Below are 72,089 nucleotides of genomic sequence, written 5' to 3'. Positions count from 1 at the left end.
TTCATATTGCTTCATGCTTGTTTTTATAGAATTGTTGGTATTTGAAACACATTATTATTTGCTCGTTAGCTAATTATGCCATTGATATTAGTTTACCGTGAGACCTTTGTGTTACTTGCTTATGTGGTTAACTTGTGATCTTGCTGAAATTCTGGTTATGAGTTAGACATAGTTGCAACAACAAGATCAAACAGAGTTTGTCAAAGTTTTTCTTTCTCTCTCAGTTTGTCAACTGAGTTGCTTGAGGACAAGCAAGGTTTTAAGCTTGGGGGAGTTGATACGTGTCCATCATATCTACTTTTCCAAACTCTTTTGCCCTTGTTCTGGACTCTAATTTGCATGATTTGAATGGAAAACCTGGACTGACGCTGTTTTCAGCAGAATTGCCTTGGTGTTCTTTTTTGTGCAGAAATCAAAGTTCTTAGAACGTCCAGAAAATTTACGGAGAATATTTTTGGAAAATATGAAAATTACCTGCGCAAAGATCCACCTGAGGGGGTGGGTCAGTGGGCCACAAGCCCTGTAGCCGCCACCCCCTGGTGGCGGATGGCAAGCTTGGGGCCCATGTGGTTCTGCCGCCCCCAATCTCAGCTCTATAAGTTCACTTTCGTCCCAGAAAAAAGAAAGAGAGAAGATTTCGTCGCGTTTGCGATACGGTGGCGCCGCCACATCCTTTTCTTCATCTGGAGGGCAGATCTGGAGTCCGTTTTGGGCTCCGGAGAGGGGAAATCGTCGCCATCATCATCATCAACGTTCTTCCCTCTCCAATTCCATGAAGCTCTTCGTCGTTCGTGAGTAATCTATTCGTAGGCTCGCTGGGCGGTGATGAGTAGGATGAGATCTATCATGTAATCGAGTTAGTTTTGACGGGGATTGATCCCTAGTATCCACTATGTTCTGAGATTGATGTTGCTACTACTTTTCCATGCTTAATGCTTGTCACTAGGGCCCGAGTGCCATGATTTCAGATCTGAAATTATTATGTTGTCACCAATATATGTGTGTTTTAGATCCGATCTTGAAAGTTGTAGTTACCTAGTATGTGTTATGATTCGGCAACCCCGGAGTGACAAAAACCGGAACCACTCCCAGTGATGACCATAGTTTGAGGAGTTCATGTGTTCACCAAGTGCTAATGCGTTGGTCCGGTTCTTTATTAAAAGGAGAACCTTAATATCCTGTAGTTTCCTTTTGGACCCCGCTGCCACGGGAGGGATGGAAAATAGATGTCATGCAAGTTCTTTTCCCTAAGCACGTATGACGACACACGGAATGCATGCCTACATCACATTGACGAACGGGAGCTAGCCACATATCTCTCCGTGTGATAGCTGTTGCATGATGAATATCATCCAAACAAATCACCGACCCATTGCCTACGAGTTTGTCCTACTGCTGTTGTTACTTGTCTTGCTCTGCTGCTACTATTGCTACTACTATCGCTTGCTACTGTTGCTACTTGCTACTGCTGTCACTACTGCTGTTCCTTGCCACTGCTATTACTCGTTACACTGCTCCTACCTGCTATAATACTTTTTCTCGCGCCGTTGACGGGAAAGAATATTTTCCGTCCACGGGCAACTTCTGGCGCCTTTGATACAATCGTTAGGAATAGTCTGCCGTCAACAGATCGTTTCTGACAGCGTTGTTATCATACTACTTTGATGTTACTACTTTGCTTGCAGATACTAATGTTTCAGGTGTGGCTGAATTTGACACATTCAGCTGCTAATACTTGACAGTATCCTCTCACCTCCTGCTTGGCGATCAACAAATTTGGGTCGAATACTCTACCCTCGAAAACTATCGCGATCCCACGCGCTGGTGGGATGTCAACAACATTCTTCTAGTTTCGTTTGCCGGAGAGTGCTAGCAGCATTCTTCTGGTGCCGTTGCAGGGGAAGGTCTGCTGTCACGGAGTCAGCATTTTTTTGGCGCCGTTGCCGGGGAAGGTCTGCTATCACGGAATCAATGCCTTGCTGCTGTGTGCCATTGCTTGCTAGCTTGCTTGCTGTAGTTGTTGATGTATTATGCTAGCTTACTTGCTGCTTGTTGCCTGGCGTTGTAGTGTAGCTGTTGCCTGATGCTTGTAGCTGCTGCTTGCTGCTAAGATAGTTGCTGTTGTCAGATTGCGGCATGTTGTTGTTGTGTCGCCTGCTGTCGCCGCTTAGACCATCCCCGCCGCCGTGGAATCGACAAGTTCGCCGAGTACCCCGTCGTCCTCGACGACCCCCGGACATCTACGGAGCGTGTTTGACTACCGATGCAAAGACCGTGTACCAACGCCAAGAGTACGACTACCGCCGTGCACAACTACTTCCCCTACGAGACGTGTACAACTACGACCACGACGATCTTTGTTCTCCTTCACCACAACTAACCGATCCGCCCGTACGCACGCTTTGAAGGTATACCGATGGAACGTGTTGTGTACCGAATGCAAATGTTGTATGAGATGTATCGTATGTTTGCACCATATGTTGTCCGTTGCACTTGTTCCTCTTTCGTTGTTCCCCGACACATGGGAACCCGGTAGCGGGATCACCCCATCTTTATTTAGCGTTCCCGCACGCGCTCAAAATTCGTTGGCACAGATACCTCTTCGAGTTATCGGGATAGGAATGTTGTCGTGGCTTCGTTTCCGACTTGCCGCCGTGGATCCCTTTCGCTCGCCGTGGCGACACATGTTTCTTTCTCTTTTTGCCCGTGATGTTATGAACTTGTATGCATGACGCATTCATGGCATGATATCTTGTGTTGCATGTTTCTTGTGACGTAGCTCCGATCTATGCTCCGCGTGTTAACCGACTAGGATGAAATGTAGGATCACCGCTTCACCCCTTGCCATGTTAACAAAATTTAATATTGCGTGTAAATAATCGGGAGTGAATTAAATAATTAAACGTGGAGTTTCGTCGATATGCAACTCGTTGCATATCGAGCTTCACTTAATGTATAGTGCTTGCATGAGATGAATTGTCATGCCATGCCTTGCATCAGTGATCTGATCATGCATCATAGTAGGTTGTGCTTCATGTTCTGGATCGTGTGGTGAATATCTGTGTTGATGTTTGTTTCCGGTTTGCTCTGTCTCGATAGAGTTCCGCAAGCGTGTCGGAATCTGAGGACCCGCTCGACCACGTTGGTTCGCCGACTCCACGGAGTTGTTCTTCTTCCAAGCGGGATCTCAGGCAAGATGACCATTTCCCCAGATACCATTACTCTCATTGCCATGCTAGTTTTACCGTTTCTACCGTTTATGTCTCGTTGCCTACCACATGTTAATTATCATCCTCTCAACAATGCCATGAAACCTTCAACTGTTCAACCTAGCAAACCACGGATTGGCTATGTTACCGCTTGCTTAACCATGTTGTTAGCGTTGCTAGTTGCAGGTGCAGTTGCTTCCATGTGAAAACATGGGTTACTTATCATATCACCATATTAAATGCTATTTAATTTAATGCACCTATACACTTGGTAAAAGGTGGAAGGCTCGGCCTTTCTAACCTGGTGTTTTTTTGCACCTTTGCCCCCTTAGTTTTTGGCTACCGGTGTTATGTTCCATAAATGAGTGCTCCTAACACGATCGGGGTTGTTATGGGGACCCCCTTGATAATTCTTTTTAGATTAAAGCTAGTCTGGAAAGCCCCAACTTTGGTACTACATTTGCCTAACAACTAATGAACTACATAGGGAGTAATTAACCCGAGGAAATTTAATCAACCCCCGGGCCAGTGCTCCTCATGAGTGTTGGTCCAAAATGGACAGACTGCGGGGCCACCAAAGGGCAACTCGAGGTTTGGTACCTGTAGGCTTTTCCATCCGTTGTGTCCTGAGAACGAGATACGCGGCTCCTATCGGGATCGTCGACACGTCGGGCGACCTTACTGGATTAGTTTTATCTTTGACGAGATATCTTGTGCATCGGGATTCCGGTGATGCTTTGGGTAAACTCAGAGTTGGGGTTTTCCACTAGGGAATCCGACAAGATCGCGAGCTTCGTGATTGAGGATTTCTATGCGGCTTGTGGTAATTTGTGATGGACTAGTTGGAGCACCCCTGCAGGGTTAAAACTTTTCGGAAAGTCGTGCCCGCGGTTATGTGGCAACATGGAAACTTTGTTTAACACTGGTTCTAGATAACTTGAAGTTGACTTAATTAAAATATGCCAACTGTGTGCGTAACCGTGACTGTCTCTTTCTTGAGTTTCTTCTCCGGTCGAGGACACGGTGGGGTTATGTCTAACGTAGGTAGGTGTTCAGAATCATTCATTTGATCATCAGTAGTTCACGTCCGCTATGCGTAGATCTTCCCCTCTTATTTCTTGTACTCGTAAGTTTAGCCACCAAATATATGCTTAGCCACTGCTGCAACCTCACCACTTAACCTTACCTCACCCATTAAGATTTGCTAGTCTTGATACCTTTGGAAATGAGATTGCTGAGTCCCCTGTGGCTCACAGATTACAACAACACTAGTTGCAGGTACAGGTAAAGGTTACTTGACGCGAGCGCGTTGATTGCTCATTTGGAGTTGCTTCTTCTTCTTCTTCTTCATCGATCTAGGACGGGTTCCAGGCCGGCAGCCTGGGATAGCAAGGATGGACGTCGTTCTTCTTTTGTCATTTGTTTTCGTCCGTAGTCGGACCCTGCTCTTATTCATGATGATTATGTATTGTACTGATGTAACTCTGATGTAGCTTGTGGCGAGTGTAAGCCAACTATATGTATATATATATATATTTATATATATTTATATATATATATATCTTCTTTTCTGTACATGTACTTGTGACGATATCCATTCTTGCGACACGACGAGATGCGCTTCTATCCCTGACAAGGCCCTCGTGCCAAATTGAGGATAGGGACGCATCTTGGGCGTGACAAGTTGGTATCAAAGCAGTACCGACCTAGGAGCCCCCTTTATTGATCGAACTTGACCGAGTCGAGTCTAGTGAAAAACTACTTCGAGTCTAGTTATATCGGATAGTAGGATTCTTTTTTCTCCTCTTCTATGCTCTGGTGAGGAATCTTGATGTAATAATTTATTCTACTCCTCTTCTTACTCAAAAAAATTTAGGATCACGCGGATATTTTTGGAATCAACATGATGCCGATGTGACGGAGTTCTGTCTTGGTGCCTCATGTGTGACTTGATTTCTTCCGGGGAGTTGTTTTCCACGGGATTCTCGAGCACATCGTTATCATTCAGATTTCTTAGTATCTCAGAAAGAAGGATGTTCGTAATTGCTTCAATACTAGTGGTGGCGAGATAACCCCGACGTCCCTAGTACTGGTGCAGATTATTCGGGAGTACTGCCATACTTTGTATCGTTGTGATCACGAGGGTCTGTTGTAGATGAATGTTCGAGATTCTGGTTATGTGTTGACGGATGTGATATAGGTGACGGGTTAGTATAGGAGTTGTGTTATTATTACTCCTTGTATCCGTGTACCAGATTGCATGACCAGATATTTCGGGAATTCTTAGGTGGGAATTCAAGTAGTCACTTATAGGACAATCTTCCAACAAATGCATGATGTTAGGTTGGGGTTCGACATCTAGTGGATTCATTTGTTGACGATCGACTTACAACGGTTCTCGTTGTGTCTTAAAGAGTCCTTGTAGCTTGTTACAACTCGAGGATGCTTCGTATGTCGGGTGCACTGCCTTGCACTTGATGGCTACTGTAAGGTTCGAGCCCGTGCGATCCTATCCACAAAAATATCGGACGAAATCTTGCTCATGAGTTTGTTCTGGCTAATTGTAAGCCTCATCCCTTTGTTTTGCTGAATAAGGTAATTCAAGTTGCTTCGATGTCAAGTGGTGATTTCGGATCTTTCCAAGAGGTGTTATCATATTTCTATGGGTGTATTAATTCTTTTGCTCAATCAGTGGTCTTATCAATTCTTTTCAACCAGAGTTATCGTATCAATTCCATTCAACCGGTGTGCTTCTCTTCAAGTGAATTCAATCCTCTCCAATTTTTGTAAATCATTCTCTCAATTCTTTCCGGAGTTGTCTCATCTGTCTCAAGTTGTCTTTGTTTTTTCCCCGCCCTCCCACCCTCTTCTTCAGTGATTCAATTATCATCCAAGAGTTTTCTTTTCATTGTGCTTCCGCTGTCTGTTCTTTTCTCTCTTAACCAGTGACTCACTGTGAAGATTCTCACGAGTTCTAGTGCATCATTCCTTCAATCGTGTTATCTTTTCCGGTAAATTTAATTCAGTTGTCTGTGTTCTTCATATCCTATTCATCCTTGTAATTCTTTCCTATGTTGGAAATTCTTATGATCCTATCTTGTTATTCATTCCTCTTTTTTCTATCCGGAGTGTTGTAGATATCTCGGAAGTTTCGTGTTTTCAATTCTTTTAATTATTTCGAGGTGCTAACCTCATCTAGTCTTCATTTGTACCTGTGCAATATCAATCTTTCTAGCAATCTTTTCAACAGTGGTTTCTTTGGGTGGGCCCATAACCCAGAGGTTTTTCCCAGGATCTTTTCTGGCTCTTGTATTTTTTTTCCAGAGTCCTCTTATTCTTTTTCAATGTGACGTAAGAATGATTTCATCAGTCATATTACTTCTTCAAGATCTATTTGAATGATTTCTCATATTTGGCTCAACTTTCATTCTTCATTATTCCGGAGTGTCTCAGTTATTCTTGTTGGTGTTCTTCTCATCATTCTCAGCTTGCAATTCGAAGGGGTGTTTCTCTCGAATCTTGGTCCATTCTATTGTAGATTCATCATTTCAGCTTGGTGTCGTCATCTTATTGTTCCAATCATGAGTGATCCCTTTCGTGCTATCTGGTGCTTTTCTGAGTTGTTTTCATTCTCGATCCTCCGGAGCCCATCATTTCAGAACAATCTTCGTTCTCAGCTTTCATCTTTCATCCTCAATTCTTATCAATTGTTGTCTCTTTGTTCGTCTCTCAATTATTTCGGTGCCTTGTTCTAGTTTTCTCTCAGGTGGATCATGGTCTCTTCATTCTCATTTATCTACATTCATTCTTGGTATCTCCATTCATTCTTGGTTGCCTCATTCATTTCAATTCTCATCGGTGTTTCTTGCAACATTTCTTCTAGTTTGTGCTCATATCTCTCTTCAATCTTTTATAGAAGAATAAGTGCTACGCTAAATCCGTTGCTTGTCATCAATTAAACTTGATGAAGGATTAGCATAACATAATTCTTATTCCAGTTTCATAGTGATTTCAATCTTTCTTCCGGAGTGGCTCATGATATCAATTCCTTTTTCTCAAGTGTTCTTATCTTTTCTTTTCCAGAGTTCTAAGTTTTCTCAAGTATCTCTTCGTGAAACTTCATCTAAGTCTTTGCAAGGTCACAATATTATTCTTTCTACCTTCATATCTTTGCATCATTCATTTGTATACGGTGGTCCTTCATGGTGGTTCATCAAGGTTTCAATTCGTTCTCAAGTGTTCTTCAAGATTCTTATTGGAGAACTTCAAGTTTTTCTTCTCTTGCATTTCCAAGTGCATTTGTTCTTCCTTTAGCCTTCGAGGTGGTATTATAGCATTCTTGTTAGTGTAGGAGCCTCGAAGAGTTTTCCTTTCAAGAATGAGATAATTAAACCCACCAATTCTATGATCATGAGATATTTTCAACCCATGATTTCTTCATTGAGCTACCTTGGTTTGGGTTTCACCTAAAGCTTTTCCTATGGATTGTTTCTATCATGGTGCTTGTGATTGATCCAAGTTCTCAAGGTATCCTCTTGGTGTAAGAAGTTTTGCTTGTCTTGTTTCCCGAAACTATCCTTGTTTCTTTTAGTGGTTGGTTGTCACCTCCTAAATGTTGAGATGATCTTCATAAGCCCACTACTATTTTGTTCTTCGTTGTTGGTTTTCCAACTACTACGTCAATTTTTCTGTCCGGAGGCTCTTCAATTCTATTGTGATGATAGTTGCCATTCTTTTCTTCATTCTCTTCTTCCGCTTGAGCTAGTTCCTATTCTATTGTTCCGGAGGCATTGTGATGTTGCTCTTTTGGGTCTAGCTTCTTGTTCTGTCAAGATCATGGTGTTCCCTTGTTCTATTTAGTTGTTTGTTATGAATATTGTCTATTTCTCTCTTCTTATCAAAAATTTTGTCCCATTTTCCTACCGAAGTGCTGTCGAAATTTTCGTGAATTCTTGCTTCTTTGCCATATCATTCCTCATCTCTTGGCAACTTTCAAGGATTGTTGGTTTCACTCGTCTGTCAAAGAAGCGAGTTAAAGTTTTTACCTCTTGTTCTTTCTCATCCTCTCCCCCCTTTCATTCTTGGATCTCGGGGCGAGAACCTCTTGTAGTATAGCAGAGTTGTGACAGCCCGATGCTGACGTTCCAGAAGATTCCCCTTTATTTTCGTTTCCGTCGTGTGATTAGTTTTATTTGTTGCATCATCATGTAGTTTGCTTCATGGATTCTTGCCTCATCTGTTGCGTGTGGTGTTTTGAGTGTGTGTGCTTCAAGTGCTCTCCGAGTCTTGGTGCAATAGGAACTCCCCCTCTCTCCTCTTTTATTTGTTTTGTGGCTGCGTTCAAGTTTCCGTTTTAACCCCTATAAAAAATGTGTTTTCTTTTAAAAACCCTTTTATTAAATGTGGGGGCAACCCCTTGGGTTTTTATTTTATTTCTCCTTTTGTTTTATTTTAAAATTAGAGTCTCATTTTATTTATAAAAAGGGTTTAATTTTATTCTTCAAAAAGGTTTCATTTTATTTCTTTAAAAAAATGCCCAATCTATTTTATAGTTGGGGTATGTTTTTTTTCAAGGAGCCCAAAGGTATTTTTTTATTTTGTTTAATTATTTTCCCTTTGTGTGCGTTTTCTGATTTTTAAAAGTAAAAAAAAAAAGCAAAGAGGGAGAGAGGAGAGCTGGCCCAAGGCCCACCTATCGGCCCCTGCTGACCTAGCGAACCAGCCCCGATTCCCTTGTTCCCCCAGCGTCGTCTCCCTCCTCTGTGCGCAGCCTCTTCCGTCCTCCTCCAGCATCCTCCCGATTCCCCTCTCGTCCCATCTCCCCCTCTGCCCGATTCCCCCTCTCCTCCACCTAGGCCACCTCCCTGCTCGCCAGCCGTCGCGCGCCGCCCCGCGCTGTGCCCGCCGCCATGGCCGCCGCCTCCCGCGCTGCATTGTGCTCCTCGCCGCGCCGCCTCGTGCGCCAGCCCCATGGCGCCCCGCTGGTGCCCGACCTCGCCATGGCCGCCAGCTCGCCTCGTTGCGCCCCTCGCCGCCTCGCCTCTCCATTCGCCCGAGCCGCCTGTGCCCTCTCCCCTGTCGCCGTTCTCCTCGGGGCCCTTCGCCTGCGCCGCCGTCCCTCGTCGTGCTGCCGTGCCGCGGCCTCCCTCTCCCCGCGGGTGCGCACCCTGCCGTCGACTCCTTCCCCGGTGCGCCTTGGCTAGACCTCTAGGCCCGGTCTCCTCCTCATGCCTGCTGCGCTGCCATGTTGTTGTTGTCATGTGCCGCTGCTCTGCTGCACCGCTTGCCTTGCCGCTGCTGCTGCCTGCTGGCCGCTGTCTGTCGTCGTTTTGTTGTTGATGTAGATGTCGAGCTGTAGATGTTGGCTGCTGCTTGGAGTTGCTCTTGCTGCTAGCCGGTTGCTAGCTTGTTGTAGCTGTTGTTTGCTATTGCTTGCTAGTAGCTGCTGTTGCCGTTGTAGTTAGCTGCTAGCGATGCCCTGCTGCTAGTTACCGCTGCCGATGCATGCCGTTGTTGCGAGCTGTAGTTTCTGCTGTTTGTTGCTTTGCTACGATGCGTGTCGGATGCTAGTTGTTGCTTGCTTGCCTTGCTGCTAGCTAGTAGCTGTTGTTGCTGCTTGCTTGCTAGCTGTTGTTGTTGCTTGGTGATTGAGTAGCTTGCTGGCTGTTGCTTGCCGTCGATGCCTTGCTGCCGCGTGGCACTGCTTGCTAGCTTGCTTGCTGTAGTTGCTGCCGTAGTGTGCTAGCTTGCTTGCTCCTTGCTGCCTGGCGATGTAGTGTAGCTGTTGCCTGATGCTTGTAGCCGCTGCTTGCTGCTAAGCTAGTTGTTGTTGTTAGATTGCGGCATCTTGTTGTTGTGTCGCCTGCCGTCGCCGCTTAGACCATCCCCGCCGTCGTGGAATCGACAAGTTCACCGAGTACCACATCGTCCTCGACGACCCCCGGACATCTGCGGAGCGTGTTCGACTACCGATGCAAAGACCGTGTACCGACGCCAAGAGTACAACTACCGCCGACAAGACCACCATGCACGACTACTTTCCCTACGAGACGTGTAGAACTACGACCACGACGATCTTTGTTCTCCTTCACCGCAACGAACCGATCCGCCCGTATGCACGCTTCGAAGGTATACCGATGGAACGTGTCGTGTACCGAATGCAAATGTTGTATGAGATGTATTGTATGTTTCCGCCATATGTTGTCCATTACACTTGTTCCTCTTTCGTTGTGCCCCGACACATGGGAACCCGGTAGCGGGATCACCCCATCTTTATTTAGCGTTCCCGCACGCGCTCACAATTCGTTGGCACCGATACCTCTTCGAGTTATCGGGATAGGAACGTTGCCGTGGCTTCGTTTCCGACTTGCCGCAGTGGGTCCCTTTCGCTCGCCGTGGCGACACATGTTTCTTTCTCTTCTTGCCCGTGATGTTATGAACTTGTATGCATGACGCATTCATGGCATGATATCTTGTGTTGCATGTTTCTTGTGACGTAGCTCCGATCTATGCTCCGCGTGTTAACCGACTAGGATGAAATGTAGGATCACCGCTTCACCCCTTGCCATGTTAACAACATTTAATATTGCATGTAAATAATCGGGAGTGAATTAAATAATTAAACGTGGAGTTTCGTCGATATGCAACTCGTTGCATATGGAGCTTCACTTAATGTGTAGTGTTTGCGTGACGTGAATTGCCATGCCATGCCTTGCCTCAGTGATCTGATCATCCATCATAGTAGGTTCTGATTCATGTTGTGCATCGTGTGGTGAATATCTATGTTGATGTTTGTTTCCGGTTTGCCCCGTCTCGATAGAGTTCCTCAAGCGTGTCGGAATGTGAGGACCCGCTCGACCACGTTGGTTCACCGACTCCACGGAGTTGTTCTTTTCCCAAGCGGGATCTCAGGCAAGATGACCATTTCCCCAGATACCATTACTATCATTGCCATGCTAGTTTTACCGTTTATATCTCGTTGCCTACCACATGCTAATTATCAGCCTCTCAACAATGCCATGAAACCTTCAACTATTCAACCTAGCAAACCACTGATTGGCTATGTTACCGCTTGCTTAACCATGTTGTTAGCGTTGCTAGTTGCAGGTGCAGTTGCTTCCATGTGAAAACATGGGTTCCTTGTCATATCATCATATCAAATGCTATTTAATTTAATGCACCTATACACTTGGTAAAAGGTGGAAGCCTCAGCCTTTCTAGCCTGGTGTTTTGTTCCACCTTTGCCCCCCTTAGTTTTTGGCTACCGGTGTTATGTTCCATAAATGAGCGCTCCTAACAAGATCGGGGTTGTTATGGGGACCCCCTTGATAATTCGTTTTAGATTAAAGCTGGTCTGGCAAGGCCCAACTTTGGTACTACATTTGCCTAACAACTAATGAATTGCATAGGGAGTAATTAACCCGAGGAAATTTAATCAACTCCCGGGCCAGTGCTCCTCATGAGTGTTGCTCCAAAATGGACAGACTGCGGGGCCACCACGGGGCAACTCGAGGTTTGGTACCTGTAGGCTTTTCCATCCGTCGTGTCCTGAGAACGAGATACGCGGCTCTTATCGGGATCGTCAACACGTCGGGCGGCCTTGCTGGATTAGTTTTACCTTTGACGAGATATCTTGTGCATCGGGATTCCGGTGATGCTTTTGGTAAACTCAGAGTTGAGGTTTTCCACTAGGGAATCCGACGAAATCGCGAGCTTCGTGATTGAGGATTTCTATGCGGCTTGTGGTAATTTGTGATGGACTAGTTGGAGCACCCTACAGGGTTAAATCTTTTTGGAAAGCCGTGTCCGCGGTTATGTGGCAACGTGGAAACTTTGTTTAACACTGGTTCTAGATAACTTGAAGCTGACTTAATTAAAATATGCCAACTGTGTGCGTAACCGTGACTGTCTCTTTCGTGAGTTCCTTCTCCGATCGAGGACACGCTGGGGTTATGTCTGACGTAGGTAGGTGTTCAGAATAATTCATTTGATCATCATTAGTTCACGTCCGCTATGCGTAGATCTTCCCCTCTTATTTCTTGTACTCGTAAGTTTAGCCACCAAATATATGCTTAGCCGCTGCTGCAACCTCACCACTTAACCTTACCTCACCCATTAAGCTTTGCTAGTCTTGATACCTTTGGAAATGAGATTGTTGAGTCCCTGTGGCTCACAGATTACTACAACACCAGTTGCAGGTACAGGTAAAGGTTACTTGATGCGACCGCGTTTATTGCTCATTTGGAGTTGCTTCTTCTTCTTCATCATCAACGATCTAGTATGGGTTCCAGGCGGACAGCCTGGGATAGCAAGGATGGATGTCTTCTTCTTTTGTCGTTTGTTTTCGTCCACAGTCGGACCCTGCTCTTATTCATGATGATTATGTATTGTACTGATGTGACTCTGATGTAGCTTGTGGCGAGTTTAAGCCAACTCTATACATATGTATCTCTTCTTTTCAGTACATGTACTTGTGACGATATCCATTCTTGCGACACGATGAGATGCGCTTCTATCCCTGACAAGGCCCTCATGCCAAATTGAGGATAGGGACGCATCTTGGGCGTGACAGTGTGCTACCCCAAGCATCGTCTATAGATGTTGCGAACATCTGACGTACACATTTTGATGACTACATGATAGTTCAGTGTCTCTTGCTTTACGGCTTAAAATTGAGGCTCCAAAACCTTTTGAATGTCACGAAACATATGAGATGTTCCAATAGATGAAATTAGGATTTCAAGATCGTGCTCGTGTTGAGAGGTATGAGACCTCCGACAAGATTCTTTGGGAGCAAAGTAAAGGAGAAAAGCTCTATCGGTGAGCGTGTGCTCAGATTGTGTGGGTGATGCAATTACTTGAATGGAGTGGGAGTTGATATTCCAGATGAGATAGTGATTGACATAGTTCTCCAATGTCACTGTCACCAAGCTATTGAGCTTTGTGAAGAACTACAACATAGCAGGGATAGAGAAGATGATCCTTGATCTATTCGTGATGTTTGACACTGCGAAGGTAGAAATCAAGAAGGAGAATCAGGTGTTGATGGTTAGTAAAACCACTAGTTTCAAGAAGGGCAAGGGAAATAAGGGAAACTTCGAGAATGACAAGTCAGTTGTCACTCCAATGAAGAAACCCAAGGTTGAACCCAAACCCGAGACTAAGTGCTTCTATGATTAGGGGAATGATCACTGAGGCGGAACTGCTCTAGACACTTGGTAGATAAGAAGGCTGGCAACGTCAATAGAAGTATATTAGATATACATGTTATTGATGTGCATCTTACTAGTACTCCTAGTAGCATGTGGCTATTTGATACCATTTCAGTTGCTAAATGTTAGTAACTCGAAATAAAAGCTGTGGAATAGACGAAGACTAGCTAAAGGCGAGGTGACGATGAGTGTTGGAAGTGTTTCCAAGGTTGATGTGATCACCACCGCACGCTCCCTCTACCTTCAGGGTCGGTGTTAAACCTATATGTTGTTTGGTGTTTGCGTTGAACATGAACATGATTGGATCATGTTTATTGCAATACAATTATTCGTTTAAAGAGAATAATGGTTACTCTGTTTACTTGAATAATACCTTCAATGGGCATGCACCTAATATGAATGGTTTATGGAATCTCGATCGTAGTGATACATATGTTCATAATATTGATGCCAAAAGATACAAATAAGTAATGATAATACCACTTACTTGTGGCACCGCGGCTTAAGTCATATTGGTATAAAACGCATGAATAAGCTCCACGTTGATGGATCATTGGACTCACTCGATTTTGAATCGTTTGAGACATGTGAACCATGCCTATTGGTATAAACGCATGAAGAAAATCCATGCAAATGGATCCTTTGGACTCATTTGATGTCGAATCACTTGAGACATGCAAACCGTGCCACACGTGCAAGATGACTGAAGGCCTCATTTTCTAGTGAGATGGAACGAGGAAGTGACTTATTGGAAATAATACATTTTGATGTATGCACTCCAATGAGTGATGAAGCACGCAGTGGATATCGTTATGTTCTTACTTCACTGCTGATTTGAGTAGATATAGGTGTATTTGCTTGATGAATCTCAAGTCTGAAATATTGAAAAGTTCAAGCAGTTTCTGAGTGAAGTTGAAGATCGATGTGACAAGAGGATAATATGTTTACGATGTGGTCATGGAGGAGAATATTTGCGTTGCAGGTTTGTATACATTTTAAGGCAATGTGTAAATTGTTTCACAACTCATGCCACCTGGAACACCATAGTGTGATGGTGTGTCCGAACATCGTAGTCGTGCCCTATTGGATATGGTGCATACTATGATGTATCTTATCGAATTACCACTATCATTTTGGGCTATGCATTAGAGACAACCACATTCACTTTAAATAGGGCATCATTTAATTCCATTGAGATGACACCGTATGAACTATGGTTTGGAGAAACCTAAGCTGTGATTTCTTAAAGTTTGGGGCAACGATGCTTATGTCAAAAGGCTTTATCCTGATAAGCTCCATTGATCCTTCTATGGACTGGAGCAAGCATCTCGGAGTTGGAATATACACTTTGATGAGATGATCAAAGCTTTTGGGTTTATACAAAGTTTATGAGAAACTTGTATTTCCAAGAAAGTGAGTGGGAGCACAATAGAATTTTTGATAAGTATATGTAGTTGACATATTTTTTATCGGAAACGATGTAGGATTTCTGTAAAGCATATAGGGTTGTTTGAAAGAAGTTTTTCAAAGGAAAACCTGGATTAAGCTACTTGAACACTAAACATCAAGATCTATAGAGATAGATCAAGACGCTTCATAAAATTTTCAATGAACACATACCTTGACAAGTTTTTGTAGGAGTTCAAAATAGATCAATCAAAGAATGAGTTCTTGCCTGTGTTTTAAAGGTGTGAAGTTGAGTAAGACTCAAAGCTCGACCACGGTAGAATAAAGAGAAAGTATGAAGGTCGTCCCCTATGCCTTAGCCGTAGACTCTATAGTATGACATGTTGTGTACCGCACCTGATGTGTGCCTTGTCATGAGTCTGTCAAGGGGTACAAGAGTGGATCTGAATGGACCACTGGACAGCGGCCAAAATATCCTTAGTAACTTGAGGACTAAGGAAATTTTTCTCGATTATGTACGAGATAAAAGAGTTAGTCACAAAGGGTTACATTGATGCAAGCTTTGACACCAATCTCGATGACTCTGAGTACCACACCGGATTCGTATAATGGAGCAGTCCTTCGGAATAGTTCCAAATGGAGCATGGTAGTAGCATCTACAGTATGACATAGAGATTTTTAAACCACACACGGATCTGAAAGGTTCATACCCATTGACTAAAACCTCTCTCACAAGAAAACCATGATAAACCCCAGAACTCATTAGGTGTGAAACACATGGTGATGTGAACTAGATTATGCACTCTAGTGCAAGTGGGAGACTGTTGGAAATATGCCCTAGAGGCAATAATAAATTGGTTATTATTATATTTCCTTGTTCATGATAATCATTTATTATTCATGCTATAATTGAATTGATTGGAAACTCAAATACATGTGTTGATACATACACAACACACTGTCCCTAGTGAGCCTCTAAGGACTAGCTTGTTGATCAAAGATGGTGAAGGTTTCCTGACCATAGACATGAGTTGTCATTTGATAACGAGATCACATCATTAGGAGAATGATGTGATGGACAAGACCCAAACTATGAACGTAGCATGTGATCGTGTCTGTTTATTGCTACTATTTTTCTGCATGTCAAAGTATTTGTTTCCATCACCATGAGATCATGCAACTCCCAGGCATCGGAGGAATGCCTTGTCTGTATAAAACATCACAACGTAACTGGGTGTCTATAAAGGTTCTCTACAAGTATCTCCGAAGGTGTCTCTTGGGTTGGCGAGAATCGAGACTAGGATTTGTCACTTTGTATTACGGAGAGGTATCTCTGGGCCCACTCGGTAATACAACATCACAATGAGCTTGCAAGCAATGTGAATAAGGAGTTAGTCACGGGATCTTGTATTACGAATGAGTAAAGAGACTTACCGGGAACAAGATTGAACTAGGTATAGAGATACTGACGATCGAATCTCGGGCAAGTAACATACCGATGAAGAAAGGGAACGGTACACGGGATTGATTCAATCCTTGACATCGTGGTTCGACCGATAAAGATATCCATAGAAAAATTATGAGCCAATATGGGCATACAGGTTGCATTATTGGTTATTGACCAAAGGCCGTCTCAGGTCATGTCTGCATAGTTCCCGAACCCACACGGTGTGCACACTTAAGGTCCGATGACGATTAGGTATTGTGAGTTATGGATGATGGTGACCGGAGGTTGTTCGGAGTCCCAGATGAGATCCTGGACATCACGACCAGCTCCAGAATGGTCCGGAGGTAAAGATTGATCTATGGGAAGTTCCATGTTGCTCATCGGAAAAAGTTCGGGCGTCACACATAGCGTACCGGGGGTGCCACAAGGGTTCCGGGGATCCACCAGAAGGGGCCACCAGCCCCGGAGGGGCCACATGGGCTGTGAAGGATGTGCACCAGACCCTGGTGGGCTGGGCACACCTCCCCACCTAAATCCCATGCGGCTGGGCTAGTGGAGGGCCAACCCTAGGAGGTGGCGCCACCCTAACTTGGGTGGCAAGCCACCCCATGGGGCGCCACCCCTTCCTCTCTTGGTCGCCGCCCCCTACGGGAAAACCCTAGGGCACATCCCTCCTCTCCCTCCCCCCTATATATATAGATGGGGAGAGAGGGTTGCAACACATCTATGCCACGGCGCAGCCCTGTCCCTCCCATAGATCGGTTTTCTACTCTAGATCGGTTTCGGTATTTGAAAGCACATATGCTCCCGTGGTGATTTTTATAATCCATGACAACATACCTTGTCTCTTGGACTAACACTTTTACCTAGATATTTCAGGAATAGTCCATGGAGAGCTTTGTCTAAAGGTTTATGTGGAGATGCCCCTTGATACAAGAAAGAAATAATATTGGCTCAAGCTTCAAGCTAGAAGACTCTTCATTTTATATTTGTGAGAAATAACTTTTGAGTCCATAGGAAAGACAATACTATTAAAAGGGGGTGAGTTAGTTAAATGAATTGATTTCTCAAAGTGTTGTAAGTTAGCCACCAAAATACTCAGTCATTTTGCCCACATAACCATTCTGTCAAAATCCACATACACAAATTCGGTGTCACCAACTTTCATATTTCGGACCCACCGAGTTTGACCTCAAACAAAAACCCTAGCCACTGCCACCAAATTGGTGCAACCGAATCCATATCAGTGCTACCGAGTTTGGGTGACCAACTTTCGGGTGCCTCGATACACAAAATTGGAAATTCCGAGTTTGAGTATCGGTGCCACCGAGTTTGGCCATTTGACCGTTAGCCACATTTTTTATGCCACTGGGTTTCATATATTGGTCTCACCGAGATTCAAAAGTTCACACCTTTGTGCTACTCGGTACCACCAAGTTTTCAACTTCAGTGTCACCAAGTTTGCCACTTTGTGTGTAACGGTTGGATTTTTGTTGCTGCCTATATGTACCCCTTCACCCACCTCTCATTCATGGGAGAAGCACTTAGAACACACACTTCATATCCAGATCCATTTTCTGAGAGAGAACCACCTACTCATGTGTTGAGACGAAGATACTCTACTCAAATCATTTGAATCTTGATCTCTAGCCTTCCCAAATTGCTTTTCACCAAATCAACCTCTCCTACCCATGCATATTCTGTGAGAGAGTGATTTTTTGTTGAGGAGACTATCTTTAGAAGCACGAGAGCAAGGAGTTCATTGATCTACCACATCTATTACCTTTTGGAGGGTGCTGCCTCATAGAGTGGTTGGGTGTCGCTTGGGAGCCTCCTACTTCGTGTTGTGGAGTTGAACCAAGATGTTTGTAAGGGCAAGGAGATAACCTACTTCGTGAAGATCTACCGTGAGTAAGGGTAGTCCTGCATGGACGGGAGCCATGGCGGAATAGACAAGGCCGCTTCTTTGTGAACCCTCCATGGGTGGATCCCTCTGTGGACTCTCGTAGTTGTTACCCTCCGTGGGTTGAAGTCTCCACTAACATGGGCATACGATAGAACCACCTATCGGAACCATGCCAAAAATCGATGTGTCAACCTCTTGGCATTTGATCTTCTAAACTCTACTCCTCTACATGTGCAATGTCTTTATTTTTCCGCTGCCATATATGTTGACTAGCATGTGCAGGGTGTACTAGACTTGTTAGAATTGCTAGATTTCTGGCTTCCGTGAAATTGGGTTAGACTAGGAATTTTATCTTGACAAGTAGTCTATTCACACACACCCCTCTAGACACCTTCTATCAATCCCTCAATTGGTATTAGAGCAAGGTCTCCAAAACCTTGGTTTAACCACCATTGGAGGATGATGAATGTGACTAGTTCAAGTATTTTTAGTTGTAGAGTGCCCATTCTCAATGGTGAGTATTTTAGACAATGGAAACATGAAATGCTTGATATGTTTGATGAGTTCCATTTGCGCAAGTATGTTGAATATTCCTATGCGCCTCCCATTGATCCCATACATCCTTCTGATGATGAAGAAATTGATATGCTTGGTAATCTTAACATTGTCAATCTAATCACTAGAGGATTACCAAGAAATGTGCTTAATGAGTTGCAAAACTTTGAGCGTGCTCATACCTTGTGGAAAGACTTAGAGAAAAGATATCCAAATTATTCCTTCAAAAATCTTGATATCATTGTCCACAAAATCATTGCCTTTCACAAAATGAAGCCAACCGATCCTAATTTTGATAAATTCCTATTCGAGCTTCGCGACCTCATGCGTGCCAAAGGAGATGTCATTACTATTGACAATATCATTGTTGAAGCCATTCGAATGCATAAACATGAACATTGTCATAGTCAAAATTCTGATGAAACTCTTGTTTCTTATGAGGGAACTTCATCCGATGATGATTATGTGGAGCATGGCTACTACGATGAAGATGAGGACTTTGACATTGATTATGAGAAGACCATGAGGAACCTTAGTCTTATGGCGAACCTTAAAGACTACATGGTCGGTGGAAAGGAGTGGGTTCTCAATAGTGGATGCACCGATCACATGACCGGATATAAATACATGTTCCATGAGATCACACCAAAACCGTGGACCTCAAAGGTATGTGACTTTTGGAGATAACTCCAAGGGTAAGGTACTTGGTCTTGGTAAGGTGGTCGTATCTCATGATAGTTCCATTCAAAATGTCATGCTTGTTGAATCCCTTGGCTACAACCTTCTTTCCATATCTAGACTAGCAGACTTCGGTTTCGATATGCTATTTACGAAAGTTGACTGTTGAGTGTTTCGTAGCGACAACCATAAAATTGTCTTTACAGGTTTTCGTAGAGGTGATCTATACATTGTTGACTTCTCTAAAATATCCAAACCCCGTACATGTCTTATTGCAAAATATTCTAAAGGTTGGTTATGACATACAAGGTTAGTACATGTAGGTATGTGTAACCTTGACAGACTTATCAAAGGTGATCATATTCTTGGTGTTAAAGATGTTATCTTTGACAAAGATAGACTTTGTAGTGCTTGTCAAGCAGGAAAGCAAGTTGGTGGAAGTCATCCTGTGAAGAACATCATGACTACCAGAAGACCCCTCGAGCTGCTTCACATGGATCTCTTTGGTCCCAATTCTTACTAGAGCCTCGATGGAAATTCTTATGGTTTAGTCATTGCTGATGATTTTTTCAGATTTACATTGGTATTCTTTCTTAATGATAAGTCACAGGTACAAATGATCTTCAAGAACTTTGCTCGAAAAGCTCAAAATCAATTTGAAGTGAAGATCAATAAGGTTGAGAGCGACAACGGAACGGAGTTCAAGAACACTAATGTGGATACTTTTCTTGACGAAGAAGGTATCTCACATGAGTTCTCGGCAACGTACACACCTCAAAAAATGGAGTTGTCAAGAGGAAGAACTGTACTCTCATAGAGATGGGGAGAACGATGCTTAACGAATACAACACTCCAAGACACTTTTGGGTAGAAGCCGTGGAAACAGCTTGCCATGCCATAAGCCGACTCTGCCTGCACAAGCTTCTCGGTAAAACGGCATACGAGATACTCACCGGTAACAAACCCCAAGTTGGATACTTTTGGGTATTTGGCTCTAAGTGCTATATTCTTGATAAGCATCATCGATCTAAATTTGCACCTAAATATTACGAAGGTTTCCTACTCGGTTACGGATCAAACTCTCACACTTACCGTGTCTACAACAACTTCACTCGGAAAGTTGAAGAGATGGTAGATGTGAAGTTTGATGAGACTAACGATTCACAAGTCAAACAACTGCCAATTGATGTAGGAGATAAGGAACCTTCGGAAGCAATCAAAGACTTGTCCATTGGCAAGATTTGTCCCATGGAGGTGAAGGAAAGCACTTCATCAACTCAAGTGGAAGATCCTACTTCACGTCAAGGTAGACCACAAAATGGCATGGAAGCATCCACAAGCGGTACACGACATGATGAAGAAGAGGAAGAAGAACATTGTGATGATCCACATCAACCTTCCTCACCACCACCTCAAGGAGATGATGACGTCAATGACAAAGCTCAAGATGGTGATGATGAAGAAGAAGCTCCACCATCCAACAAGAAGAAGCTGTCAAGACTTAGAGCAAGAGTGGACATAGATCATCCGTTGAATCAAATCTACGGTGACATAAAAACCGGGAGAATCACTCGCTCTAAATCTCGTTTAGCTAACTTTTGTGAGCATTATTATTTCATCTCTAGTATTGAACCTTTGAAGGTTGAAGAAGCCCTTCAAGACCCGGATTGGATGAATGTCGTGCATGAAGAGCTACACAACTTCAAGAGGAACGAAGTATGGACATCATTGGTACAAGATGGGTGTTTCGGAACAAGCAAGATGAGGACAGACAAGTTGTACGCAAGAAGGCATGTCTCGTAGCCCAAGGATGCACACAAGTCGAAGGTATGGACTACGGTGAGACTTATGCTCTTGTTGCTAGACTTGAAGCCATTCACATTCTTCTAGCTTATGCCAATCACCATGATATAACTCTTTACCAAACGGATATCAAAAGTGCCTTTATCAATGGAGAAATTGAGGAGAAAGTTTATGTTAAACAACTTCCTGGTTTTGTGACCCTAAAAAACCTAATCATGTCTACAAACTTTGTAAAGCTTTATATGGTCTTAAACAAGCCCCTAGAGCTTGGTACAAATGCCTAACGAAGTTTGTCATTGAAAACAGTTTTGAGATTGGTAAAACTGAAGAAACCTTATACACTAAAAGAGTTAATGGCGAACTATTTGTATGTCAAATCTATGTGGATGATATTATGTTTGGTTCTACTAGCCCACATTTTAGTGAAAAGTTTGGAAAGTTGATGTCAGAGAAGTATGATATGTCCATGATGTGTGAACTGAAGTTCTACCTTGGATTGTAAATCAAACAATCGAGAGAAGGTATGTTTATCTCTCCAACCAAGTACACCAAGGACTTAATCAGAAAGTTTAACATGCAAGAATGCAAAGGTATGAGAACCCCCATGCCTACTAGTGGACATCTTGACCTCACTAAGGAGGACAAACGAGTTGATCAAAAGGTTTATCGATCAATGATTGGCTCATTGCTATATTTATGTGCCTCCCATATTGACATCATGTTGAGCGTTTGCATGTGTGCCTGATACCAAGCGGCACCCAAAGAGTGTCATCTATTGGCTGTGAAAAGGACAGTGAGATACCTCATACATACACCCAACTTTGGCATATGGTATCCCAAGGGATATTCTTTTAATCTTGTTGGCTATTCCGATTCGGACTATGCCAGAGACAAGGTTGACAGAAAATCCACCTCGGGTACATGTCAATTTCTTGGGAGATCTCTTGTGTCTCGGTCATCTAAGAAACAAAACTCGGTATCTGTCGGGGATATACCCCGCGGTATGACCCGGTGACAGTTATGACCCGGCAGACGGTTATGACTAGGCAGACAGTTATGACTCGGTAGACTGTTATGACCCGTCAGACAGTCAAGTTCCGGAGACGAGTCCCTGAAGATGAGCCTCGAAGAGAAGCCCGGTTGTAAGCCGCCCGGGACTCAGCAGCCCGGTTGTAAGCCGCCCGGTCATAAGCCGCCCGGGACTCAGAAGCTCGGTTGTAAGACGCCCGGGATTCAACAGCCCGGTTGTAAGCCGCCCGATCATAAGCCGCCCGGGACTCAGAAGCCCGGTTGTAAGCCGCCCGATCGTAACCCGCCCGAGGTTCAGAAGCCCGGTTGTAAGTAGCCCAGTTGTAAGTCGCCCGGTCGTAAGCCGCCCAGGACTCAGAAGCAAATGAAGAGAATCCCAGTTGTAAGTCGCCCAGTCGTAACCCGCCCAGGACTCAGAAGCCCATGAAGAGAAGCCCGTGATGGAGTGTCATAATAGGTTAAGCCTAAATCTGACTTGGACTCTATATGTAACTCGCCCCTTCAGCTTATATAAGGAGGGGCGAGACACCCCAAGAGGGTCAGGTTTTTTAGACGTCTCCATAGACAGATTCATAACCAAGGTCTAGACAAGACAAATCATGAGATAGACAGATTGGACACCCACGCGATCAGAGATGCCGAGTCAGCATCCTTGTAATCGAGATCATCATCTTCATCAATGAAACACAAGTAGGACGTAGGCGTTTACCTCCATCGAAGGGGCCGAACCTGGGTAGACTCGCGTCTCTCGATTCCGACCAACCCCTCTCAAGCCGCCACATGGTTGCGATGGCCTCACACCTAAGTTCTTGTACGAGAACATCTGCCTTGACAAAACCACGACAGTTGGCGCGCACTGTGGGGCTGATCGCACGGTGGAATTGTGTTATTGGAGGGAACTTTTCCAGGGATTGAGAAGCTGTTGATAATACAAGATCTGAATTGAAAAAAAATTGGGTTGTGTGATGAGCCACCGCACGCGTTGCATCTCTTGCCGACTGTTGCCTTTTGAGCTTGCGTTGGTTTTTCCCTCGAAGAGGAAAGGGTGATGTAGCACAGGAGCAGTAAGTATTTCCCTCAGTTTGAGAACCAAGGTATCAATCCAGTAGGAGAATCGCGCCAAGTCCAGAGTACCTGCGCAAACACAAAATAGCTTGCACCCAACACTATAAAGGGGTTGTCAATCCCTTCAAGATTGATTGCAAAGTGAGATCTGAAGGCGGAAAGTGCAACGAAGTAAAAGTGTAAGGCTGAAAATATGGTGTGAAGTAGACCCGAGGGCCATACTGTTCACTAGAGGCTTCTCTCAAAATAGCAAATAATACGGTGGGTGAACAAATTACTGTCGAGCAATTGATAGAACCGCGCAAAGTCATGATCATATCTAAGGCAATGATCATACATATAGGCATCACGTCCGAGACAAGTAGACCGATACTTTCTGCATCTACTACTATTACTCCACACATCGACCGCTATCCAGCATGCATCTAGTGTATTGAGTTCATGACGAACAGAGTAACGCCTTAAGCAAGATGACATCATGTAGAGGGATAAACTCAAACCAATGATGAAAACCCCATCTTTTTCCCTTGATGGCAACAACACGATGCGTGCCTCGCTGCCCCTTCTGTCAAGGGGAGAGGTCACCGCATGGTATGAACCCAAAACCAAGCACTTCTCCTATTGCAAGAATTAGATCAAGTTGGCCAAACAAAACCCACAACTCGAAGAGAATTACAAGGATATGAAATCATGCATATAAGAGATCAGAAGAAACTCAAATAAGATTCATAGATAATATGATCATAAATCCACAATTCATCGGATCTCGACAAACACACTGCAAAGAAGATTACATCGGATAGATCTCCATGAAGATCATGGAGAACTTTGTATCAAAGATCCAAGGGAGAGAAGAAGCCATCTAGTTACTAGATATGGACCCGAAGGTCTATGGTGAACTACTCACGCATCATCGGAGAGGTCATGGTGTTGATGAAGAATCCCTCCGTATCTGAATCCCCCCTCCGGGAGGGCAATTGAATGTGCCCAAAATGGGATCTTGCGGAGACAGAAGCTTGCGGCAGCGGAAAAGTATTTTCGTGGATCTCTCTCGCAGTTTTGGAATTTTCCTGAATTTATAGGCGGAAGAGGTAGGGCAGAGGAGCCACAGGGGGCCCACAAGCCTGCTAGGCGCAGGCCCCCCTGGCCGCGCCTAGGGGGCTTGTGGGGTCCCTTGGTGTCCCCTGCCTTGGTTCTCAAGTCTCGTGCGTATCTTCTGTTCCAAAAAAAATCTTTTCGGAAGTTTTATTCCGTTTGGATACCATTTAAAATCCTCCTCTCAAAAGGGTCAAAAACACGGAAAAAAACAGGAACTGGCACTTGGCACTGAGTTAATAAGTTAGTCCCCAAAAAAATATAAAAGGCATACAAAACATCCAAAGTTTGACAAGATAATAGCATGGAACCATAAAGAATTATAGATACGTTGGAGACGTATAAAGCATCCCCAAGTTTAATTGCTGCTCGTCCTCGAGTAGGGAAGTGATAAAGACTGAATTTTTTGATGTGGAATGCTACCTAGCATAGTTGTCCTTTGTAACTTATTTCATGTGACATGAATGTTCATATCCGTAAGATTCAAAACAATAGTTTGCTATTGATATGAAAACAATAATACTTCAAGCAAACTAGCATGGTAATCATAAATTTTCGAAATAACAAGGCCAGAGAAAGTTATCCCTACAAAATCATATAGTCTGGCTATGCTCCATCATCCTCACACAACTAATTTAAATCATGCATAACCTCGGTATTGTCCAAGTAATTGTTTTCGCACTCTTACCTTCTCAAACCTTTTACAACTATCACGCAATACATGAGCGTGAGCCATGGATATAGCAGTATAGGTGGAATAGAGTGTGGTGGTTGTGAGACAAAAAGGAGGAGATGGTCACATTGACTCGGCGTATCAAAGGGCTATGGAGATGCCCATTAATAGATATCAATATGAATGAGTAGGGATTTCCATACAAAGGATGCACTAGAGCTATAAGTATGTGACAGCTCAAAAGGAGAACTAGTGGGTGTGCATCCAACTTGCTTGCTCACGAAGACCTAGGGCAATTTGAGGAAGCCCATCATTGGAATATACAAGCCAAGTTATAAAATAAAGATTCCCACTAGTATATGGTGATGACAAAACAAGAGGCTCTCAATCATGAAGAACATGGTGCTATTATGAAGCACAAGTGTGGAAAAAGATAGTAGCATTGTCCCTTCTCTCTTTTTCTCTTTTCTTTCTTTGGCCTCTTTTTTCTCCCCCTTTTTTATGTGGGCAACTTTGGCCTCTTTTTTTAATTTCCTCACATGGGACAATGCTCTACTAATGATGATCATCACACTTTTATTTACTCACATCTCACAGCTTAGAACGACGATGACTCTATAGGAAATGCTTCTGGCAGTGTACCGGGATGTGCAATGATCTAGCTTGGCGTATGACGTTGAAACATCTCGCTAGCTATCTTACGATCATGCAATGGCAATATGAGAGTGACGGCACAAGTCATGAGACGGAACGATGGGAGTTGCATGGCAATATATCTCGGAATGGATATGAAAATGCCATAGTAGGTAGGTATGGTGGCTGTTTTGAGGAAGGCATATGCTGGGTTTGTGCACCGGCGAAAATTACGCGGTACTAGAGAGGCTAGCAATGGTGGAAGGTGAAAGTGCATCTATACCATGGATTCACATTAGTCATGAAGAACTCACATAATTGTTGCGAAAGTTTTTATTAGTAATCGAAACAAAGTGCTAAACGCATACTCCTAGGGGAAGGGTTGATAGGTGTTAACCATCGCGCGATCCCGACCGCAACACAAAGGGTGAGAATCAATAGATCAATTATGCTCCGACTTCCTAACATAGCGGTTCACCATACGTACATGTTATGGGAATCACTAACTTCAACACAAGTATTTCTAGATTCACAACACCCTACTAACATAACTCTTAATATTACCAAATCCACGTCTCAAAACTAATTGAGAGGAATCAAACTTCTCTTTCTACTCAATGCTCATGATGATGCATGTTTTTGTATCCTCTTTGGGTACCTATCACCTTTGGGACTATTTTCATAGCACAAAACCAACTACCACGTCACGCACCGCCGTGCTCTAAAAGATCTAAGTGAAGCACATAGAGCAAAATTATCTAGCTCAAAAGATATAAGTGAAGCACGATGAGCATTCTAGCAAATTCACGATGAGTGCATGTCTCTCTCAAAATGTGTGCAGCAAGGATGATTGTGACACAACAAAAAGAAAAGACTCCTATGACATAAGACGCTCCAAGCAAAACACATATCATGTGGTGAATAAAAATATAGCTCCAAGTAATGTTACCTTTGGATTGAAGACGAAAGAGGGGATGCCTTCCCGGGGCATCCCCAAGCTTAGACTTTTTGGTGTCCTTGAATTTGGCTTGGGATGCCTTGGGCATCCCCAAGCTTTAGATCTTTCCACTCTTTATCCCTTTGTCCATGAGAACATCACCCAAAACTTGGAAACTTCACAACACAAAACTTAAACAGAAACTCGTGATAACATTAGCACAAGAAAACAAACTACCACCGCTTTAGGTACTATAGCAATCTCGATTTCTATTTATATTGGTGTTAGATTACTGTATTCTTACTTTTCCATGGCTAGTACCCCCCGATACTATCCATAGTTTCATGAAAACAAGCAACCAACTCAACAAAAAACAGAATCTGTCAAAAACAGACCAGTCTGTAGCAATATGTATACTTCGTATACTTCTGGTACCTCAACAATTCTGAAATATTACGACTGCCTGGGAAAAAGGCATATAAACCAGCAGCAAAACGAATCAACTCAAAATCTCTTTCTGAATAAAAATGAAAAATAATCTCGTGAGCGAAAAGTTTCTGTCTTTTTCCAGCAGGATCAAACAACCATCACCAAGACTAGTCATAAAGGTTTTGCTTGGCTCAAACACAAAAAGAAACACAAAAGACACAATCATAACATAATTATGATGGTGTGGAAGCAACAAAACAGAAAGAAAAAGATAAATTCATTGGGTTGCCTCCCAACAAGCGCTATTGTTTAACGCCCTTAGCTAGGCATAAGGCGATGGAATCACGTATCGTCGTCTTTGGTGCTCAAACCATAAGTAGCCCTCATCATGGATTCATAAGTAAATCTTATTTTCTTTCTAGGATAATGCTCCATGCCCTTCTTTAAAGGAAATTTAAATCTAATATTCCCTTCCTTCATATCGATAATAGCACCGATAGTCCTTAGGAAAGGTCTACCAAGAATGATAGGGCATGTAGGATTGCAATCAATGTCAAGCACAATGAAATACATGGGTACATAGTTCCTATTTGCAATAATAAGAACATCATTGATCCTCCCCATGGGTTTCTTGACATTAGAATCCGCAAGATGCAAACTAAGAGAACACTCCTCAATCTCATTAAAACCCAGAACATCACATAAAGACTTTGGAATCGCGGAAACACTAGCACCCAAATCACACAAAGCATTGCATTCATAGTTTTTGATTTTGATTTTGATAGTAGGTTCCCACTCATCATGAAGCTTTCTAGCGATAGAAACTTCCAACTCAAGTTTCTCTTCAAGAGACTTTATCATAGCATCGACGATATGATCGGTAAAGGCCTTGTTTTGGCTATAAGCGTGTGGAGAGTTTAGCATGGATTGCATCAAGGGAATGCGTTCAATCAAGGAGCAACTATCATAATTGAATTCCTTGAAATCCAAAGTAGTAGTTTCATTACTACTCAAGGTTTTAATGTCTTCTACTCCACTTTCAATGCTTTTAGCATCAAGATAGATGGACTCCGAATCATTGGGGCATTTTTCAACCAAAGTGGATTCATATCCAGCCCCATCATCATTTGGTTTGACACAAGAAAACAAAGATTCAATGGGAGTCACACCAAGCACTTTAAGATCTTCGTTATTCTTATCACGAGAACACGCCCTTTTAAGCCATTCATGTCTAGCATGAATTTGGGCGGTTCTTTCTTTGCTCTCACTCATGGAAACACGCATAGCTTTCAAAGTTTCATCCATATTGATCTTGGGAGGAGCACATCTAACTTTCAAAGCATGAATATCACTAGACATTATATCAACGCTCCTAGCCAAATCATCAACTTTGAGTAGTTTTTCCTCTATGGACGCATTAAAAATCTTTTGCGAGTGGATAAACTCTTTGATATTACTCTCTAGATCAAAGGGTAATATATTGTAATTTCCATGAGTATTGTTGTAGGAGTTGCCAAAGTTATTAGAGGGGCTACTAGGAAATGGTCTAGGAACATAGCTTCCTCTAAAAGCGTTGTTGTTGCCAAAATTATTCCTACCAACAAAATTAACGTCCAAGCTAGCGTTGCTACTCTCAATCAAGGAAGACAAGGGCATGTCATTAGGATCTAAAGGAACACTTATACTAGTAACCAAATTCATTAACTCATCCATCTTAGCACTCAACGAGTTAATTTCTTCCGTAGTGTGTACCTTCTTACTAGTAGGTGACCTTTCAGTGTGCCACTGAGAGTAGTTCATCATGATATTGTCTAGGAGTTTTGTGGCTTCTCCTAACGTGATCTCCATGAACGTTCCACCTGAGGCGGAGTCCAAGATATTTCTAGAAGCAAAATTCAAGCCAGCGTACAAGATTTGTATAATCATCCAAAGACTCAAGCCATGAGCGGGACAATTTCTAATCATCAATTTCATTCTTTCCCAAGATTGTGCAACATGTTCATGATCAAGTTCCTTAAAATTCATGATATCATTACGGAGAGAGATAATCTTAGCCGGCGGAAAATACTTGGATATATAAGCATCTTTGCACTTGTTCCAAGAACCAATACTATTTTTGGGCAAAGACGAAAACCAAGGTTTTGCTCGATCTCGCAACGAGAACGGAAAAAACTTCAATTTAATCACATCATTATCCACATCTTTCTTCTTTTGCATATCGCAAAGCTCAATGAAGGTATTAAGATGGGATGCGGCATCTTCACTAGGAAGGCCGGAGAATAGCTCTTTCATAACAAGATTCAGCAAAGGAGCATTGATTTCGTATGATTCCGCACTAGTGGCGGGAGCAATAGGAGTACTAATAAAATCATTATTATTAGTATTCGAGAAGTCACAAAGTTTGGTGTTTTCAGTCATGGTGACTTCAGCAAGCAAACAAGCACACAAGCGAACAGAAAGCAAGCGAGAGAAAAGGGCGAACGAAAAAAGGCATATATTTTTGTAAATTTTTGTTTTTCAGAAGTGGGGGAGAGGAAAACGAGAGGCAAAAAAGTAAATGCAAGAGATGAGTTTGCGACACTTACTTGGATGAGTTCTTGACTTGATCCTCCCCGGCAACGGCGCCAGAAATCCTTCTGCTGCCTCTTGAGCTTGCGTTGGTTTTTCCCTTGAAGAGGAAAGGGTGATGCAACACGGAAGCAGTAAGTATTTCCCTCAGTTTGAGAACCAAGGTATCAATCCAGTAGGAGAATGGCGCCAAGTCCAGAGTACATGCACAAACACAAAAGAGCTTGCACCCAACGCTATAAAGGGGTTGTCAATCCCTTCAAGATTGATTGCAAAGTGAGATCTGAAGGCGGAAAGTGCAACGAAGTAAAAGTGTAAGGCTGAAAATATGGTGTGACGTAGACCCGGGGGCCATAGTGTTCACTAGAGGCTTCTCTCAAAATAGCAAATAATATGGCAGGTGAACAAATTACTGTCGAACAATTTATAGAACCGTGCAAAGTCATGACGCTCTCTAAGGCAATGATCATACATATAGGCATCACGTCCGAGACAAGTAGACCGATACTTTCTGCATCTACTACTATTACTCCACACATCGACCGCTATCCAGCATGCATCTAGTTTATTGAGTTCATGACGAATAGAGTAACGCCTTAAGCAAGATGACATGATGTAGAGGGATAAACTCAAGCCCAATGATGAAAACCCCATCTTTTTACCCTTGATGGCAACAACACGATGCGTGCCTCGCTGCCCCTTCTATCACTGAGAGAGGTCATCGCATGGTATGAACCCAAAACCAAGCACTTCTCCCATTGCTAAAATCGTAGATCAAGTTGGCCAAACAAAACCCACAACTCAAAGAGAATCACAAGGATATGAAATCATGCATATAAGAGATCAGAAGAAACTCAAATAAGATTCATAGATAATCTAATCATAAATCCACAATTCATCAGATCTCGACAAACACACCACAAAGAAGATTACATCGGATAGATCTCCATGAAAATCATGGAGAACTTTGTATTGAAGATCCAAGAGAGAGAAGAAGCCATCTAGCTACTAGTTATGGACCCGAAGGTCTATGGTGAACTACTCACACGTCATCGGAGAGGTCATGGTGTTGATGAAGAAGCCCTCCATATCCGAGTCCCCCTCCGGCAGGGCACGAGAACGTGCCCCACATGGGATCTTGCGGAGACAGAAGCTTGCGGCGGCGAAAAAGTATTCTCGTGGATCTCTCTCGCTGTTTTGGAATTTTTCTGAATTTATAGGTGGAAGAGGTAGGGCAGACGAGCCACAGGGGAGCACAAGCCTGCTAGGCGCGGGCCCCCCTGGTCACGCCTAGGGGGCTTGTGGGGACCCCTGGTGGCCCTTGCCTTGGTTCTCGAGTCTCGTGCGTATCTTCTGTTCCAGAAAAAATCTTTTTGGAAGTTTTATTCCGTTTGGACACCGTTTAAAATCCTTTTCTGAAAAGGGTCAAAAACACGGAAAAAACAGGAACTGGCACTTGGCACTGAGTTAATAAGTTAGTCCCAAAAAAATATAAAAGTCATACCAAACATCCAAAGTTTGACAAGATAATAGCATGGAACCATCAAAAATTATAGATACGTTGGAGACTTATCACCGACCCAATGAAGGTTTGACTCTCCGCTGCTATGCTACCGAGTTTGACCAGATTCACTTCTGCGTGTTCGTGTTCGAGATTGCAGCAACTTTTTTGTGTAACGTGAAGCCGGAATCAAAGAGTTCTCAATCGCATTCACGAGTAGTACGTGGCTAAGGTGTACTTTTTGAGTACTATTGATCGGACTTGGTGTCTCATTGCTGCATCCAAAGCGTTGAACTTTGGAAAAGGAAAAGAAAATATGGAGATAGGATCTGGCCGACCCGGACTCAATCTCCTCTGCCATGGCTCTCGTAGCCGACCTCCACCTCGGCATCGTCCCGGGTCGGCTTCGCCTCCACCACCAAGCCGACGGTCTGCCATTCCGCTTAAGTTTGTCGCGTCCGAGCCGCCGTTGCCTTGCCTTATTCCGCCTTGTCTGAACTGGCTTCAGCCATCTTGCATCCAAGTCGCCGTCGCTCCGCCTCGCCTTAAGCCGCTCGCAAGCTCACCGAGCCACCACCCTCACGTCCATCGAGCCGCCGGGCTGCTCTTACACTCATGTCGCACGCAACCCGCATGTGTTGCTGCCGCGATCCACTTCGCCTCGCCGCATCGACCAAGCCGCCGAGATGCTCCTCCACTTTTGCCACAGGCCAGCGCCGCCAAGCGCCCCTGTCAAGCCGCCGCCATGACTTCCGCCTTTGCCGCGGGTCGGCGCTGAAGAGCCTCCCCGGCCCAGCCGTCATCGTCGACGACTCGCCACCGCCCATCGGCCTCGAACGCCATGCCCGCCGCAGTCATACCCGCTCGGCTCCACCTCGCCTCAGCCATAACCGCCGCACCGTCATGCCTCACATCGACCCACCGCGCGCCTCGCCCCGTCTTTAATGCGGAGACTCGCCGCCACCATTGTCCTGGTCAGCTATGCCTTGACCCGACTCCGTCTTGCTCGCTCACCAAGCCGGCACTCTGCCGCCCCACCTCACCATCGCTACTGCTCCTCCGCAGCCGCGGCCACGTCTCGCTGCCCCGACTCGCCGTTTCGCCTCGCCCTCGTCTCGCCGACCTCGCATGCGCCCACGCTCACACCAGCTCCACTTCCATTATCCCGGCTTGTTTGATCTGCCACCAAGAGAGACGAAAAACAGCACGGGCGCTCCGTTTGGTTTTCGTCAGATCTCGCCTCCCGTCCGTTGGCTCATGCCTGGTTGAGGCTGCGACTGGATCCCTGTGCACACCGAAGGAAACAGGGCCGCTGCAAGATTACGTCCACATCATATCCTGCGGCATCTACATGAAGCAAGACAGAAGGCCACCTACGTGTTGCGTGTCAGCCCCATCTATGCCTACACACTCAGCTGCATACAACATCAGGAGCAGATATTGTTCACTCTCTGGTATTTTCCAGCACCAAAGGTTATCTAGATACATCAGGTCCGATCGTCAGTTGCTGGGTATACACACGCTGGATCAAAACTCCTATTTTGTGGTCGATCAAATAAGCACTACGTTTATCATCACGGTGACGCATAATGGAGGCGTGCAAAATTCGTCGATTATAAATTTTTGGAGTGGACTTATATGCATGTCTAAACTCCGTTAAACTTCGTCCACGTTTGTCTAACAAAGTATCAGGGAAATTATTCAAAGATGACATTATATCTCGGAGATGAAGTACACGTCGGCATCATTCTATAATGGTGTCCGTCCAGGCTACTCAGTGGACTCGCGCACCGGCTTACAACACCGTGATCAATTCGCCATCAACGTTGGCTTACAATTGACGCGGACAACTTTCACGTTCATGCAACCAAGACGGTTTACAATGACACGGCCAACTCTCACGTCCGCACGACCAAGACGACTTACAATGTTGGGACCGATTCTCGCGTTCGTATCAAATCGCCAGACAGTTCTCACATTCAACTCAACCCGTCTGTGCAGTGCTCGCCTGTACGAGCCACCCAATAGATGGATGCAAGACGCTGCCCTCACGGTCCGGATGACATCAACATATTGGTGCAGTGCTTGCTTATACGAGTCGCCCAACAGACGTGCGCAAGCCTCGTCCTCACGGTCCCATTTACATCAACACATCAAGAATTTTCTTCATTACAAAAGGTGGCTTTATATCTCGGAGATGGAGAGGGTACCAACATCTTTCTCTACCAGCTTATGCCATAGTCAAATATGGAGACTATCAAGCCGCCTCCTTGAGTCGACTTAACACTCGGGGGCTACATGGACATGGCTCGGCAGACTCAACTGGGATGAAAAATTCAAGAACCCCGGGTCATTACAGGGAAATTAAGCCGGTCTCGGGGGTTGATGCCTCATTGACGAGAAGATTTAAAGATCGCCTAAGAAGACAAGTCGCCATGATCCGACCGCCCAAACATGGGTGCCCGACCTTATTGGCGGATGATTCATAAGCCGTCCAAGCATGGACGCTATCAGTATCAAAGAGCATAAGTCGCCATGCTGCACTTATTTCAAAACTGGATACTGGTAAGCCAAAGAGGACCAAAGTTGCCACGTTACACGGTGCAAACATGGGCGCCTTATATGGTTTTGAGGATTAAGCCGGCTTACTTGGGGGCTACTAGCTCCCAAGTCGTTTTGCAGTAAGAGCGTATACGCTTCTGCAATCCTATGTCTCGCTTTTCCCTAATCATAGGTCCCCTGGGGGCTTCCACTCACTGAGTTCAGCCTGAATACCCTCTTGGCTAGCGAAAAATTAACGTGTTACAAATGGTTATACTTGACTGTGTGTTGGACAAATCGCCCTATGGTCCCATGTACTCTTGGCGAGTCAATCCACTTTTGGACCCTGAACTTGCCTTGGTTAAAACTTGAAAGGTACTTTCAAGAGCCAGCGCATGGAAAATAGACAAACCATTGGTTCACTGAACCTGCTTCACTGAAGCCTGACTCGCGCCTGATCAGCCGGTCTAAGTAACTTGGGTTGTTGCAAAAGCCTTCTTGGGGTAGCACTAGAGTTTTCCAAACTCGTCCTATCCTGTCGCAACTCATCGAGCCGACGAATTTTAAGACTATCTTTGTGGCATCTATCTTTGTGGCATTGCCACAACGTTTCATAAAAGTTTTATAACCTGTCGTGACTCACTTAGTCGGCCGTCGTGACTCACTGAGCCGGCTTAACCTCTTTTGGGTACCACTAGATCCTTGAGAGTTCGTCTTACCCGCCGAGACTCACTGAGCCGGCTACGGTGTAACCAACACTATTCTGTCATATACATGCATCATATTGCATTGCATCATGCATCATACATACATATCATGCCGGTCTTCAAACCGGTTCAAAGCATAATTTTTTGCAGGAGCAAATATATCTTTAATAGCCAATTTGGCTGGATTTTCATCGTGGTTTATCATAACCAGTGTTAAATGATTGGGGTTTTTAAGCCAGCTCGGAAGAATTGATTATTTTCGAAGATCTGCATATAATGCCGGGTCATCTAATTGACCGGCTCTTGGATTTCTTCAACTTGTGCTCTGTAGTAAACTACAACACTTATGGATTTATCAACCATATATTTGTCGGGTTACATTGTAACCACGACCAAGGATTTCTTTCATCACAAAGACATCATGAGAGTGGATATGATTCTACAATGGAAGGAATAGTCCCAAGTCGTCGCAGGCATGCAACCCGTCACTTGGGGGCTACATTATTCAAATCAAGATTATAGCAAAGTATGAAAGTCCCATGTCGCTGCAAGCATGCACCATGACACTTGGGGCTAATGCAAATTGCTTTTTCAAATCATCACGACATCAATAGACCCAGCTACCTCAAGGAGATAAGCCGGCCCTGGGGGGCTACATATCGCTCATTATTCAAGTATGGATTCAAGGAAGAACTGGCTCATCATTTTTATAATGACCCGGACCTTGGGGGCTACACATTGCTGCTAAAGGTTACACCATCAGATTTACAATGTCCCTACTCATTATTGCATAATGACCCGACCCTTGGGGGCTGCATCATATGATGTTTTACTTTCAAATGAGAAGAACATGGAAGTCCCGAGTCATCGCAAGCAATCAACCCGGCACTTGGGGGCTACGGTATTCAGTTGTTTCACAGATCACGAGGTTCAAATTAAAGACCCGACCCATCACACATTGATGAGCCGGCCCTTGGGGGTTACACCAGCTGAAGCTTTATAAGTATAAGATGATTACAAGTCCCAGGCTGCTGCAGGCAAGACAACCCGACACTTTGGGGCTACATGGTCAAAGATATTATTGCAAAACTCCAAGTAAGCATGAGCTGCTAAACTTGGAGCTTGGGGTCTACAGGTAATATGGATATATCAAAAAATTGAAGAGCACTTTGAAGATGTTAATTATGAGCAAGACGGGCTCAACATATTTTTATCTAGTTGAAGCATTGAAAGACCTGTTCAGCATTACATGGATTTCCTTATCCCCAATAATTTGATCAAGTCAATTGGAGTTCAGTTGTTTGACGGGGCGTTACCAACAATCATAACCCGCCATTATCAATCATAACCCGCCGAAGCAAGAGAAGTCGGTTCAACATTGTGTGGATTTATTATTCCCCAAATTTACATCAAGCCAAAGCAGTGGAGGCCGACTCAAGGACATATAGGTGTTGTATTCTCAATAATTTATTTTGCAAAGGACATGCACCTGCAAGATGATTGTGAAGACGACTCATTCATATGAAGAAGAGATCGGATTTCTGAGGAGCCACTTCATAAACCGGCCAAGGGAGAGAGCCGGTCACTTAGCATATTTGCTATTCTTATTTCAGGAGCTTACCATGAATAAATTCAAGCTAACCTGGGGACTAATGTCGGGGATATACCCCGTGGTATGACCCGGTGACAGTTATGACCCGGCAGATAGTTATGACCCGGCAGACGGTTATGACTAGGCAGACAGTTATGACTCGACACATAGTTATGACCCGTCAGACAGTCAAGTTCCGGAGACGAGTCCCTCAAGATGAGTCTCGAAGAGAAGCTCGGTTGTAAGCCGCCCGGAACTCAGCAGCCCGGTTGTAAGCCGCCCGGGACTCAGCAGCCCGGGATTGAGAAGCCCGGTTGTAAGCCGCCCGGTCGTAAGCTGCCCAGGACTCAGCAGCCCGGTTGTAAGCCGCCCGGTCCTAAGCCGCCCGGGACTCAGAAGGCCGGTTGTAAGCCCCCCGGTCATAACCTGCCCGGTCGTAAGCCGCCCGGGATTCAGAAGCCCGGTTGAAAGCAGAGTCCCGAGAGATGTCTTGTGTCTTGGTCATCTAAGAAACAAAAATCGGTATTTGTCGGGGATATACCCCGCGGTATGACCCGGTGACAGTTATGACCCGATGACAGTTATGACCCGGCAGACAGTTATGACCCGGCAGACGGTTATGACTAGGCAGATAGTTATGACTCGGTAGACAGTTATGACCCGTCAGACAGTCAAGTTCCGGAGACGAGTCCCTGAAGATGAGTCTCGAAGAGAAGCCCGGTTGAAAGCCGCCCGGGACTCAGCAGCCCGGTTGTAAGCCGCCCGGTCATAAGCCGCCCGGGACTCAGAAGCTCGGTTGTAAGCCGCCCGGGATTCAGCAGCCCGGTTGTAAGCCGCCCAGTCATAAGCCGCCCGGGACTCAGAAGCCCGGTTGTAAGCCGCCCGATCGGAAGCCGCCCGGGATTCAGAAGCCCGGTTGTAAGCAGCCTAGTTGTAAGTCGCCCGGTCGTAAGCCGCCCGGGACTCGGAAGCCCACAAAGAGAAGCCCAGTTGTAAGTCGCCCGGTCGTAACCCGTCAGGGACTCAGAAGCCCATGAAGAGAAGCCCGTGATGGAGAGTCATAATAGGTTAAGCCTAAATCCGACTTGTACTCTATATGTAACTCGCCAATTCAGCTTATATAAGGAGGGGCAAGACACCCCAAGAGGGTCAGGTTTTTTAGACGTCTCAATAGACAGATTCACAACTTAGATCTAGACAAGACGAATCATGATATAGACAGATTAGACAGTGATACGTCTCCAACGTATCTATATTTTTTGATGGTTTCATGCTATTATCTTGTCAAACTTTGGATGTTTTGTATGCCTTTTATATATTTTTTGGGACTAACTTATTAACTCAATGCCAAGTGCCAGTTCCTGTTTTTTTCGTGTTTTTGACCCTTTTCAGAGGAGGATTTTAAACGGAGTCCAAACGGAATAAAAATTATGAAAAGATTTTTTCCGGAACAGAAGATATGCAAAAAGCTTGGGAACCAAGGCAAGGAGTCCCGAGGGAGGCCACAAGCCCCCATGGCGCGGCCAGGGGGCCCGCGCCTCCCAGGCTTTGGACTCCCTGGGCCTCCCCTGCCCTAGCTCCTTCGCCTATAAATTCCCTAAAATCCCTAAAAAATCAGGGGATCCACGAAAATACTTTTCCGCCGCCGCAAGCTTTTGTCTCCGCAAGATCCCATCTGGTGCACGTTCCGGTACCCTGCCGGAGGGGGGATTCGGATACGGAGGGCTTCTTCATCAACACCATGACCTCTCCGATGATGCGTGAGTAGTTCACCATAGACCTACGGGTACATAGCTAGTAGCTAGATGGCTTCTTTTCTCTCTTGGATCTTCAATACAAAGTTCTCCATGATATTCATGGAGATCTATCCGATGTAATCTTCTTTTGCGGCGTGTTTGTCGAGATCCGATGAATTGTGGATTTATGATCAGATTATCTATGAATCTTATTTGAGTTTCTTCTGATCTCTCTTATACATGATTTCATATCCTTGTAATTCTCTTTGAGTTGTGGGTTTTGTTTGGCCAACTTGATCTACGATTTTAGCAATGGGAGAAGTGCTTGGTTTTGGGTTCATACCGTGCGGTGACCTCACCCAGTGACAGAAGGGGTAGCGAGGCACGCATCGTGTTGTTGCCATCAAGGGTAAAAAGATAGGGTTTTCATCATTGGTTTGAGATTATCCCTCTACATCATGTCATCTTGCTTAAGACGTTACTCTGTTCGTCATGAACTCAATACACTAGATGCATGCTGGATAGCTGTCGATGTGTGGAGTAATAGTAGTAGATGCAGGAAGTATCGGTCTACTTGTCTCGGACGTGATGCCTATATGTACGATCATTGCCTTATATATCGTCATGACTTTGCGCGGTTCTATCAATTGCTCGACAGTAATTTGTTCACCCACCGTAATATTTGCTATTTTGAGAGAAGCCTCTAGTGAACACTATGGCCCCCGGGTCTACTCCACACCATATTTTCAGCCTTACACTTTTTCTTCGTTGCACTTTCCGCCTTCAGATCTCACTTTGCAATCAATCTTGAAGGGATTGACAACCCCTTTATAGCGTTGGGTGCAAGCTCTTTGTGTTTGTGCAGGTACTCTGGACTTGACCAGATTCTCCTACTGGATTGATACCTTGTTTCTCAAACTGAGGGAAATACTTACTGCTCCTGTGTTGCATCACCCTTTCCTCTTCAAGGGAAAAACCGACGCAAGCAAGAGAAGTAGCAAGAAGAATTCATGGCGTTGCCGGGGAAGGACTATTGTTGCCGTAGCAGAGGAGTCCTACTCCAATCCTACTAGGAGTAGGATTCCTCCTCTCCACTTGGAAACCCTTTCCTCCTCTTCCACCTTTGGGTTTTTTCCTTCTCAAAGCTCATGGGCCTTAGTGGGGGCTTGGGCCAGCCCAGCAGGGACTAGTTTGTATCCTATCACAGCCCATGAGGCCCCTCGGGACGTGACACCCCTCCCGATGGTCCCCGATACCCTCCCGCGACTCCCGGTACACTACCGAAGTACCCGAAACTTCTCCGGTGACCAAAACGGGACTTCCTATAAATCAACATTTACCTCCGGACCATTTCGGAGCTCCTCTTGACGTCCGGGATCTCATCTGGGACTCCAAACAACTTTCGGTTACCAACACACATAACTCAATAATACCGAAACGTCACCGAACCTTAAGTGTGCAGACCCTGCGTGTTCGAGAACTATGTAGACATGACCGGACACATTCTCCGGTCAATAACCAATAGCGGGACCTTGATACCCATATTGGCTCCTACATATTCTACAAAGATCTTTATCCGTTGAACCTCTGTGTCAAGGATTCATTTAATCCCATATGTTGTTTCCTTTGTCCTTCCGTATGTTACTTGCCCGAGATTCGATCGTCGGTATCTCCATACCTAGTTCAATCTTGTTACCAGCAAGTCTCTTTACTCGTTCCGTAATACAAGATCCCATGACCAACTCCTTAGTCACATTGCTTGCAAGGCTTATTATGATGTTTTATTATAGAGTGGGCCCTGAGATACCTCTTTGTCATACGGAGTGACAAATCCCTGTCTCGATTCACACCAACCCAGCACACACCTTCGGAGATACCTGTAGAGCACCTTTATAGTCACCCAGTTACATTGCAATATTTGATACACACAAGGTATTCCTCCAATGTTCGGGATTTGCATGATGTCATGGTCATAGGAACAGATATATTGACAAGCAAAAAATAGTAGCAATAAACTCACACGGTCATATGCTATGTTCATAGTTTGGGTCTTGTCCATCACATGATTCTCCTAATGATGTGATCCCGTTATCAAGTGACAACACTTGCCTATGGCCAGGAAACCTTGACCATCTTTGATCAACGAGCTAGTCAACTAGAGGCTTACTAGACACAGTGTGTTGTCTATATATCCATACATGTATTTGAGTTCCATTCAATACAATTTTAGCATGGATAATAAACGATTATCATGAACAAGGAAATATAATAATAACCAATTTATTATTGCCTCTGTGGCATATTTCCAACATATATATACCGCTTCACCCACCTCTCATTCGTGGGAGAAGTACTCGAAACACACACACTTCATATCCAGATCCATTTTCTCAAAGGGAACCACCTACTCATGTTTTGAGATCAAGATATTCCACTCAAATCATTTGAATCTTCATCTCTAGCCTCCCCAAACTGCTTTCCACCAAATCAACCTCTCCTACCCGTGCATATTCTGTGTGAGAGTGATTTTGTGTTGAGGAGACTATCTTTAGAAGCAGAAGAGCAAGGAGTTCATTAATCTACCACATCTATTATAGTTTGGAGGGTGGTGCCTCCTAGATTGGTTAGGTGTCGCTTGGGAGCCTCCTACTTCGTGTTGTGGAGTAGAACCAAGATGTTTGTAAGGGCAAGGAGATCACCTACTTCGTGAAGATCTACCGTGAGTAAGGCTATTCCTCCGTGGACGGAAGCCGTGCTGGAATAGACAAGGCCGCTTCTTTGTGGACCCTCTGTGGGTGGAGCCCTCCGTGGACTCTCGCAGCCGTTACCCTTTGTGGGTTGAAGTCTCCACTAACATGGACGTGCGATAGCACCACCTATCAGAACCATGCCAAAAATCGTTGTGTCAACCTCTTGGCGTTTGATCTTCTAAACTCTACTCCTCTACATGTGCAATAACTTTTCTTTTTCGCTGGCATATATGTTGACTACCATGTGTAAGGTGTACTAGACTTGTTAGAACTGCTAGATTTCTGCCTTCCCTGAAATTGGGTTAGACTAGGAATTTTATCTTGACAAGTAGTCTATTCACCCCCCCCCCTCTAGACACATCTTCTATCGATCCCTCGGTATTGCTTGGCGAAGCCTTGGCGGAATAGCTCCACAATCAAAGCCGCCATGTCGTCGTGCTAGCGCAGAACTCATCTACCTCTTCACCCTCGCTTGCTGGATCAAGGAGGTGGAGAACGTCATCGAGCTGTATGTGTGATGAACGCGGAGACGGATCATGATTGGATCACGAAGACATTCGACTACATCGACCGCTTTATATACGCTTCCGCCTAGCGATCTACTCCCTCTGTTCCTAAATATAAGTCTTTTTATAGATTTCACTAGGGGACTGCATACGGAGCAAATGAGTGAATCTACACTTTAAAGTGTGTCTATATACATATGTATGTAGTACCCTAGTGAAACTTCTAAAGAGACTTATATTTAGGAACAGAGGGGGTACAAGGGTATGTAGATGCACTCCCTCCTCTTGTAGATTTTGATCTCCATACATTGAGCTTGGTGAGCATAGGATTTTTTTTGTTTCCCATGCGACATTCCCCAACATCCGCCTGTTGGTTGTAGAAGGGGCATGTGGCCTGGTGAGTTAATCATCGATGTGCCAAGCGGTCCGAGGTCTAGCAACGGTTTTGCATTGCTAGCCATGCGAAGAAGCGGCATTGTAGGGGTGCCTTTTGTTTCCATACAAAATCTACATATGTTGCCACTTCTCGCCCCATGAACTTTGCCACGTATGCCGATTGGGTCGAGTAGTTACCATTTGCCACCAAGGCCCAGTGGATGACATCTTCCCTCTCCTCATGTAACTCCACCTCAGCCACTATGTCCCATAGCATCAATTATTCTTCAATGTTCTGTAGACCGAGGTTAGGTCCAACATCCCTCGCCCAATTGTCGTCCTGAAGGGCTTGTCGCACTGTTTGTGAGGCCCTCTTTCTTGGGGAAATTACCTCATATATGTCGGGTGCCACGTCATGAACCCGATTGCCATGAAGCCATCTGTCTTCTCGGAATAGTATCGTGCACCCTTTCCGATGGTTGCCTTTCTTGCTGCCTGGAAAATTGCTCGTGCTTCACTCGTGACCTTTGGGTCAAACTTCTCCCATGGCATGTCTACATTTGTACGTAGCAGGCAAAGCCAGCGTGCCTTGAGCACAGCGTTTAGCCAATGCAGGTTTGGAATACCAAGACCACCGGCCTAGCGTGGTGTACAAACCTTCTCCCAAGCCACTCAACAGTTACCACCATGGGCCTCCCGCTTTGCGCTCCATAGGAAGCCACGACATATTTTCTCCAATGTCAATAATGTCTTTGGTGGTAGATCAAGGGCCATAAGAGCATGTATTGGGATGGAATAAAGAACCGATTGGACCAATAGCAGTTTGCCACTTTTTAATAGTGAGGTCCCTCTCCATGTTGGTAACTTATTTGCTAGTTGATCCACAAGATACTCGAATTGAGTTGTAGTCAACTTCTTGATGCTTAGTGGAAGCCCAAGATATTTGCACGGGAAGGAGCTAATCTCGCAGCCAAGGATCGCCTTTGTCATTTTTCTTTGATCTGATGAGCAATGTATTGGCATCGCCGCACTCTTCCAGAAATTTACACGCAATTCAGATGCCATTCCAAACTCTCCACGATCTCGGTACAGCAGCGAAGTTCCACCTCTCCGGGCTTCAAGAATATCATCACATCATCCGCATATATCAAGAGTCGTTGGTGCAAACCTCTCGACGACAGGGGCTCTAATAAGCCAATTGATGCCACCCTCGAGAACATCCTCTGAAGCACCTACATGATAAGGATGAAGATCATGGGCGATATAGGTTCCCCTTGTCGCGACCCTTGCCTTGGGGAGATCGACATGCCCGGAACACCATTAGTCAAGACTCTGGTTGAAGAGGTAGCTAGAAGTTAGCATATCCACCCTATTCACTTGGAAGTAAAGCCCATAGCCGAAAGCACCTCAATAAAAAATGGCCATTGAACTATGTCAAAAAGCTTTCGAAATGTCCAACTTGAGCATGATCATCGGAATCTTTAGAGCATGCAAACGTGTGGTCGTGCCCTGTACCATCATGAAATTATCATGAATGGATCATCCATGCACGAAAGCACTCTGATGAATCCCAACCAGCTGTTGCAGGTCGTCCGTGAGGCGGAGGGACATAATCTTGGCAAAAATCTTGATCGCGCCATGGTGGCTCATAGGCCGGTAGTCCCTTATATCCACCGCTCCATCTATCTTAGTAATGAGTGTGATCAGGGCCTTGTTTATGTTGTGCATACTATTGGAAAAATGCCCTAGAGGCAATAATAAAATAGTTATTATTATATTTCCTGTTTCAAGATAGTCGTTTATTATCCATGCTATAACTGTATTAAATGGAAACATAAATGCATGTGTGGGTATATAGACAAAACTGTGTCCCTAGTGAGTCTCTAGTTGACTAGCCTGTTGATCAAGGATGGTTAAGGTTTCCTAGCCATAGACAAGTGTTGTCGCTTGATGACGGGATAACATCATTAGGAGAATGATGTGATGGACAAGACCCAAACTATGAACGTAGCATATGATCGTGTCATTTTGTTGCTATTGTTTTCTGCATGTCAAATATTCATTCCTATGACCATGAGATCATGTAACTCACTCACACCGGAGGAATACCTTGTGTGTGTCAAACGTCGCAACGTTACTCGGTGACTATAAAGGTACTCTACACGTATCTCCAAAGGTGTCCGATGAGTTAGCATGGATCAAGACTGGGATTTGTCACTCCGTGTGAAGGAGAGGTGATGACCCAAAAGTATAGGGGATCAATCGTAGTCCTTTCGATAAGTAAGAGTGTCGAACCCAACGAGGAGCAGAAGGATCTGACAAGTGGTTTTCAGCAAGGAAATATCTGCAAGCACTGAAATTATCGGTAACAAGTGATTGTGTGGTGAGATGATTCGTAGCGAGCAACAAGTAACAAAAGTAGCAATGGTGCAGCAAAGTGGCCCTATCCCTTTTGTAGCAAGGGACAAGCCTGGACAAAGTCTTATAGGAGGAAAAACGCTCCCGAGGACACACGGGAATTGCTGTCATGCTAGTTTTCATCATGTTCATATGATTCGCGTTCGTTACTTTGATAGTTTGATATGTGGGTGGACCGGCGCTTGGGTACTGCCCTTACTTGAACAAGTATCACACTTATGATTAACCCCTCTCGCAAGCATCCGCAACTAAGAAAGAAGAATTAAGACAAAGTCTAACCATAGCATTAAACTAGTGGATCCAAATCAGCCCCTTACGAAGCAACGCATAAACTAGGTTTTAAGCTTCTGTCACTCTAGCAACCCATCATCTACTTACTACTTCCCAATGCCTTCCTCTAGGCCCAAATAATGGTGAAGTGCTATGTAGTCTACGTTCACATAACACCACTAGAGGAAAAACAACATACAACACATCAAAATATCGAACGAATACCAAATTCACATGACTACTATTAGCATGACTTATCCCATGTCCTCAGGAACAAAAGTAACTACTCACAAAGAATAATCATATTCATGACCAGAGGGGTAATGAGTAGCATCAAGGATCTGAACATAAACTCTTCCACCAAGTAATCCAACTAACATCAACTACAACGAGTAATTAACACTACTAGCAACCTTACAAGTACCAATCGGAGTCGGGAGACGGAGATTGGTTACAAGAGATGAACTAGGGCTTGGAGATGAGATGGTGCTGATGTAGATGTTGATGGTGATGAGTCCCCTTCGATGAGAGGAGTGTTGGCGATGACGATGGCGACGATTTCCCCCTCCGGGAGGGAAGTTTCCCCGGCAGGATCGTCCTGCCGGAGCTCTAGATTGGTTCTGCTGAAGTTCCGCCTCGTGGCGGCGGCGAATCCTCGAAAAAGCCTCCTCCTCATTTTTTTCCCGGACGAAACCCTTCATATAGCAGAAGAGGGGGGCCAGAGGGCCAGCTGGGTGCCCACAAGCCCCCTAGGCGCGGCCAGGGGGTGGCCGCGCCTAGCAGGCTTGTGGCCACCTGCTGGCGCCCCTCTAGCACTTCTTCGGCCCAGTATTTTTTATAAATCTAGAAAAAAATCCCCGTTGATTTTTACGGCGTTTGGAGTTGCGCAAAATAGGTATCTCAAACTTGCTCCAAATTCAGGCCAGAATTCCAGCTGCCGGCATTCTCCCTCTTCAAGTAAACCTTGCAAAATAAGAGAGAAAAGGCATAAGTATTGTACCGTGAAGTGAAATAACAGCCCAAGAAGCGATAAATATCAACATGAAAGCATGATGCAAAATGGGCGTATCAACTCCCCCAAACTTAGACCTCGCTTGTCCTCAAGCGAAAGCCGAGCTCATAAATATGACCACATGTTTAGGGAGAGAGGTGTCGACAAAACAAGATACGAACATGCATGCACCATGATCATGATCAGAACTGAAATACCAACATATAATCTCTCATGCTAAAGTGACAATTCCTTCACAAAGTAAAGTATGGATCAAGAACCTTACCGAGAAGTAATAACCGATAGCCTTTAGTCATTGCAGCAATTGCAATTTATCACAACATCAGAAAGAGTCAAATAAGAGCTTGTAAAGCAAATCCACATACTCAATCATCTTTTCATTCTCTACAATTGCTACAACTCACGTGATACTCATGAGATCCAAGTTTCAGCTGGACACAGAGAAAGATAGGGGCTTATAGTTTTGCCTCCCAACTGCTTACCTCAAGGGTAATGTCAACAATAATAATTCATGAATGCCTACCTCCAAGTTGACATATGAATATAGATCTTTCCCAAGCATATGACGGTACCCAAGACAAAGGCAAAATAAGGAATTGGTGAAGATCACCATGACTCTTTCAAGGGTAAAAAGTAAAGGTATAAGATAGGCCCTTCGCAGAGGGAAGCAGAGGTTGTCATGCGCTTTTGAGGTTTCGATGTGTGTCCTCTTAGTGCGGAGGAATGTCACTTTATATTGTCTCTTGTGATAAAGAATTTTATTATGCAGTCTGTCGCTTTTATGTCTTCCTCATCACAGGTTCGTATAAAGCTTATTTTCCACACACTAATAGATCATACATATTAGAGAGCAATTTTTATTGCTTGCACCGATGACAACTTACTTGAGGGATCTTATTCAATCCATAGGTAGGTATGGTGGAAACTCATGGCAAAACTGGTTTGAAGGTTTATGGATGCACAAGTAGTATCTCTACTTGGTGCGGGAGTTTTGGCTAATATGAGGTGGAAGAAATCGTCACATGCTAAGGGATCTCTAATCATATAACATTGTTGAGAGCCAAGCAAACACAATTCATTATGTTGTCTTCCTTGTCCAACATCTCACTCTTTTGATCATGGCAAGAGGCAAAGCCCTTCAACTAAGACACTCTTTATTATATGGCTCACAAGCAAGAATACATCGGGGGTGACACAAAACAAAACTCAAGACTAAAACAATAAGACTTTTAAACTACTAGAGAAAAAGAAAACTGAAAAGGAAAACTAAAACAAAGGTAACTCCCCCAAGCTTGGCACAATACCGGGGCAACTCCCCCAAGCTTGGCACAATCCAAGGGGATTGCCCATACCAATGCTCACTTGTCTTCCCTTGGTGGTGAAGGTGGAGGAGTTGTTGAAGAGGTCTTGAGCTTGTTTAATTTCCACTTGAGCATAAAATTCTGCTCCCTCATATCATCATTTTCCTCTTCAAGCTTCAACACCCTTTGGCATAATTCCTGCTTACTCTCCTACAAGAAACGAGAAGGGATAAACAAGGACTTAGGCTTCTTCCTTGAGTCGAGGAGCCTCGACTTCCTGAACTCCACATGTGTGCGTCTAGGTTGAGGAAGAGGACCCTCCTCTTCATCGGAACTCGTTTGTTCCTTCTTCTTGGGATCATAATCTTCTTCATCATCAAAGGTCCAGCCATATGGATCAAAGTCCCCATAGACCTTGGGGTTAGCAAGGTAGTGAGACACATAGCTCTCCCCCTCTGAATCCTGAGAAGAAATTTTGACCTAGATTTACGGCAGAAAACAGGCTCGAAACGAAGAACATAAGAGATCTGTGTGATGCAGGGGTCAGACCAAACGGGAGTATATATAATGATTTTTTCCAGACCAGAAGGAGTACCCCGCACGAAAGCAGAGTCCGGGAGGCACACGAGGTGGCCACAAGCCCTCACGGCGCGGCCAGGGGGTGGGCCCGCGCCGTGCAGGCTTGTGGCCTCCTCGCGCACTTCCCGGACTACTTCCAATTTTTTTATTTTTTCAAATATTCCAAAACATAGAAAAATTCCTACTGAAAAAGTTTTGGACTATGTTTTCTTACCGAATCACATACCTCTTCATTTTCGGAGTATGAAACAGGCTGATAAATGTCCCTTAGGTATTCTTCCGGAGTTATGGTATTGATAATATTGCTTTCAACATTTATGGGAGTACCTGAGATATAATGCTTGATTCTCTGCCCATTTACCACTATCGAACAATTACCTTCCGTGTTGTTGATCTTGATAGCACCGGAACGATATACTTCCTCAACAACATAGGGACCTTCCCATTTAGAGAGAAGCTTGCCTGCAAAGAATCTTAAATGAGAGTTATATAGCAAGACATAATCACCTACATTGAACTCACGCTTTTCTATCCTCTTATCATGCCACCTCTTAACCTTCTCTTTGAACAGCTTGGAATTCTCATATGCCTGCGTCCTCCACTCATCAAGCGAGCTAATATCAAATAACCTCTTCTCACCGGCAAGTTTGAAATCAAAGTTGAGTTCTTTGATTGCCCAATAAGCTTTATGCTCTAGCTCAAGAGGTAAGTGACGTGCTTTCCCATACACCATTTTGTATGGAGACATGCCCATGGGATTCTTATAGGCAGTTCTATAAGCCCATAGTGCATCATCGAGCTTCTTAGACCAATTCTTTCTAGACCTGTTGACAGTCTTTTGCAGAATCAATTTAATCTCTCTATTACTTAGCTCTACTTGACCACTGGACTGAGGGTGATAGGGAGACGCAATTCTATGGTTGACATCGTACTTAGCAAGCGTTTTACGGAAAGCACCATGAATGAAGTGTGAACCACCGTCGGTCATTAGATATCTAGGGACTCCAAATCTAGGGAAGATAACTTCTTTCAGCATCTTGATAGAGGTGTTGTGATCAGCACTACTAGTGGGGATAGCTTCTACCCACTTAGTGATGTAATCAACAGCAACTAAGATGTGAGTATACCCATTGGATTTTGGGAAAGGTCCCATATAATCAAAGCCCCAGACATCAAATGGTTCAATGACAAGTGAATAGTTCATAGGCATTTCCTGACGTTTACCGATATTACCTATTCTTTGACATTCGCCACAAGACAATACAAACTTACGGGCATCCTTGAAGAGAGTGGGCCAATAGAAACCTGATTGCAATACCTTGTGTGCAGTTCTATCTCCTGCATGGTGTCCTCCGTAGGCCTCGGAGTGACACTTCTATAGGATATGTCCCTGTTCATGTTCAGGTACACAACGTCTAATAACACCATCTACAACTTCCTTATAAAGGTGAGGATCATCCCAAAAGTAATGTCTCAAGTCAAAGAAGAATTTCTTCCTTTGCTCGTACGTGAAACTAGGTGGTATGTATTTGGCAACGATATAGTTTGCATAATCAGCATACCACGGTGCACTACGTGAAGCATTGATGACATTCAGTTGCTCACCGGGAAAGCTATCATCAATAGGTTGTGGGTCATCTAGAACGTTCTCCAACCTAGACAAGTTATCTGCTACTGGGTTATCAGCACCCTTTCTGTCGACAACGTGCAAATCAAATTCTTGTAGCAAGAGAATCCATCTGATAAGTCTAGGTTTAGCGTCCTTCTTCTCCATTAGGTACTTAATAGCAGCGTGATGAGTGTGAATAATGACTTTGGAATCAACTATGTAAGACCTGAACTTTTCACATGCAAACACGACTGTTAAAAACACATTTTCCATAGTGGCATAGTTTGTTTGGGCACTGTCTAGAGTTTTACTAGCATAGTGAATAACATTCAACTTCTTATCAACTCTTTGCCCTAGAACAACACCAACACCATAATCACTAGCGTCACACATGATCTCAAAAGGTAAGTTCCAATCAGGAGGTTGAACAATAGGTGCAGTTATCAAAGCCCTCTTAAGTATTTCTAAGGCTTCCTCACAATCATCGTCAAAAACAATAGGAATATCCTTTTGTAAGAGATTGGTAAGGGGCCTATAAATCTTAGAGAAGTCTTTGATGAACCTTCTGTTGGGTAACGTAGCATAAATTCAAAATTTTCCTACGCCATATTCAGATCTTCCTATGGAGAGACTAGCAACGAGAGAGGGGTGAGTGCATCTTCATACCTTTGAAGATCGCTAAGCGGAAGTGTTACTAGAACGCGGTTGATGGAGTCGTACCCGCGGCGATTCAAATCGCGGTGTCATTCCGATCTTGTGCCGAACTACGGCACCTCCGCGTTCAACACACGTGCAGCCCAGTGACGTCTCCCACACCTTGATCCAGCAAGGAGGAGGGAGAAGTTGGGGAAGATCTCCAGCAGCACGACGGCGTGGTGTCGATGGAGAGACGAGGTCTCCCGGCAGGGCTTCGCCGAGCACCGGCACAGAGGAGGAGAAAGAAGAGCAGGGCTGCGCCGAGGGAGAGGGAAAACTGTGTCTCAAAACAGCCCCAAACCTCAACTATATATAGGGGGAGACGGAGGGGCGCAGCCCTTAGGGTTCCCACCCCCAAGGGGTGCGGTAGCCCCCATCTGCGCCAGGAGGTGGCGGCCAGGAGGGGAGGAGGGGTGTGGCGCACCCCTGGTGGGCCTTAGGCCCACCTGGCTTAGGGTTTGCCCCCCTTCCCTCTCCCCTGCGCCTTGGGCCCCTGTAGGGAGGCGCACCAGCCCACTCTGGGCTGGTTCCCTACCACCTTTTGGCCCATGTCACCTTTTGGGGCTGGTGGCCCCTCCCGGTGGACCTCCGGAACCCTTTCCGGTGGTCCCGGTAGGCTACCGGTGACGCCCGAAACACTTTCGGTGTCCGAAACCATCCGTCCTATATATCAATCTTTACCTTCGGACCATTCCGGAGCTCCTCGTGACGTCCATGATCTCATCCAGGACTCTGAACAACTTTCGATAACCTCGTATAACAATACCCTATAACCCTAGCGTCATCGAACCTTAAGTGTGTAGACCCTACGGGTTCAGGAGACAAGTAGACATGACCGAGACACCTCTCCGACCAATAACCATCAGCGGGGTCTGGATACCCATGGTGGCTCCCACTTGCTCCACAATGATCTCATCGGATGAACCACGATGTCAAGGATTCAATCAATCCCGTATACAATTCCCTTTGTCTGTCGGTATAGAACTTGCCCGAGATTCGATCGTCGGTATACCTATACCTTGTTCAATCTCGTTACCGGTAAGTCTCTTTACTCGTTCCGTAGCACGTCATCGTGTGACTAACTCCTTAGTCACATTGAGCTCATGATGATGTTCTACCGAGTGGGCCTAGAGATACCTCTCCGTCACGTGGAGTGACAAATCCCGATCTCGATTCGTACCAACCCAACAGACACTTTCAGAAGTACCCGTAGTGCACCTTTATAGTCACCCAGTTACGTTGTGATGTTTGATACACCCAAAGCACTCCTACGGTATTCGGGAGTTGCACAATCTCACGGTCGAAGGAAAAGACACTTGACATTAGAAAAGCTTTAGCATGCGAACAATATGATCTACTGCTATGCTTAGGATTGGGTCTTGTCCATCACATCATCATTCTCCCAATGATGTGATCCCGTTATCAATGACATCTAATGCCCATGACCAGGAAACCATGATCATCTATTGACTAACGAGCTAGCCAACTAGAGGCTTGCTAGGGACACATTGTGATCTATTTATTCACACATGTATTATTGTTTCCTGTTAATACACTTATAGCATGAACAATAGACGATTATCATGAACAAGGAAATATGATAATAACCATTTTATTATTGCCTCTAGGGCATATTTCCAACAGTCTCCCACTTGCACTAGAGTCAATAATCTAGTTACAATGTGATGTATCGAACACCCATAGCATTATGGTGTTGATCATGTTTTGCTCGTGGAAGAGGTTTAGTCAACGGGTCTGCAACATTCAGATCCGTTTGTACTTTACAAATCTCTATTACTCCACTCTGGACATGGTCCTGGATGGAGTTGTAGCGGCGTTTGATGTGCTTCGTCTTCCGGTGAAACATGGGCTCCTTGGCTATGGCAATGGCCCCAGTGTTATCACAGAAGAGTGTCATTGGACCCGACGTGCTTGGTACCACTCCAAGGTCGGTGATGAGCTCCATCATCCAAATTCCTTCATGAGCTGCTTCTGAAGCAGCTATGTACTCCGCTTCACATGTAGATGCTACCACGACTTCTTGCTTGCTACTACACCAGCTCACTGCCCCACCATTCAAAACATATACGTATCCGGTCTGTGACTTAGAGTCATCCGGATCTGTGTCGAAGCTAGCATCGACGTAACCCTTTACGACGAGCTCTTGGTCACCTCCATAAACGAGAAACGTTTCCTTAGTCCTTTTCAGGTACTTAAGGGTATTCTTGACAGCTGTCCAGTGTTCCATACCGGGATCACTTTGGTACCTCCCTACCAAACTTATGGCAAGGTTTATATTAGGTCTAGTACATAGCATGGCATGCATAAGAGAGCCTACGGCTGAAGCGTAGGGGACAGAACTCATCTTCTCTCTATCTGTTGCCGTGGTCGGCGACTAAGTCTTACTCAATCTCATACCTTGCAAAACTGGCAAGAACCCTTTCTTTGAGTTTTCCATATTGAACTTCTTCAATATCTTGTCAAGGTATGTACTTTGCGAAAGACCTATGAGGCGTCTCGATCTATCTCTATAGATTTTGATGCCTAATATGTATGCAGCTTCTCCAAGGTCCTTCATTGAAGAACTCTTGTTCAAATAGGCCTTTATGCTCTCCAACATCTCTATCTCATTCCCCATCAATAATATGTCATCCACATACAGTATGAGGAAAGCTACAGAGCTCCCACTCACTTTCTTGTACAGAGAGGCTTCTCCGTAAACCTGTATGAACCCAAACGCTTTAATCACCTCATTAAAGTGAATGTTCCAACTCTGAGATGCTTGCACCAGCCCATAGATGGAGTGCTGGAGCTTGCACACTTTGTTAGCACCCTTAGGGTCGACAAAACCTTCTGGTTGCATCATATACAACTCTTCCTTAAGGTTCCCGTTAAGGAACGCTGTTTTGACGTCCATTTGCCAAATTTCATAATCATAAAAGGAGGCAATTGCTAACATGATTTGGACTGATTTCAGGTTCTCTACGGGAGAGAAAGTATCTTCGTAGTCAATTCCTTGAATTTGTCGAAAACCCTTTGCGACAAGTCGAGCTTTATAAACGGTTACATTACCGTTTGCATCAGTCTTCTTCTTGAAGATCCATTTATTTTCTATGGCTCGCCGGTCATCGGGCAAGTCCACCAAAGTCCATACTTTGTTCTCATACATGGATCCTATCTCGGATTTCATAGCTTCAAGCCATTTGTTGGAATCCGGGCCCGCCATCGCTTCTTCATAGTTCGAAGGTTCACCGTTGTCTAACAACATGATTTCCATCACAGGGTTGCCGTACCACTCTCGTGCGGAGCGTGCCCTCGTGGACCTTCGCGATTCAGTAGTAACTTGATCCGAAGCTTCATGATCATTATCATTAACTTCCTCTTCAGTTGGTGTAGGCGCCATAGGAACAACTTCCCGCGCTGCGCTACTATCCTGTTCGAGAGGGGTGTAATTACCTCATCAAGTTCTACCTTCCTCCCACTTACTTCTTTCGAGAGAAACCCTTTCTCTAGAAAGGATCCGTTCTTGGCAACAAAGGTTTTACCTTCGGATCTAAGATAAAAGGTATACCCAATAGTTTCCTTAGGGTATCCTATGAATACGCATTTCTCCGCTTTGGGTTCGAGCTTTTCTGGTTGAAGTTTCTTCACATAAGCATCGCAGCCCCAAACTTTAAGAAACGACAACTTAGGTTTCTTGCCAAACCATAGTTCATACGGTGTAATCTCAACGGATTTAGACGGTTCCCTATTTAAAGTGAATGCTGCAGTTTCTAATGCGTATCCCCAAAATGATAGCGGTAAGTCGGTAAGAGACATCATAGATCGTACCATATCTAATAAAGTGCGATTACGACGTTCAGACACTCCGTTGCGTTGCGGTGTGCCAGGCGGCGTCAGTTGTGAAACGATTCCACACTTCCTTAGGTGTGTGCCAAACTCGTGACTCAAATATTCTCCTCCACGATCAGATCATAGACACTTAATTTTTCTGTCACGTTGATTCTCGACCTCACTCTGAAATTCCTTGAACTTTTCAAATGTCTCAGATTTGTGCTTCATCAAGTAGATATACCCATACCTACTCAAATCATCGGTGTGAGTGAGAACATAACGATAGCCACCGCGAGCTTCAACGTTCATTGGACCACACACATCAGTATGTATTATTTCCAATAAGTCGGTTGCTCTCTCCATTATTCCTGAGAATGGAGTCTTAGTCATCTTGCCCATGAGGCACGGTTCGCATGTGTCAAATTATTCAAAGTCAATAGACCTATTACAATAACATGATCATCCCATACATCATACATGCAACGTCACAACTTTGGCCATATCACATCACATGTCAAACCCTGCAAAAACAAGTTAGACGTCCTCTAATTGTTGTTGCAAGTTTTACGTGGCTGATTTGGGTTTCAAGCAAGAACGCCTTCTTACCTACGTGACAGCCACAACGATGATATGCCAAAGCTATTTACCGTTCATAAGGACCCTTTTCATCAAATCCAATCCGACTAGAGTAGGAGAGACAAACACCCGCTAGCCACCTTTATGCACGGTGTGCATGTCTGTCGGTGGAACCAGTCTCACGTAAGCGTACGTGTAAAGTCGGTCCGGGCCGCTTCATCCCACAATACCGCCAGACAAGAATAAGACTAGTAGTGGCAAGCAATTGACAAATCATCGCCCACAACCTTTTGTGTTCTACTCGTGCATAGAATCTACGCATAGAAAACCTGGCTCGGATGCCACTGTTGGGTAACGTAGCATAAATTCAAAATTTTCCTACGCCATATTCAGATCTTCCTATGGAGATACCAACAATGAGGGAGGGGTGAGTGCATCTTCATACCTTTGAAGATCTCTAAGCGGAAGCGTTACTAGAACGCGGTTGATGGAGTCGTACTCGCGGCGATTCAGATCGCGGTGTGATTCCGATCTAGTGCCGAACTACGGCACCTCCGCGTTCAACACACGTGCAACCCGGTGATGTGTCCCGCACCTTGATCCAGCAAGGAGGAGGGATAAGTTGGGGAAGATCTCCAGCAGCACGACGGCGTGGTGTCGATGGAGAGACGAGGTATCCCGGCAGGGCTTCGCCAAGCACCGGCAGAGAGGAGAAGAAAGAAGAGGAGGGCTGCGCCGAGGGAGAGGGAAAACTGTGTCTCAAAACAGCCCCAAACCTCGACTATATATAGGGGGAGAGGGAGGGGCGCAGCCCTTAGGTTTCCCACCCCCAAGGGGTGCGGCAGCCCCCATCTGCGCCAGGAGGTGGCGGCCAGGAGGGGAGGAGGGGTGTGGCGCACCCCTGGTGGGCCTTAGGCCCACCTGGCTTAGGGTTTGCCCCCCTTCCCTCTCCCCTGCGCCTTGGGCCCCTGGTGGGAGGCGCACCAGCCCACTCTGGGATGGTTCCCTTCCACCTTTTGGCCCATGTCACCTTTTGGGGCTGGTGGCCCCTCCCGGTGGACCTCCGGAACCCTTTCCCGTGGTCCCGGTACGCTACCAGTGACGCCCGAAACACTTCAGGTGTCCGAAACCATCCGTCCTATATATCAATCTTTACCTCCGGACCATTCCGGAGCTCCTCGTGACGTCCGGGATCTCGTCCGGGACTCCGAACAACTTTCGATAACCTCGTATAATAATTCCCTATAACCCTAGCGTCATCGAACCTTAAGTGTGTAGACCCTACGGGTTCGGGAGACACGTAGACATGACCGAGACACCTCTCCGGCTAATAACCATCAGCGGGGTCTGGATACCCATGGTTGATCCCACTTGCTCCACGATGATCTCATCGGATGAACCACGATGTCAAGGATTCAATCAATCCCGTATACAATTCCCTTTGTCTGTCGGTATAGAACTTGCCCGAGATTCGATCGTCGGTATACCTATACCTTGTTCAATCTCGTTACCGATAAGTCTCTTTACTCGTTCTGTAGCACGTCATCGTGTGACTAACTCCTTAGTCACATTGAGCTCATGATGATGTTCTACCGAGTGGGCCCAGAGATACCTCTCCATCACGTGGAGTGACAAATCCCGATCTCGATTCGTACCAACCCAACAGACACTTTCAGAAGTACCCATAGTGGACTTTATAGTCACCCAGTTATGTTGTGATGTTTGATACACCCAAAGCACTCCTACGGTATCCGGGAGTTGCACAATCTCACAGTCGAAGGAAAAGACACTTGACATTATAAAAGCTTTATCATACGAACAATACGATCTAGTGCTATGCTTAGGATTGGGTCTTGTCCATCACATCATTCTCCCAATGATGTGATCCCGTTATCAATGACATCTAATGCCCATGACCAGGAAACCATGATCATCTATTGACTAACGAGCTAGACAACTAGAGGCTTGCTAGGGACACATTGTGATCTATTTATTCACACATGTATTACTGTTTCCTGTTAATACAATTATAGCATGAACAATAGACGATTATCATGAACAAGGAAATATGATAATAACCATTTTATTATTGTCTCTAGGGCATATTTCCAACACCTTCTATAGAAACCAGCATGACCAAGGAAACTTCTTATACCTTTGATATATGTGGGGTATGGCATTTTCTCGATTGCATCAACCTTAGCCTTATCGACTTCAATACCTATTTCAGAAATTTTATGTCCTAAGACGATGCCTTCATTAACCATAAAGTGGCACTTCGCCCAATTAAAGACAAGATTGGTGTCTTTACATCTCTGCAAGACTTGATCAAGGTTGCTGAGGCAATCATCAAAGGAAGACCCGTAAACAGAAAAGTCATCCATGAAAACATAGACAATCTTTTCACAAAAGTCAGAGAATATAGCCATCATACATCTTTGAAAGGTGGCAGGTGCATTTCATAAGCCAAAAGGCATACGTCTATAAGCAAAGGTACCGAAAGGGCAGGTGAAAGTGGTTTTCTCCTGATCAGATTGTGCAACTGGTATTTGGGAGAAACCAGAATAACCGTCTAGAAAGCAGAAGTGTGTGTGTTTAGACAGCCTTTCTAGCATTTGGTCGATAAAAGGCAAAGGGTAATGATCTTTCCTAGTGGCTTTATTCAATTTCCTAAAATCGATCACCATCCTATAGCCAGTAATAATCCTCTTTGGATCAATTCATCCTTATCATTAGGGACAACGGTAATGCCTCCCTTCTTAGGAACGCAATGCACCGGACTCACCCAATCGCTATGAGCAACAGGATAGATAATACCCGCTTCCAGGAGCTTTAGTATTTCTTTTCTTACTACTTCTTTCATCTTAGGATTCAATCTCCTTTGATGATCAGTGACTGGTTTGAAATCAGGATCGGTTTTAATCTTGTGTTGGCATAGAGTGGGACTAATGCCCTTAAGATCATCAAGAGTATATCCAATAGCCGCACGGTGCTTCCTCAGAGTTTTTAGTAACTTCTTTTCTTCATGCTCTGAAAGGCTAGCACTAATTATCACAGGATATATCTCTTTTTCATCAAGATAGGCATACTTAAGAGTATCAGGCAACTGTTTAAGCTCGAACACAGGATCACCCTTTGGTGGGGTGGATCCCCAAGCAGTTCAACAGGCAAATTATTCTTAAGGATAGGATATTGTTCTAAGACAACTCTATCTATCTCATCCCTTTCATCCATATGCATATCATTTTCATGCTAAAGCAAATATTGCTCTAATGGATCAGTAGGGGGAACGGCAAATAGAGGCTAAGGCAATAGTTTCATCCCTACTAGGCAACTCCTTTTCATGAGGTTGTCTACCAAACTTAGAGAAATTGAACTCATGTGACACACCTTCAAAGCCAACAGTGATAGTTTGCTTCTCACAATCAATATGAGCATTGACGGAATTGAGAAAAGGTCTACCAAATAAGATGGGACAAAAGCTATCTTGTGCAGTAGCAAGAACGAGGAAATCAGCACGATACTTCGTTTTACCATACAAGACTTCAACATCCCTAACAATTCCCACACGGCAGATAGTATCTCTATTGGCTAGCTGAATAGTGACATCTATAGGTTTTATCTCTACAGGTGCAATCTCATCTTTGATTTCATCGTATAAGGATTGAGGTATTGCACTAACACTAGCACCCACGTCACATAAACCAAGATAACAGTGATCTCCTATCTTAATAGAAACCACAGGCATGCCAACAACAGGCCTATGTTTGTCTCTAACTTGAGGTTTAGCAATTCAAGCAGCATCTTCACAGAAGTGAATATTATGTCCCTCAACTTCTTCAGACACAAGATCTTTGATGATAGCAATGCTAGGTTCAACTCTAATTTTCTCAGGGGGTGTAGGTGTTCTAATATAGCCTCTATGTATCACAGTTTAAGCTTTAGAATGATCCTTCATCCTAACAGGGAAAGGTGGTTTCTCAATGTAAGCACTGAGAACCACAAGATCATTATAGGCAATGACTTTCTCTTCAATTGGAGTGGGTTTAACTACATTTACTTCTAAAGGAGGATGAAATTTGAACCACTTCTCTTTGGGGAGATCAATATGAGCAGCAAAGGATTCACACAATGAAGCTACTATCTCAGAGTCAAGTCCATACTTAGCGCTAAAATCACTAAAGGTATTTGTCTCAACAAAGGATTTAACGCAATCAAACGTGAAATTCATACCTGACTCCTTACCTTCTTCAAGCTCCCAATCTTCAGAGTTGCATTTAATTCTCTCCAATAAATTCCACTTGAAGTCAATATCTCTCTTCATAAAAGAACCGGTACAAGAAGTGTCAAGCATGGTGCGATCATCATGAGAAAGCCGAGCATAGAAGTTCTGAATGATAATTTCTCTCGAGAGCTCATGATTGGGGCATGAATATAGCATTGATGTAAGCCTCCCCCAAGCTTGAGCGATGTTTTCTCTGTCACGAGGCCAAAAATTATAAATATAATTTCGATCACGATGTACTAAATGCATAGGATAAAACTTTTGATGAAATTCCAATTTCAACCGATTGTAGTCCCATGATCCAGTATCATCACATAGCCTATACCATGTCAACGTATTATCCTTCAAAGATAAAGGAAATACCATCTTCTTGACCTCATCCTCGGGCACACCTGCAAGCTTAAATAAACCACAAACTTCATCTACATAGATCAGATGCAAGTCTGGATGTGATGTTCCATCTCCTGTAAAAGGATTAGCCAGCAGTTTCTCAAGCATACTCGAAGGAAATTCAAAGAAAATATTTTTAGTAGGTGCAGCAGGTTGAGGAGCAACTATTTGTGCTTCCGTTCGAGGTGAAGATACCCCGAACAAGCCCCTCAAATGATTAGTATACATAGTGACAAGTGACAATAAATTTCAGCACACTATATGAATGTTTCCTTACCAAGTTCCACTTACCAAAGGCGCTTCACTCCCCGGCAATGGCGCCAGAAAACAGTCTTGATGACCCACAAGTATAGGGGATCAATCGTAGTCCTTTCGATAAGTAAGAGTTTCGAACCCAACGAGGAGCAGAAGGATCTAACAAGTGGTTTTCGGCAAGGAAAAATCTGCACGCATTGAAATTGTCAGTAACAAGTGATTGTGTGGTGAGATGATTCGTAGAAAGCAACAAGTAACAAAAGTAGCAACGGTGCAGCAAAGTGTCTCAATCCCTTTTGTAGCAAGGGACAAGCCTGGACAAAGTCTTATAGGAGGAAAAACGCTCCCGAGGACACACGGGAATTTCTGTCATGCTAGTTTCATCATGTTCATATGATTCGCGTTCGTTACTTTGATAGTTTGATATGTGGGTGGACCGGCGCTTCGGTACTGCCATTACTTGGACAAGCATCCCACTTATGATTAACCCCTCTCGCAAGCATCCGCAACTACGAAAGAAGAATTAAGACAAAGTCTAACCATAGCATTAAACTAGTGGATCCAAATCAGCCCCTTACGAAGTAACGCATAAATAGGGTTTAAGCTTCTCTCACTCTAGCAACCCGTCATCTACTTACTACTTCCCAATGCCTTCCTCTAGTCCCAAATAACGGTGAAGTGTTATGTAGTCGACGTTCACATAACACCACTAGAGGAAAAACAACATACAACATATCAAATTATCGAACGAATACCAAATTCACATGACTACTATTAGCATGACTTATCCCATGTATTCAGGAACAAAAGTAACTACTCACAAAGCATAATCATATTCATGATCAGAGAGGTAATGAGTAGCATCAAGGATCTGAACATCAACTCTTCCACCAAATAATCCAACTAGCACCAACTACAAAGAGTAATCAACACTACTAGCAACCTTACAAGTACCAATCGGAGTCGCGAGATGGAGATTGGTTACAAGTGATGAACTAGGGTTTGGAGATGAGATAGTCCTGATGAAGATTTTGATGGTGACGAGTCCCCTCCTATGAGAGGAGTGTTGGTGATGACGATGGCAACGATTTCCCCCTCAGGGAGGGAAGTTTCCCCGGCAGGATCATCCTGTCGGAGCTCTAGATTGGTTCTGCTCAAGTTCCGCCCCGTGGCGGCGGCGAAACCACGAAAAAGCTCCTCCTTGATTTTTTTTCCTAGATGAAACCCTCCCTATAGCAAAAGAGGGGGGCTAGTGGGCCAGTGGGCTGCCCACAAGCCCCCATGGCGCAGCCTGGGGGTGGCCGCGCCGTGCAGGCTTGTGGGCACCCCCTGGTGCCCCTGTGGCACTTCTTCGGCCCAGTATTTTTGATAAATCGGGAAAAAATCCCCGTTGATTTTTACGGCTTTGGAGTTGCGCGGAATAGGTATCTCAACTTTGCTGCACTTTCAGGCCAGAATTCAAGTTGCCGGCATTCTCCCTCTTCATGTAAACTTGCAAAATAAGAGAGAAAAGGCATAAGAATTGTACCGTGAAGTGAAATAACAGCCAAAGAAGCGATAAATATCAACATGAAAACATGATGCAAAATGGACGTATCAGAGATCATGATGATGGAGATCATGGTATGGCGCCGGTGACAAGAAGATCGTGCCGGTGCTTTGGTGATGGAGATCAAGAAGCACATGATGATGGCCATATCATGTCACTTATGAATTCATTTGATGTTAATCCTTTTATGCACCTTATTTTGCTTAGAACGACGGTAGCATTATGAGGTGATCTCACTAAAATTTCAAGACGAAATTGTGTTCTCCCCGACTGTGCACCGTTGCTACAGTTCATCGTTTCGAGACACCACGTGATGATCGGGTGTGATAGACTCAACGATCACATACAACGGGTGCAAAACAGTTGCACACGCGGAACACTCGGGGTTAAACTTGCGAGCCCAGCATGTGCAGACATGGCCTCGGAACACAAGAGACCGAAAGGTCGAGCATGAATCGTATAGTTGATATGATTAGCATAGAGATGCTTACCACTGAAACTATTCTCGACTCACGTGATGATCGGACTTGAGATAGTGGATTTGGATCATGTACCACTCAAATGACTAGAGAGATGTACTTTTTGAGTGGGAGTTCTTAAGTAATATGATTAATTGAACTAATTATCATGAACATAGTCTAATGGTGTTTGCGAATTACGATGTAGCTTGCGCTTTAGCTCTATTGTTTTTATATGTTCCTAGAGAAAATTTAGTTGAAAGTTGATAGTAGCAACTTTGTGGACTAAGTCCGTAAAACTGAGGATTGTCCTCGTTGTTGCACAAAAGGCTTATGTCCTTAATGCACTACTCGGTGTGCTGCACCTCGAGCGTCGTCTGTGGATGTTGCGAACATCTGACATACACGTTTTTGATGACTACATGATAGTTCAATGCATAAAACTTAATAGCTTAGAAGCAAGGCGCCAAAGACGTCGCAGAACATATGAGATGTTCTAAGAGATGAAATTGAGATTTCATGCTCATGCCCTTGTTGAGAGGTATGAGACCTCCGACAAGATTCTTTGTCTACAAAGTAAAAGAGAAAAGCTCAAATCGTTGAGCATGTTCTCAGATTGTCTGAGTACAACAATCGCTTGAATCAAGTGGGAGTTTATCTTCTAGATGAGATAGTGATGGCTCTCCAAAGTCACTGCCACTAAGCTGCTAGAGCTTCGTGATGAACTATAACATATCAAGGATAGAGATGATGATCCTTGAGCGATTCACACTATTTGACACCGCGAAAGTAGAAATCAAGAAGGAGCATCAATTGTTGATGGTTAGTAAAACCACTAGTTTCAAGAAGGGCAAGGGCTAGAAGGGATACTTCATGAAACGGCAAACCAGTTGCTGCTCTAATGAAGAAACCCAAGATTGAACCCAAACCCGAGACTAAGTGCTTCTCTTATGAGGGAACGGTCACTGAGGCGGAGCTACCCTAGATACATGGTAGATAAGAAGGTTGGCAAAGTCGACAGAAGTATATTTGGTATACATGATATTGATGTGTACTTTACTAGTACTCCTAGTAGCACGAGGGTATTAGATATCAGTTCGATTGCTAAGTGATTAGTAACTCGAAATGAAAGCTACGGAATAAACGGAGACTAGCTAAAGGCGAGGTGACGATAAGTGTTGGAAGTGTTTCCAAGGTTGACGTGATCAAACATCGCACGCTTCCTCTACCATCGGGATTGGTGTTGAACCTAAATAATTGTTATTTGGTGTTTACGTTGAGCATGAACATGATTGGATCATGTTTGTTGCAATACGATTATTCATTTAAAAGGAATAATAGTTGTTCTATTTGCTTGAATAATTACCTTCAATGGTTTATTGAATCTCAATCGTAGTGTTACACATGTTCATAGTATTTGTGCCAAAAGATACAAAGTAATAATGATAGTACCACTTAGTTGTGGCACTGCCACTTGAGTCATGTTGGTATAAAATGCATGAAGAAACTCCATGCTGGTGGATCTTTGTACTCACTCATTTTTGAAATGTTTGAGACATGCAAACCATACCTGTTAGTATAAATGCATGAAGAAGCTCCATAGAGATGGGTCATTTGGACTCACTTGATTTTGAATCACTTGAGACATGCAAATCATGCCACATGAAACAAGAGAGTAACTTGTTGGGAGTAATACATTTTTGATGTGTGTAGTCCAATGAGTGCTAAGGCACGCAGTGGATATCGTTATGTTCTTACTTCACTGACGATTTGAGTAGATACGGGAGTAGTTACTTGATGAATCACAAGTCTGAAATATTGAAAAGTTCAAAGCTATTTCAGAGTGAAGATCGTCGTGAAAAGAGGATAACCTTTCTACGATGTGATCATAGAGATGAATATCTGAGTTACGAATTTTGGTACGCAGTTAAGACAATGTGAAAATTGTTTCGCAGTTCATGCCACCTTGAACACCATAGTGTGATGGTGTGTCCGAACATCATAGCTACGCCCTATTTTTTATATGGTGCATACTATGATGTATCTTATCGAATTACCACTATCGTTTATGGGTTATGCCTTAGAGACAACCGCATTCACTTTAAATAGGGCACCGCGTATTTCCGTTGAGATAACACGGTATAGACTATGCTTTGGAGAAACCTGGGCTGTCGTTTCTTGAAAGTTTGGGGCTGCGGCGCTTATGTGAAAAAGTTTCAGTCTGATAAGCTCAAACCCAAAGCGGATAAATGCATCTTCATAGGATATCCAAAACAATTGGATACATCTCCTATCTCAGATTCGGAAGCAAAGTGTTTGTTTCTAGAAACGGTTCCTTTCTCGAGGAAAGGTTTCTCTCGTAAGAATTGAGTGGGAGGGTGGTGGAACTTGATGAGGTTAGTGAACCGTCACTTCAACCAGTGTGTAGCAGGGCGCAGGAAGATATTCCTGTGGCGCCTACACCAATTGAAGTGGAAACTAATGATGGTGATCATTGAGCTTCGAATCAAGTTACTACAAACCTCGTAGGTCGACAAGGTCGCATACTGCTGCAAAGTGGTATGGTAACCCTGTCTTGGAGGTCATGTTGTTGAACAACAATGAACCTACGAGCTATAGAGAAGCGATGGTGGGCCCGGATTATGACAAATGGCTGGAGGCCATGAAATCCGAGAGAGGATCCATGTATGAAAACAAAGTGTATACTTTGGAAGAACTACTTGATGGTCGTAGGATTATTGAGTAAAGATGGATCTTTAAAAGGAAGACAGACGATGATGGTGATAAGTCACTATTAAGAAAAGCTCGACTTGTCGCAAAGATGTTTCCGACAAGATCAAACAGTTGACTATGATGAGACTTTCTCACTCGTAGCGATGCTAAAAGTGTTTTAGAATTATGTTAGTAGTTGCTGCATTATTTATGAAATATTGCACATAGGATGTCAAAACATTGTTTCCTCGACGGTTTCCTTGAGGAAAGATTGTATGTGATACAACCAGAAGGTTTTGTCGATCCTAAAGATGGTAACAAGTATGCAAGCTCCAGCGATCCTTCAATGGACTGGTGCAAGCATCTCGGAGTTGGAATATACACTTTGATGAGATGATCAAAGATTTTGGGTTTGTACAAGGTTTATGAGAAACTTGTATTTCCAAAGAAGTGAGTGGGAGCACTATAGTATTTCTGATAAAGTATATGTGGGAGACATATTGGTGATCAGAAGTACTGAAGAATTTCTGTAAAGCATAAAGGTTGTTTGAAAGGTTTTTTTTAAAGGAAGACCTGGATAGAGCTACTTGAACATTGAGCATCAAGATCTATGGAGATAGATCAAAATGTTAAACAGAACTTTCAAATCAAATGCATGCCTTGACAAGTTTTTGAAGGAGTTCAAAATAGATCAGCAAAGAAAGAGTTCTTTGTTGTGTTGTAAGGTGTGAATATGAGTAAGACTCAAAACCCAACCACGGCAGAAGAAAGAGAAAGGATCCCCTATGCCTTAGCCGTAGACTCTAAAGTATGCCAAGCTGTGTACCGCACCTGATGTGTGCCTTGCCACAAGTCTGTTAAAGAGGTACAAAAGGTGATCCAGGATTGAATCACTAAAACAGCGGTCAAAGTTATCCTTAGTAACTAATAGACTAAGGAATTTTTCTCGATTATGGAGGTGGTTGAAGAGTTCGTCGTAAAAGGTTACGTTGATGCAAGCTTTGACACTAATCCGAATAACTATGAGTAGTAAAACGGATTCGTATAGTAGAGTAGATATTTGGAGTATTTCCGAATAGCACGTAGTAGCAGCATATATAAGATGACATAAAGATTTGTAAAGCACAGACGGATCTGAAAGATTCAGAACCGTTGACTAAAACATCTCTCACGAGCAAGACGTGATCACACCCCAGAACTATATGGGTGTTGGATTCATTAAAATCACATGGTGATGAGAACTAGATTATTGACTCTAGTGCAAGTGGGAGACTGTTGGAAATATGCCCTAGAGGCAATAATAAATTAGTTATTATTATATTTCCTTGTTCATAATGATCGTTTATTATCCATGCCAGAATTGTGTTGATTGGAAACTCAAATACATGTGTGGATACATAGACAACACACTGTCCCTAGTGAGCCTCTAGTTGACTAGTTCGTTGATAAAACATGGTCAAGGTTTCCTGGCCATAGGCAAGTGTTGTCACTTGATAACGGGATCACATCATTAGGAGAATCATGTGATGGACAAGACCCAAACTATGAACGTAGCATATTGATCGTGTCATTTTATTGCTATTGTTTTCTATATGTCAAGTATTTGTTCCTATAACCATGACATCGTATAACTCACTCGCATCGGAGGAATACCTTGTGTGCATCAAACATCGCAACGTAACTGGGTGACTATAAAGGTGCTCTACAGGTATCTTCGAAGGTGTCCGTTGAGTTAGTATGGATCAAGATTGGGATTTGTCACTCTGTGTGACGGAGAGGTATCTCGGGGCCCACTCGGTAATACAACATCACACACAAGCCTTGCAATCAATGTGACTAAGTGTAAGTCACGGGATCTTGTATTACAGAACGAGTAAAGAGACTTGCCGGTAACGAGATTGAAATAGGTATGTGATACGTCTCAAACGTATCTACAATTCTTGATGGTTTCATTCTGTTATCTTTTCATCTTTGGATGTTTTATGTACCTTTTATATATTTTTTGGGACTAACTTATTAATTCAGTGCCAAGTGTGAGTTCCTATTTTTTCTGTGTTTTTGGCTCTTTTCAGATCTGATTTTGGAACGGAGTCCAAACGGAATAAAATCCCCGAAATAATTATTTCCCGAACGGAAGAAGATCACGGGGCTTGAGGGCCAAGCCAGGAGGGCTACAGGGGGCCCACAAGCCCCCTATCCGCCACCAGGGGTGGCGGCCAGCAGGCTTGTGGCCTCCCTGGCGCCCCCCTGACCTAGCTCCTTCGCCTATATATTCCCTAAAATACAGAAAAAAAATCAAGGGATCCACGAAAATACTTTTCCGCCGCCGCAAGCCTCCGTTTCCGCGAGATCTCATGTGGAGACCCTTCCCGGTGCCCTGCCGGAGGGGACTTTGGTGTTGGAGGGCTCCTACATCAACATCATCGCCTCCAATGACTCGTGAGTAGTTTACTTCAGACCTACGGGTCCGTAGTTAGTAGCTAGATGGCTTCTTCTCTCTCTTGGATCTTCAATACAAAGTTCTCCATGATCTTCATGGAGATCTATCCGATGTAATCCTCTTTGGCGGTGTGTTTGTCGAGATCCGATGAATTGTGGATTTGTGATCAAATTATCTATGATATATATTTGAGTCTTTGCTGATTTCTTATATGCATGATTTGATATCCTTGTAAGTCTCTCCGAGTCTTGGGTTTTGTTTGGCCAACTAGATCTATGATTCTTGCAATGGGATAAGTGCTTGGTTTTGGGTTCTTACCGTGTGGTGACCTTTCCCAGTGACAGTAGGGGCAGCAAGGCACACATCGTGTAGTTGCCATCAAGGGTAACAAGGTGGGCTTTGTCGTAGATATGAGATTGTCCATCTACATCATGTCATCTTGCTTAAGGCGTTACTCTGTTCTTTTGGACTTAATACACTAGATGCATGCTGGATAGCGGTCGACGTGTGGAGTGATAGTAGTAGATGCAGAAAGTATCGGTCTACTTGTTTTGGACGTGATGCCTATAGATATAATCATTGCCATAGATGACGTCACGACTTTGCGCGGTTCTATCAATTGCTTGACAGTAATTTGTTCACCCACCGTCTACTTGCTTTCATGAGAGAAGCCACTAGTAAACACTACGGCCCCCGGGTCTATTCACACCTATCGTTTCCACTTTCGCTTTTACTTTGCTTTGTTACTTTGTTGCTTTCAGTTCTCACTTGGCGAACAACCTATAAGGGATTGACAACCCCTTCATAGCGTTGGGAGCAAGGTTTTTGTGTTTGTGCAGGCACTTGTGATACTCCTTCATTGGATCGATACCTTGGTTCTCAAACTCAGGGAAATACTTACCACCGCTGCGCTACATCACCCTTTCCGCTTCGAGGGAACACCAATGCAAGGCTCCAAGGCCGCGGGGAAATCCTTTGCATATTTGCCTAGGAAGTCCCTAAAGGCGTAGCTGTAGCACAAGGATTCCTGGTGCCGTTGCTGAGGAGTATCAAGAACAAGTCTCCTGTCAGCACGTGTTTCTGGCGCCGTTGGAAGGTCTTTTGTTGCAGTAGCAGAAGTATTTCTGGTGCCGTTGCCAGGGAAGGAGAGATCTATCCAAGTAGGTCTCACAAACTCATCTCTTGCATTTACTTTTTTGCCAGTTGCCTCTCGATTTCCTCTCCCCCACTTCACATTTGCCGTTTTCGTTTGCTTTTCTCCTTTGCCGTTTTCTTTTGCCTTTTGCCTTTTTTGCCGTTTTCCTTTGCCGGTTTTCTTGCTTGCTTGTGTGCTTGTTTGTTTGTTGAAGTCGTCATGGCTGAAAACACCAAAATTTGTGACTTCTCGAGTACCAATAATAATGATTTTATTAGTACTCCGATTGCTCCCGCCACTAGTGCGGAATCGTATGAAATCAACGCAGCTTTGCTGAATCTTGTTATGAAAGAGCAATTCTCTGGCCTTCCTAGTGAAGATGCCGCATCCCATCTCAATACCTTCATTGAGCTTTGTGATATGCAAAAGAAAAGAGATGTGGATAAGGACGTGATTAAGTTGAAACTTTTTCCTTTCTCGTTGCGAGATCGCGCAAAAACTTGGTTTTCTTCTTTGCCTAAAAATAGTATCAATTCTTGGGATAAGTGCAAAGATGCTTACATATCCAAGTATTTTCCGCCGGCTAAGATCATCTCCTTACGTAACGATATCATGAATTTCAAGCAACTTGATCATGAACACGTTGCACAATCTTGGGAGAGGATGAAGCTTATGATTAGAAATTGTCCCGCTCATGGCTTGAGTTTGTGGATGATTATACAAATCTTTTACGCTGGCTTGAATTTCGCTTCTCGCAATATCTTGGACTCCGCCTCAGGTGGAACGTTCATGGAAATCACGTTAGGAGACGCTACAAAACTCTTAGACAATATCATGACCAACTACTCTCAGTGGCATACTGAAAGGTCGCGTGCTAGCAAAAAGGTACACGCTATAGAAGAAATTAACTCGCTTAGTGCTAAGATGGACGAGTTGATGAATTTGGTTGCTAGTAGAAACGCTACTATAGATCCTAATGACATTCCACTATCTTCCTTGATTGAGAATAGCAACGCTAGTTTGGACGTGAATTTTGTTGGTAGGAACAATTTTGGCAACAACAATGCTTTTAGAGGAAACTATGTTCCTAGGCCTTTTCATAGTAACTCCTCTAACAATTATGGCAATTCCTACAACAACACTTATGGAAATCACAACAAATTACCCTATGATTTAGAGAGTAATATCAAAGAGTTCATCAACTCTCAAAAGATTTTCAATGCGTCCATAGAGGAAAAACTACTCAAAATAGACGATTTGGCTAAGAGCGTTGATAGGATGTCTTGTGATATTGATGCTTTGAGAGTTAGATGTGCTCCTCCCAAGATCAACTTGGATGAAACTTTGAAAGTTATGCGTGTCTCCATGAATGAGAGCAAAGAAAGAACCGCCCAAATTCGCGCTAGGCATGAATGGTTTAAAAGGGTGCGTTCTAGTGATGCAAATCACGAGGATCTTAAAGTGCTTGGTGTGTATCCTCTTGAATCTTTGTTTTCGCGTGTCAAACCTATTGATGAAGGGGCTGGATATGAATCCACTTTGGTTGAAAAACGCCCCAATGATTCGGAGTCCACCTGTCTTGATGATAAAGGTGTGGAGAGTGGAGTAGAAGAAATTAAAATTTTGGGTAGTAATGAAACTCCCACTTTGGATTTTAAGGAATTCAATTATGATAATTTCTCCTTGTTTGAATGCATTTCTTTGATGCAATCCATTGCAAACTCTCCACATGCTTATAGCCAAAGCAAAGCCTTTACCGCACATATCATAGATGCTATGATGAAATCTCTTCAAGAGAATCTCGAATTAGAAGTCTCTATACCTAGGAAACTTCATGATGAGTGGGAACCTACTATCAAAATCAAGATCAAAAACTATGAGTGCAATGCTTTGTGTGATTTGGGTGCTAGTGTTTCCGCGATTCCAAAGTCTTTATGTGATATTCTTGGTTTTCATGAGATTGAAGAGTGTTCTCTTAATTTGCATCTTGCGGATTCTACTATCAAGAAACCCATGGGAAGGATCGATGATGTTCTTATTGTTGCAAATAAGAACTATGTACCCATGGATTTCATTGTACTTGACATAGATTGCAATCCTTCATGTCCCATTATTCTTGGTAGACCTTTCCTAAGGACTATTGGTGCTATCATCGATATGAAGGAAGGGAATATTAGATTTCAATTTCCTTTAAATAAGGGCATGGAGCACTTTCCTAGAAATAAAATAAGATTGCCTTATGAATCTATGATGAGGGCTACTTATGGTTTGAGCACCAAAGATGACTATACGTGATTCCATCACCTTTCGCCTAGCTAAGGGCGTTAAACAAAAGCGCTTGTTGGGAGGCAACCCAATGAATCTATCCTTTTCTTTCTGTTTTGTGTTTTCCAAACTTTCATAATTCTGTTATGATTGTGTTTTTTGTGTTTCTTTTTGCATTTGTGCCAAGCAAAACCGTTATGATTGGTCTTGGGGATGATCTGTTTGGTCATGCTGGAAAAGACAGAAACTTTCTGCTCACGAAAAGAATTTTACTTTTTTTCTGTAAGAGATTTTGAGTTGATTGTTTTTGCTGCTGATTGCTACGCAAATTCTTCAAACTGTAGTAATGTTTCAGAATTTTTGAAGTACCAGAAGTATACGAAATATACAGATTGCTACAGACTGGTTTGCTGTTAACAGATTCTGTTTTTGTTGTGTTGGTTGCTTATTTTGATGAAACTATGGATAGTATCGGGGGGTATTAGCCATGGAAGATTGAAGATACAGTAACCCAACATCAGCATAAGTAGAATTTAAGTTTGCTACAGTATCTAAGGAAGTGGTGGTTTGCTTTCTTATACTAATGTTATCACGAGTTTCTGTTTAAGTTTCCTGTTGTGAAGTTTTCAAGTTTTGGGTAAAGTTCTTATGGACAAAGAGATAAAGAGTGGCAATATATCAAGCTACCCCATGAGATTCAAGGATGTCGTAAAAGCCTAAGCTTGGGGATGCCCCGGGAAGGCATCCCCTCTCTCGTCTTCAATCCATCGGTAACGTTACTTGGGGCTATATTTTTATTCACCACATGTTATGTGTTTTTGCTTGGAGCGTCTTGTATCGTAGGAGTCTTTTATTTCTGTTGTGTCACAATCATCCTTGCATCACACCTAGAGAGAGAGACATGCACTCACCGTGATTTTGTCGAGCTTCACTTATATCCTTTGGTAGACAATTCAGCTCACATGTGCTTCACTTTTATCTTTTGAGCTAGATACTTTTGCTCTATGTGCTTCACTTATATCTTTTAGAGCACGGCGGTGCGTGGCTTGGTAGTTGATCTATGCTTTGAAAGTAGTCTCAAAAGGGGTAGTTATCCAAAGGGATACGAAAACTTCCACCTTCATGTGCATTCAATAGTTAGAGAAGTTTGATTCATCTCAATTAGTTTTGAGTTGTGGTTGTGGTAATATTGAAGTTATGCTAGTAAGGTGTTGTGTATCTAGAAATACTTGTGTTGAAGTTAGTGATTCCCGTAGCATGCACGTATGGTGAACCGCTTTGTGATGAAATCTGAGCATGATTAGTCTTTTGATTGTCACCCTTTGCGTGGCGGTCGGGATCGCGCGATGGTTTATACCTACCAACCATTCCCCTAGGAGTATGCGTTGAATGCTTTGTTTCGATTACTAATAAAACTTTTGCAACAAGTATATGAGTTCTTCATGACTAATGTTGAGTCCATGGTTTAGATGCAATTTCACCTTTCACCATCACTATCTTCTTAGTGTCGTGCAACTTTCGACGGTGCACAAAACCCACCATTAGCCTCCCTCAAAACAGCCACCATACCTACCTATTATGGCTTTTTCAAAGTCATTCCGAGATATATTGCCATGCAACTACCACCATGACATGTGCCACCACGTCTACATTGCCATTGCATGACCATAAGATAGCTAGCATGATGTTTCCATTAATGTCTATGTCATGCTAGATCATTGTCACGGTACACTACCGAAGGCATTCCATATAGAGTCATCGTTGCTCTAAGTTTTGAGTTGAAAGTGTGATGATCATCATTGATGGAGCATTGTCCCATGTGAGGAAATAAATGAGGCCAAAGATGCCCACCCAAAAAAAGAGGCCAAAGAGCCCACCAAAAAAAAGTTGAGAGAAAAAGAGAGAAGGGACAATGCTACCACCTTCCACACTTGTGCATATTAAGCACCACGACCTTCATGATTGAGAGTCTCTCGTTTTGTCGCCACCATATAGCTAGTGGGAAATTTTCATTATATAACTTGGCTTGTATATTCCAATAATATGCTTCCTCAAAATTGCCTTAGGTCTTCGTGAGCAAGCAAGTTGGATGCACACCCACTAGTTTTCTTTAAGAGCTTTCACATACTCTTAGCTCTGGTGCATCATTTGTATGGCAATCCCTACTCATTCACATTGTTATCTGTTGATGAGCATCTCCACAGCTCATTGATATGCCTAGTTAATGTGACCATCTTCTCCTTCTTTGTCTTGCAACCTCCACCACACTCCACACCACTTATAGTGCTAAAACCATGGCTCACGCTCATGTATTGCGTGAGAGTTGAAAAGGTTTGAGAAAGTAAAGGTGTGAAACAATTACTTGGCCAATACCGGGGTTGTGCATGATTTAAATTCGTTGTGCAATGATGATAGAGCATAGCCAGACTATATGTTTTTGTAGGGATAACTTTCTTTTGGCCTTGTTATTTTGAAAGTTCATGATTACCTTGCTAGTTTGCTTGAATTATTATTGTTTCCATGTCAATAGCAAACTATTGTTTTGAATCTAATGGATCTGAACATTCACGTCACATAATAGGAGTTACAAAGGACATCTATGCTAGGTAGCATAAAGCATCGAAAATTCATTCTTTATCACTTCCCTACTCGAGGACGAGCAGGAGTTAAGCTTGGGGATGCTTGATACGTCTCAAACGTATCTATAATTTTTGATGGTTTCATGCTGTTATCTTGTCATCTTTGGATGTTTTATGTACCTTTTATATCTTTTTTGGGACTAACTTATTAATTCAGTGCCAAGTGTGAGTTCCTATTTTTTCTATGTTTTTGGCTCTTTTCAGATCTGATTTTGGAACGGAATCCAAACGGAATAAAATCCCCGAAATAATTTTTTCCCGAATGGAAGAAGATCAGGGGGCTTGAAGGCCAAGCCAGGAGGGCTACAGGGGGC

This window comes from Hordeum vulgare, chromosome 1H (assembly GCF_904849725.1).
Source record: "Hordeum vulgare subsp. vulgare chromosome 1H, MorexV3_pseudomolecules_assembly, whole genome shotgun sequence".
Classification (NCBI taxonomy): domain Eukaryota; kingdom Viridiplantae; phylum Streptophyta; class Magnoliopsida; order Poales; family Poaceae; genus Hordeum; species Hordeum vulgare.
The sequence above is the reverse complement of the archived record's forward strand: the minus strand, read 5'-3'. Positions refer to the sequence as shown.